This window comes from Rhododendron vialii, chromosome 3a (assembly GCF_030253575.1).
Source record: "Rhododendron vialii isolate Sample 1 chromosome 3a, ASM3025357v1".
Lineage (NCBI taxonomy): Eukaryota > Viridiplantae > Streptophyta > Magnoliopsida > Ericales > Ericaceae > Rhododendron > Rhododendron vialii.
The window spans coordinates 15,936,427-15,997,374 of record NC_080559.1 but is presented as its reverse complement, the minus strand read 5'-3'; the positions used below and the strand labels follow the sequence as shown (position 1 = coordinate 15,997,374).

The 60,948-nt window shown below is 37.9% G+C and overlaps 3 protein-coding genes and 1 pseudogene across 5 annotated transcripts; 1 reads left to right on the top strand and 3 right to left on the bottom strand.

Annotated features, from left to right (window-relative positions):
- Positions 1 to 226: 226 nt before the first annotated feature.
- LOC131318708 (protein ENHANCED DISEASE RESISTANCE 2-like) lies at positions 227 to 14,457 on the bottom strand. Of its 2 annotated transcripts, none has more exons than XM_058348646.1 (20): positions 13,958 to 14,457; positions 11,826 to 11,897; positions 11,638 to 11,691; positions 11,440 to 11,555; positions 10,759 to 10,889; positions 10,638 to 10,684; positions 10,455 to 10,555; positions 7,054 to 7,149; positions 6,919 to 6,983; positions 6,767 to 6,838; positions 5,049 to 5,195; positions 4,621 to 4,937; positions 3,747 to 3,810; positions 3,479 to 3,654; positions 2,207 to 2,308; positions 2,049 to 2,099; positions 1,812 to 1,955; positions 1,526 to 1,621; positions 1,255 to 1,356; positions 227 to 636 (listed from the first exon to the last, which is right to left on the bottom strand). In XM_058348646.1, the coding sequence occupies exons 1-20, from the start codon at positions 14,108 to 14,110 to the stop codon at positions 544 to 546; spliced, it is 2,199 nt and encodes a 732-aa protein (XP_058204629.1). In that variant the 5' UTR covers positions 14,111 to 14,457; the 3' UTR covers positions 227 to 543. The 2 variants fall into 2 exon arrangements, with proteins under 2 accessions (XP_058204629.1, XP_058204628.1); XM_058348645.1 differs by having other exon boundaries at positions 11,826 to 11,900; positions 13,958 to 14,456.
- A 15,094-nt stretch (positions 14,458 to 29,551) lies between these two features.
- LOC131318709 (dolichyl-diphosphooligosaccharide--protein glycosyltransferase subunit 1B) lies at positions 29,552 to 40,548 on the bottom strand. 2 transcript variants are annotated; one of them, XM_058348648.1, is made up of 9 exons: positions 40,307 to 40,548; positions 39,432 to 39,476; positions 38,352 to 38,986; positions 37,969 to 38,116; positions 37,066 to 37,245; positions 36,886 to 36,954; positions 35,833 to 35,922; positions 30,044 to 30,187; positions 29,552 to 29,971 (listed from the first exon to the last, which is right to left on the bottom strand). In XM_058348648.1, exons 1-8 carry the CDS (start codon positions 40,427 to 40,429, stop codon positions 30,065 to 30,067), a joined length of 1,413 nt encoding a protein of 470 aa, XP_058204631.1. In that variant the 5' UTR covers positions 40,430 to 40,548; the 3' UTR covers positions 29,552 to 29,971; positions 30,044 to 30,064. The 2 variants fall into 2 exon arrangements, with proteins under 2 accessions (XP_058204631.1, XP_058204632.1); XM_058348649.1 differs by having other exon boundaries at positions 30,060 to 30,187; positions 40,307 to 40,532.
- Positions 40,549 to 49,240: 8,692 nt separating this feature from the next.
- LOC131318711 (uncharacterized) lies at positions 49,241 to 50,725 on the top strand. Its single transcript, XM_058348650.1, has 3 exons — positions 49,241 to 49,419; positions 49,553 to 50,144; positions 50,231 to 50,725. The coding sequence occupies exons 2-3, from the start codon at positions 49,697 to 49,699 to the stop codon at positions 50,722 to 50,724; spliced, it is 942 nt and encodes a 313-aa protein (XP_058204633.1). The 5' UTR covers positions 49,241 to 49,419; positions 49,553 to 49,696; the 3' UTR covers position 50,725.
- A 4,381-nt stretch (positions 50,726 to 55,106) lies between these two features.
- The window catches only part of LOC131321148 (uncharacterized), an 11,709-nt pseudogene continuing 5,867 nt past the window's right edge, over positions 55,107 to 60,948 (bottom strand).

The window sequence follows — 60,948 nt, the reverse complement described above, 5'->3', positions numbered from 1 at the left end:
GGAATAAGGGAAAAAGGGTAGTTGGGGGATTATTTTAATTTTAGGATGGAAACATAACCCCCAAAAGTGGACAGAACAAAAACATAACCTACACTAGGGTGGAGGACCAGTATTTAAGTGCCCCGTAAAAAGTTCTTGTCGCCCAAACCGAGTCTTAGGGTAGTACCGTAATTGGTCTACAAAGTCAATCTGAGGTTGAAACTTCTAATCTGCGACCACATCGAAATTTCACCAATTTAGCAATGTTATTTTATTAAATAATTTCAATTCATTATGATAATTGTACCATACATTACAAAAATTGTACCAATCTCAAATAATAAAAATTGAAGATAAAAGCCACAGCAAGGAAAAAGAGAACTTTACAATTTGAATTCCCCCCACCCAAATCAAAGAATCATCTGACACTGTACATATCTGTCATCTTCACTTTGACCAAAACCTGTACATGAATAGCCTTCACGAGCATCACTTCATCGCTCTTGCCAATCTTATCTGTTTAACAGGAAACTAATAATCCGTCATCTGGTGTAACCAACATGATCATGGTGTTACGACAACCGTTTTCGATATGTCCAGATGATTAAGACGACACATTCCAAGGAGATGTTCTGGGAGCTCTTCTTGTGTGTCGGCCTGGAAAATATATTTTCAGGTTAATACAATAGATATATGTGAAAGGATCCACTTCAAAATGTTGTTTCCCCAACGTATACTAAGACTAACATTCTCTATACAACTCACTTTTTGTAGATAAAAAGTTCACATTTGCCAGATTTCTTAGTATTGGATTCTCCCTTTGTGAAGCATATTTCATTCAAACGTCTCAAAAATTTAAGCAGTTTGGCAATAGACTCAACTTTGTATATTAAACTAACACTTCCCCTCACGTTTGACTATGTCTCGAACGTGGAGAGACAATTAGACTGATCTGCATGAAGTGCACAGACACGAGTATTAGGGGTGATTGTGACCTAGGGGCAAAAGTATGTTGATACCATGGCTCACCTAAGCCCCTCATATTGAAATGTTGTAGGACTATTATGCATTTTCAAACTTGCTTTACTATTTTGAGGCCATCACTATAAATTGTAATTGCCCTTTACCCATTCTAGTTTTTTATCCCACTACCAAAAAATTTGGCATCGCCGCTGAGGCATGACATGAACCCACAATCTCATGAAAACAAGATTCTGAACCCTATGTTGAATGGATCAAGAGTGTATCAAGCCAACAAGGTTATAGTTCGTTTACCTGTATCAAAAATGCCATCTCTATAACAAGATTGTTGAGGTATCCGAGAACAAGACTGACTACGCCCCTTGCCACAGTTGATGACCCCACATCGACCCCAAGCTGAAAATCCCAGGTAGGTTTCCAAGTTTAGCATATCCGACTAGAGTAAGCTAACCATATGATGAATTACCACAAACACATACGAGAGAGAGAGAGAGAGAGAGAGAGAGAGAGAGAGAGAGAGAGAGAGAGAGAGTAATTCACTTCATTTTTTTCAGTTGTACTTTACCTCCAAGTAGTTCTTTCCCCGATGATAATTTATTTCTAGTGCCTGTCCCACCAAGCAAGCTTTCTTCCCCACACTTTGCTTTACTATCCATGATCCCTGCGAGGAAAAAATCACCACCAATGCACAAGACTCGTTGATTCCAAAAATTTAGAAATAATAAAAGCAACAAACTGACAAGTAAAAGAAAAAGGTGAAAAAATTGGTCTCATATTGGACGAACAAAATGAGACTCATAGAGTGACTAGGGCAATTGTTTTATCTCAAACAATAATGATACTACACTGACCTTAGAAATGTACGGTATGAGCTTAAACCTTGAATTTCTATAGGCATCATCTCCATTTACAAAGCGCTCTAGTGTAGGAGTTTCTTCCAAAGGAGTTTTCGTCATGAAATATAGTGCCAGCCCATATGTAGTTGATCCCGGAACCTGATTCGCGAAACATTCTACGCTATAAGTATACTGGTTCCGAATGATCTAATCAAAATCACATGAAAAAGATGGCAACAACAACAATTTCACCTGTATATTAACAATGAGGAAGAACTGAGGTCCACCTTGTGCTGCATATTTCTGCATATATCCAATAGAGGCTTTTTGAGAAGAAATTTTGTTCAGTAATATAAGAATGATTTCTATGAATTCATAATGACAAGAGAGCCACAAGTTTTAGATCAAACCTGAACAATGCCACCAGGACGGCTGCCAAGATCGTCTTCACGTTTGTCAGATCTTATCCAATCTGCGGCAACCATTTGCATCAAGGAGCCTTTTGCCTTAACCTAGACAAAGAAAAAGATTATCTCAGAATCAGAATAGAAAAGCATCAAAGGCATATTTATGAGTATATCATTCGTGAGTATCTTAACCCAGAAGGAGCCGTTTCAATAAATCAATCATACGAGTCAACTTTGAAGATGATAAATGCTGAAACCAGTATCACCTATGAGACTTCGGAAACCACGTGAAACACTCAGAAAAACATAAAATTATCAATTCCATTGCCATTAACCCCTTTGCCTAATGTAGAGGTCAGGGGGGTCAACTTCTTTCGAGAAATTGAAGAAGCTTCAAAAGAAACCTCATGAAAAGGTATTTTTCCTTCTTTGGATTGATTGCAATAAGTATCAAGTTGTTCATTCCCACAGGCAACACCACATGAAGCTTGATCAGTTGAATACCCTGAACTTAGAACTCTAGTACTGCAAGTTTCATACTCTTAACAGATGGCATGACTTTTGAACACTCTCTAGCTTCCATGTTGAACACCCTCCACTTGTATTCCCCACGTTTCCTCGTTTTTGTTGGTACTCTCCACTTCATTCTTGTCATTGCTAGATTGGTAATCAACTTGGCTATTGATCTATTATATTTTTTTATCCATGTGTTGGTTAAAGAGACTGTTAAGTACTACTGGATTTTGTACATATTTGGGTTGTGTAAATGATCAAGAGGCCACGTATTCAAAATAAGAGCATGACCTCTTTTGTCTATAATTTTTTTTTTTTTTTGCATCTTCAAATAATGAAAAAAATGAATTTTGAGTTCAAATTAGAGTTAAAATGATTAATCAGTTTGAGGTGAGTTATGGGAGTTGTTGACAGGTTTTCTTAATGACTGCCCTGACAAGAAATTCTGGAGCCGCCACTGTTCATTCCCATTTCCTCCCAACAGAGTTCTGCCAAACTTCTTTGACAGGGAAATACAAATGATAAATCGAATCAAAATGCAGTACAAATAAGCTCAGGTACATATAAATATGCCCATATGAAGTAGTAGCACTTTCAAAATGCGTTGTAAGTCATGAAATTTAGCACAAGACATAAGCCAAAAATTAGAATTACCATGTATGCCACATGGTATCAACCTTCCATGTTTCACTTTGTAGTGTTTAATTATAGATTTATAAATTTCAATTCTTTCCAACTACACAGATGGAACTCGAGAAGTACCTTCTGATGGTCTTGTAAATAAGTTTCTCCTCGAATTAGAAATGTTGAAGGATCGGCAGTTGTCCAACTGCAGGGCAAATTACAACCTGGGTCTTTTGCAAGAGTGGCCCCATAGCTACAAGAAACATTTTCTTCCCAAGCCACTTCATGTAAGTCCATATAACCCTTCTTCTGAGCTGCATCAATGACAAAACAACAACAAAAATAATTCCATATTGACATTGAGGCATCAACTTAAGATAGCTTTAGTTGCGTTAGCAGCACCCACCAGTAAGACCATGCAACTTTTTCACAAAACCAGCTGCAGATGATAGTCGAGGTTGGTATGCATCCTAAAAGCATAGGAGATAAAAAGTGTCAGCATAGACAATTCTCAAAGACAATAGCAAGCAGTAATTCAAAAGTTATGTGGTCAAGGGTTCAATTACTTCAGTTCACTTTGGAAGTTGAATAAATTAGTAGGTCACATTAAGCAGAAACACCACCAAAAAACCATCAAATGATTACAGAAAGTCAGCAGTATAATCTGAAGTTGACAACTATTTTAAGCAAGTATTGAAGAAAAAATATAAAAGAACCAAAGACAGATTTTCGAAAGACAAAAAGGGTTCTTTCAAATTCCTGTGAAAACATAATGAACCACATCAATTTTCAATGTCACATCAAAACCCCTAACAAGGTGTTCATATGGAGTCAGGAAGGTACTGCGTTACATATATTTGCAGCTATAGTCAACAAAACTATAAATAATTAAAGGGACAGCACATGAACCCAAAAAGTGAACCCTTTCCAAAGAGAGGAAAGAAAATATAGATTCAAAATGTAACACACTATGGGCTGACGGGTTCCCCTTAAAATATATGTGAAACACGATAGATTCTTTACATCTCATTGAGGTCCTTTTGGCTCCAAATCAAATGAAGAGAACGATGAGACCTGAGAGAGCTATAGTGAAAAGAAATTAATAGATGCTTGATTCTTGTTTATATCTACATGTGGGCTCCATTGACTCTGCAGCAAGATTCGACTCATAAATTAGGGAACAATTGGAATCAAGAACTGATAAAAGCCAATCCCAAGTTTGTAAAGTTAGGTTATGCTACATGCACATGTATGAGACAAGTTTGGTGAGTAGTAAGTACTGGATAGTGCAATTTCGGACTCAAATCGGGCAGCCATTCATGCTCGTGGTCATCATCCGATGGCTCAGGAACATCAAAGAACTCATCAGCCGCGTCATTCAGTCCCCGCAGACTTGAAGTCCCAGAAAGGACATTATTCTCTAGCTCAACTTCCATTTTACCCTCTTCTGTATCTATTATCTCTTCAGGCCTTTTAACTTCTGGTTTGACACTCTCATTTTCACTCTGAGTCAATCCACTATCTTTAGTCATTTCCCCATATGAGAATTCATAAGAGTAGTAATTTCCTGCTTTTGCTGTAAACAGCTCCCTTAATGCTGCAAAATATAGAAACACAAAGGTGGCCTCCTTACACAACATATCCCAATCGCAAAAAGTGTTAAATTGAGATTTTTTCTGCCAATCATATTTTCAATTGGGTACAATACCGGAAACTCTCTCTAGCATACGGATAGTTACGGATCTCGCAGAAGCTTTTCTTATATAGGATCTCCAGAACTTCCAATCGATAGAAAGCATGTGTTTGACCACTGACTCTTTCCCTTGGTTTACAGGACGTATGACAAATCCTCCACCTGCATTATATAAAAAAGAATAAACAATGATAAAATTAAAATAAGCAACGGTCTATCAAACAAAAAAATATGTAACATGTCAAAGATTTGTTTAGGAAAGTATAAGAGCATTAGTGTTCTAGGTACAGATAGGACAGTCAAGTTTTTAGAGATGATAACTAATCTAACTCTTGAGACCGAATCATCAACTGGTAGAAAGCAGTCAATCAGCCATTTGAACTTTTGTAAATCATGCTTATCGCCGAGGATTCAACACCTTTTCAAAACAACAAAGCATCTAAATACTATTTTGGCCTTTGATCGCAATCTATCTCACCTAACATATGCTCTACACTAATGTTTTGTATGTTCAGTGTGTTTTTTGTGCAGCACTGGGGTGGTTAATCTTATCCCTACACTGATGTTTTGTATGCTAAGTGAGTTTTTTGTGCAGCACTTGTTCTTTCAATGTCCTTATTCTTCTCAACTTTGGCAGTCTATCCAAAGTAAGGGTAGATTTCTTTGCTCTTTCAATGACTTGGTCACATCATGGAATTTTGATGGTGCAGCAAGGTTCTGGTTCTCAATTCCCATGCTTGGTGGCTAAGCTTTCTTTGGCTGCTTTGATATACCATGTGTGTGCGTGTGGGTTGGTGGGGGACAGAATAGGAGGATCTTTCAGCATTATGGCATAAGTGTGCAGCTATTGGAAGCAACAATGTTGACTGATATAAAGTTCCGTGCTAGTTCTTGGAGAAGAATCAAGAGGACTGATATGAAGTTGACTCTTTGCTCCGCTTAGCTTATCCCAGTTAGTCTAAAGGATGTGAATGTTGTGTGTTAGTTGTTTGTTTTCTGCATTATGATTGGTTGATTGTCTGGATTTCTAGGTAGCAGTGTGCTTGGGAGTGTAGTGATCTGTTTTTAGATGTTGCTCTTTGAGCTGGTTGTGCTGTTTCTGGGGTATGCCCCTGTGCTGCTGTTTGGATTTTGGTTAATAAAATTTATTTTACCAAATAAACAAACGTTTATAGAGCTTCCAAAGAGCAACAATGTGTTGTATGTTGATGCAAAAAGCAAAGTTTATGCTGCAAGTTTGAAGTGTTAACCATTAGGAAAACTCCCACTTGACCTGTGAAATCTTAATAACTCCGTGTACCATTCGTTTTTATGAGATATATGCTAGATCAAGGATTTTCCTCTGAGTCTTTGATGCAATGCATTTACCTCCAACTATCCAATGGATATTGTCCATACCTCACTGTATTTCTGCCACATTTTTTGTTTTTAGTTTCTTTTGCCGTTATTAAGATGATTCTTTGCATACTCCTTAGTGAGGTTTAACGTGTATCTTGTAGTCCAAACACACCTTGTATTCAATTCCTTCAATTTGCAACATTCTATAATGACGAAGAAAATGAGAACTTAAAACCTACATTGTGATATGTAGAAAAGGAACATCAAAATAGAAGATTTGTTCTCAAGCAAGTCAATCTTCTCAAATTTAAGCAACAGTATCAAATGCAAGCAATTGGCATCATAAATAGGTGCAGAGAGGCATTTCAAATTCTCAAACTTAAAGCATACGTTACTTTTAAGGTTGGCTCGGACATAGCCATTTTGTGGCGGGCACTTTCTATGAAACACGGAATGGTAAAGAATTACTGCAACAGAATCAGTAGAACAAAGTTAGCCCCTCCTTATAATGGTTGCCAATTTGTGAATAAGCTTGAAACATTAATACCATATGTGCCGTCATCTTCCCTTCTCCAATAACGTCGCAAGAGTAAATCTCTTCTTTTCATCAACCTGCAAAACATACTCCATAAAATAATGGGACATAACTTAAGTGGCGCAAATAAAGAGCTTAAAATCTGACCATGGCAGCCATTCATTGTTTAACTGCATGTGAATAATCTCTGTGTGGCCATCAAGGTGCTCGACCACGCTAGCTCTGTGGAAACAGAAGTCCCATCTGCAAAAAAAACCATAGTAGTTCAACCTTTGGAATAATAATAGTCCATTATCATGCAAGAAGCCTATCTTGATGGGTTTATGCTTTGAAGAAATCAAATTTGGGGGCGGGCAGCTAAATGAAGGTCCCCAAAACGCTCCAAATCAAGAAAGGGTGTTCCAAAGTTGGGAATTCTCCATAGACGAAACAAACAACTACGGTGGAATGTTTGGTTCCCCAGTGTGAGAAGAGTATGAAGTGCTTTAAACAAAGTACTTATTTTCGACGGACTTTTTCATGTATATCAGTTGGGGGTTGGAAATGCCACCTAGTGTAAAAAATCCAACCTCTTGTTTAGTGAACAGAACTGCTAATTCTTTTCTCTAACATTGGGTGTTGCTCTCCATTCAGAAAGGATATGAATACAAGTTGAAAACTCTCCAAAGACGAAACAAGCAAGTAGGTTGAAATATTTGCTTCTAGATTGTGAGAGGGGCATGAAATGCTTTAAACAAAATAGTTCTTCCTCATACACCATCGTGTAACACCCGTTCCGAGCATGCACGTGCATCGCATATGACATTTAATTTTATGTTGCATAGGTCATGCTAATTGTTACACGTGTTGGGTTATCGTTCACATATCATTCATAAATTGTTTAGCGATACATGATTAAGTTTGAGGGTTTAATTAAGTTAATTAAAAGGGTTTGGTCTTGGTAGGGAGAATGAAGGGTGGAGATGAGTTATGACACATTTAAACCTATACACCCAACCTCATGGGATAATTCTTCCCTAATAAATCTAGCTTCTACCGTATTCTACACCATTCCACACCCCTCCACCGTTTCTTTTGTATCACTTAGGGAGAGAGAGAGAGAGAGAGAGAGAGAGAGAGAGAGAGAGAGAGAGAGAGAGAGAAGAAGAAGAAGAAGAAGAAGAAGAAGAAGAAGAAGAAGAAGATGAAGAGGAGGAAGAGGAATTGGGGAAAATCTAATTGAAGGAAAACCCTATTTTATACCTAATCTATGTTTTGGGTTTTGATCAAACATGTTTATACCTGGATATTCTTGTAGTTTAAATCCTAATTGGTTCATGAGAGAATGGATTTTAACCTAGCAAATTCGTCCATCTTTGGGACATGTCTCAATTCTGTCAATTAAAGCTTGAACTTGACTGAATCTGTCCTGTTCTTAGCGAATTTTTCTTACTGACTTGCCGACCTTGTAATTTTCTGAAATATTTACTGGAGATGGATATGCATGTCTAGTTTATTGGGTAAAATTTTCAGAATTTATTTCAAAGAGGGGAAAAATTTAAAAATCGCGCACCGAACTGCTGCTGTGAAACTCGTATTGCTGACTGCACTGACACAAGTTGGGAAAACAGTCATATCTCCTAGCTCGAGACTCGAAATCACATTTCGCTTGTTTTGCTGAAAACTAGACTCGTAGAGCTTTCCAACGATGCAACCCATGTGCTTTGGTTATGCCTGAGCAATAACAGATTTGCTGTTAAAGTTGACCCAAAATCTGTCTCTGCACCAGTTTTGGTATTTTGTTAAGTTATAGTCGGCCGTAGTAAGGTTACCCGAACTCCGTTTTTTATGAATGGCCTGTCGATTCGAAGAGGAAGAAGTTTACTTTTCAACGGTGTAAGTGAAATTCTTAGAATTCACGATTATGTACTGGATATGGTCAGAACAGTACATGTTGGTCGTGGTCTAAGCCTTATTCTTGAGAATTCTTGTATCAAATTTTATTGAATCATCTTTGGGCATTAAACACATCACCCATCATTTTTATTGCATTGGTCTCATGCAGTATCATACTAGGGATGGAGATTAAAAAGAAGATCATATGCTAGACTTATTGATGCATTTTACTTGCATTTTAACATGAGTTGGAGTATGAAATATACTAAGTGTAGTGTCATTCATATTTTAGGATCGGGGGACGAGTCTCCACCTCAAGGTTGAGAAGGAGGCGTTTCGCTTTTGTTTATTGAATCTCTAAGGTGAGTGTGCTATTTCATTAAAGTGGCTAGCTAAAAATAAACTTATCATTTTTCTGCAAATGTTGGAAATTTTGACGGTAGTGATATGGATCAAGTTGCTTGAAACATGATTTATTTCAAGAGCATGCCATAGTTGTATTGTTGGTTGGAAATGTTTTCTTCTTGATGTACACAAGAAGGGTATAAATTGTCTGTTTGCTGTACACAAACAGAGTATAAATTGTTGGAAGTACCTTGTTCACAGGGTCACGGTACCGTCATAACTCCTGGTTGCGAGGGAAGCAACCCTATGGTTTTTTGAAATATTGTTGCTTATTTAATGGTTTGTGAAAAATAGTATGTTTCTTGCTAAATATGATTAGAAGCATTACTCGATCCATATTTGCTCGTGTAAATTGTTTTATGCTTTTCGCTTGAATGAAATAGTAACACTCACAATCCTTTCAGGTAACTGAAGTAGAGTTTTGGTCCACTACTGGTCTGACAGGCTGTAGGAGAGAGGATGAGGGTCGACTTGGTGTCCTTTTGGCATAGTTCATTTTGTGATATCAATTTTTGGAGAGTTGTCGTACCTTATGTGGAAGCAACTCATCTTGTAAAGTTCTCTTGTAAATTTTATTTTGGAAGACGGTTGTAATATACTTAGTTGATATTGTCTCGCGTTTATGGAATGAATTTCATTAAGGTTGATATTAAGCTTTCATTAAGACTGATTATGTTAATCCTTCTAGAGCGGGTCGTTACAGTCTGTGGTTCTCTTTTTGGAAACAAAAAACCATATGTATGAACAACCTCGCATGTCTTAACTATTGGCTAGATTGGGATCTACGTAGGTTTTTTTTCCTTGGGGGGGGGGGGGGGGGGGGTGGAAGGGATCTATAGAGGTGATAGGCTTATGGAAGTATATATGCGTACTGGACGGCATCATTGCAGCCACATTCAAAGCCTGCAAATCAAATTCAAACCCCAATTCTGGTTACTTCTGCGGTTGCACACCATCAAGATTAACATGTCCAAGCAACTCCTTGAAATGAGTCATATTAACTTGGGATCTAAATTCGACTTGTTCTTTATCCAAGCCCAGCACTTCCAAGTTCCAACAGTAACTTCATGCTTTCCCTCATTGAGAAGCTTCTGCTCCAAAGGGATGAGTACTCTACTCTTATACGAGGGAGCTAAAACGGCAATCTTAGAACCCACCACTAAAATTACCATCACTGTAAGAGTGACCCAGCAACTGTTGGATTACATTCTGGAGTATTAGAATCTAAAAAAGATGAATATATTAGGGGAAGGCTCCAGAAATCTTACTCTGATCTTGATGGACCAAGAGACATAAGAGTGCGGAAAACAGACTCTGACGTTCCATCAACCACGCCAACTGCCATTATTGCTGGATGATCTTCCCAATTCTAGGCATCACATTTGTTTCAGCAACAAAAATAGGCCAAATCGATAATCACTGTCTCCCAAAAAAAGAAAACAGAAACCTACCCTTCCACCAGAATCTCTATTGTTTGCTTCTTTGAATAGCCGTAATCCTGCAGAGCAGAAAAATATATGAATACCTGTGTAATTAGTTACTAGAAAAGCAAATAGGGAACCTAACACTCACCATTTTGACAGCCAAAAATTTTCCACGGAGAAGGTGCAATTACATCAGATGTCATTGCATACATATGCTTGCACGAGGCAGAAGTCCATTCTATCGATTTCTTATGGGCTGCCCTTTTTGACATACTCATTCTGTAGAAACAAAAAAATACAGCTTAGTAGAATGGTTATTCTAGTGGTATTCTGATCTGTTCCTTCAACCATATTAGATATGATAATGGATCAGACTCTGTTGGGTATAAAACTATAACCAGAAGCTGCAGATGTTAAATAAGGATTGAGCTTCTGGAAAAAATATCAGGAACACTTGAAATTGTAGGTTTACATGTGGAAATTGAAACATTGTACAGTTGATTAGCACGATGCTTCAAATTCCAAGATTTTCACTACTGAACTATGGTACCTACTGTTTCCACAGTTCCACTGAACTGAATCAATAGCACCTCCAAAAACTACAAAAAAAAAATCTTCGATGCATGCAGAGGTCAATCTCTAAGCAGTCATGTTGTGTTTATTTCGGTAAGAGGATATCATATCTACGCCATAAGGGCAAGTTGGCATTTTATTTCAAATTACTTCTAAGTTACTTTTACAAGATTAAGAACTGCACAAAGAAGAAAACTCAGAAAGAGAACAGATCAGAACACTTATTTAGACACTATGGTTGCTCAAGTCTACATACCTAAAAGGTTGCCATTTTCTCTTAGAGCAAGCCGCCAAATTCTTTGCTGGGTTTATTGCAGCATCCTGTAACGAACGAATCCATCTAGCTGCTTCTTCCGGACTACTTGCTCCAAACTATACAAAGTTTGAAACTTCAGGGGTTACTACGAAATGATTATGACGTTAAAAGGAAGGCTTGACAAGAGAATTCCCACACCTTGAGCTGATCATTATGATTAGAAGTGTTATAGAGGCTGAAGATGAAGAACACCTGCAATTGCAAACACTGTCATTATTATAAACTAATATAGGAAGCAGTATCACTCTCGGAACCTCCAAAGAGTGTATTTTCATTTCCCAATATATGTCTGGATAACAATAGATACGTGTACTTAAGCTGCTTACTTTTCTGTGAAAGCTCTCTCTCCCATTGTCTGTAACCCGAATGCAGGAGTCAATGATTGCACTTCTTACCGGCTCCTTATATTTAAGAAGAAGAAGAAAGTCCACTTAGCCGATCACTGAACTATGGTAATGATCAATGGAGTTATCGAGTTAATCAAATTACAGAAGTCTTATAAATCATATGATGCAAGTAAATTGACATTTATGATGCAACACCATTCCGGGACATGATTTCCATTTTCAAATGCACGGAAGTCCTTATTGAGCTTCATTCAAGATATCAGGCTATTTCAGTGTCCTTAAGGCTAAGCAAATATATTGTCATATATTATATCCCAAACCATGGATTGAATGCATAGGTTGGTGTATTTTTCCTGCGAATAGTTTTATGAAAAGGAACCAGTATAATCCATAAAGCAACCTGGATTGGCACGAAGGCCAGCTTCAGACTTGGTGAATTCACGTAAATAGCTATTCTTAGACTGTTAAGCGAGTTTCCACTAACAGAGAACCATATTCACAGAATTGAATGCTCAAGCACAACTTAAAGAGGGAGATTGCAATTCAAGTTTCAATCAGTTTAATTTGGTTATTCTAAACATGATGCCTTTTTGGCCTCCCAAGGACCTTTGTAGTATATGTTGATATTTGTGACATGGTGCTCTAAATCTGTTGGATGTGAATAGTTAACTTAACAGCAACATAAACTTCCCAGTTTCTACTCTTTCCATCCCAACGCACATTTTTGGAAACCCTACTGGTCTGTTAGAGAAGCAATGGTTCAACAAGCTCACGATGAGATAATAAAGAATTGATTTCCAAAAGTGTCTCCTCAAAGTACAGTATTGGGCAGATCCATTTGCTTTGATCCAAAAATGTATCCTAGTGCAAAAATACAAATCATAAGATTTGACACCTTGATTGTCCTGAACATAGTACAGACAGCCTTGGGTCACCTGGAAATATAGAGCACCAAAACTTACACAAAATAGCTCATTGTTGTATTTCTGAAATACACGATTAGAAGAAAGAAACAATCCATTTTGTGATTCCTCGTTTTGAGACGTACACGGTCTTACTCTTATAAGCCTAATTACAAAAACCACCGACTACATAACTTTTTCTCCCTTTGCTTTCCTCACATCTTCCACACCATTTTGTCAATTCCCAAAACTCTCCACTCACTTACATAGTCAACGTAATAAGAGACCAAATCACTAAATCACGAAATATGTGTTGCTTTCAAGTGAAAAGAATAGAGAGCTCCAAGTTGCACAATCAGTTGTTCTTTCTCATTTTATAGAAACCACCGAACCTATGAGATTTAGTAAGTCCAAGAGTTTAAACCCCAACCTTAAATACCAGAGATTCGTTCTTTCATTATTGCATGCAGGGGATACCCTAGCACTGTTTACACTCAAAATGTGTTCGGACAATTAAATTAGTGGACTTTCAATATAGTAAGTTGGTCAAGAACTAAACAAAAGTGTGCCGCAGATAACAATCAACGATTTGCAACATGTTTAAAATGAGCGAGTGAAACTTGACCAAAATACCTCAAACCATAGCTCCAGAAAGGGAAAAGCATTTATCTAACAATCAAATTGAGGAAAAAAAAGAAAAGAAGAAGAAATTATTTCCGGCGAGGTGTATTGGCTGTATTGATTGTTCGGTCTCTGTAGGTATTGTCGACTTTTGCCCTTGATGCCTTTTCAATAAATTTATATCTCTTATAAAATAAATTGAAAAGCGATCAAGAACTCCGTCAACAATAAATTAGCCCACAATGTCAGCACACAGAACCAATTAAGCCATAAAATTTCAAACCAAAAACAAATAAAGAGGGTAAAAAGAAGGAAGAGCTAATCATAAATAAACCAATTGCAACCCAATGATTGTTATCACAAAAATCTTAAACAAGCAATCCAACAACAACAACAACATAAAACTCAATCATACGAAAACAATTAGGAATAAATAGAACAATGAGAGACAGACGCACATGCATAATACTTATATGTGTGTGTGTGTGTGTGTGTGTGTGTATATATATATATATGCATATATACACATGTATAATTGGAAAGAAACTCCAAAGAAGAAAGAGAAACAAATGAGAAAATTTTATTTACCTCCATATCCGAATTGGGTTTGGATTTGAAGCTTTTGAGGCAGTTATCCTCGAGAATGAAATACCTTTTACGTGAATATTGCAACCCAAATCGGTTGAACCGAATGAGGTAAAGCCACCCCTCCATTTTCCCATCAACTTGTGGCATACCCATTTCAAGAAATCAATCAGACCCACCTTTTTTATTCCCCAAATGTGCTTATATATATATATATATATATCAAAATAACATATTCCAATCCATTGAATAAGTTTTTCAATTTGCACAAGGCTTCAAGGGCCCAGAGGTTACCATTCCAAATATGATTGTATATAATATATATTCGTATATAGTGATATATATATATATCTCTGTGTACAAGGAAACTTTATTGGGGAGGGAAGAAGAAGATGATCCTCTGATCCCACCTAAGGGAGTCAGAGAATCAATCAATATTTTCTTGCAATGTTCTTGTTTTGTTTTTTTACTACCCTTTTTCAGGTTCCCCACCTCTGACAAATCACCACTTTTGTATATGTATGAGACAGAGGGAGGTTGAAAAGGCAGCTCCCTAGTGTAAAACTACTAAATTGCCCTTTTCTGTTTTATTAACCTAAAAATAGAAGACAAAATTCCGGAATAGGAGAAGCTGCCAAGCATGCTTGCCAGCGGTGCTAAGCAGCCCATCTAGTCACTCATCTTGACATCATCAACAACTTGAATTTAATTCAAATGCGTTAAAATCTGGATTGTCCGTTGTTTAAATTAAGATCCAAGCCGTCGATTGCTGAGATAAGCGACCTCTCTAATTTTTTAGGTCTCCAAGTCCCAAAATTCTTACTTTTTAAGGTCTCTTATTTTCAACACATGGGACATTTTGACAATCATTGGTTCCTCTTGAACCCTTCATCCTATGCCTATTTCTTCGTTGGTCCATATTATTTAAAGGTTGAGTTTAAATTCTAGTTCTATAACTTCAAAAAAATAACATTCATTAACCCTCTCTTATACGTTTAGATAAGTCTTGTTGCGTGACAAACTATGGATGTATCAAATCAACTCTATCTAGCGAGCACAAAATGTTCTTAACCCAATACATCATAGCTTCCTTTACAATTAAATGCAACCATCATTAATATGATTCAAATATTGATATTTTTGTGTAGGGGTCATGTTAAAAAAAAAAACCCTTTTCTATTTTTATTTCTTTGATTAATATACAACTTGCTTCTTGAATGCATTGGTTTAATAAGCTTTAACTTTGCTTTCTGGATATTTTCATATTAATTCGTAGTCGGTTTGATAGGCAAGTAATCAAAAACAATATATAATTTTTAAATGGTTAATATTCAAACTAATGCAATTATACGTCATGTGAAAGGGCAATACGGTAATATTTGGTGCGATTTTTTTCTGTTCATTTGTCCATGCCAATTTATTTGTCTCTCTCCTTACATCATCATAGATTCATCCATTGACCGCAACCTTAGTTGCATATATGGTTGCAAGCTGCACCATAAATTCGAATGCTCTTCCAAAGTTATTTTGCATAAGTTTTCACTTGTGAGAAGGATGGCTCAAAATTTTTTGCTCTTACCAGAACTCTGAGAGTCAAGTTAGATCGATATTTGTGGTTGTTAGATGTTAAATTATCGGCCCTCCTTGCAACTTGATCGAGTTAATCTTTTGGGTTTTTTTTTTTTTTTTTTGGGTGTGTTTCTTAATTGTTTTAGTTGTTTTTACCGTTTTAGACATACGAACCTTATAGTTTGTATTAAGTTGTAATCAAGATAAATTACGTTACTTTGTTTCCAAGAAAAAAGAGTTGTTGAATAAATAATAGAACCAACTGAGGCTAGTTTAGTTGGCTAGGACTCTTGTATCTCACTAAGCTGTCAGGATTTCGAGTCTCCTCACCTGCATGTGGATGTTCTTCCCTTAGATGGTTTTTCCTTTCTTTTTTTGGTTTTTACCATATAATGGGTTTATTTCTCGTATTGATTGAGTTGTTGGGCTTGGTTGTCTTGTGGAGACGTGGACTCTTACAATTCATGTAGTGTTCCGGGTTTGTATTACATATTTCATATTTGATGTAAAAAAATCTCTCCTATCGATTGAAAAAAAGAAGAAATGAATTAAGAATAGAAAAAGATTACGTACACTGGTATCATTGTCTATTGTCGATCATGATTGATTAATTGTTAGTAAATCAGATTCTGGTTTACACACATGCAATTATATATCTAGTACTAGTAATTTAGGATTAGGAAGGAACTTCAGTTTATTGGTCGGTTAGGAGAGAAACTTAACTGCCTTCGGTCGAGGGATTATATTACTGTATGTTTTTTTGCTTAAAAATAACGTTTCTGGGATGTGGGGCCATCCAAGTGGATGGTTTCCACTGTATTTGATTCCTTATTCCTTTCAAAGTTTGCCGATTGAAAATCTTGCCGTTGTACTTTCTCTTTCAAAAGTCAGGGATGATTATACCATTAAGTTATCACAAAAATCAAATAGGGTTAACTCAATTAGCCAAGACTTCGGCATCTCACACGGAGGTCAAGAGTTTAAATTTCTTCACCTATATATGGGTGTTATTCTCCTTGTATTTGCTGACATTATTTCTCCCCTTAATAAGATTTTGGTTTGAGCTTGTAGTAATTGTAAACCTATTTCTAGTTGATGATACTTTTTTATTTTTTCTCGGCAAAAGCTAGAATTATAGTAGAATACTAAAATTATCATCTCAGAGGAATTGAACTCCTGAACTTAGTTCAAGCTCATACGAGAAGTTGAGAGTTCGACTCTTATTTGCGTGCTATATGGACTTGGTTCATACGGGAATTTGTTTCAATTTAAATTGAGACCCACCTAGTGGACGTTTGGATTAATTTAAAATTAGTTGGTCCCTTAAACCACATACGGAGTTTTAGAAAAAGACACACAAAAGAAAAAGGGTTAGGAAAAATGAGGGAAAGATGCATAAGGGGGTGCTCTGATTCTAACCACTATAAAATCGTGTTAATGGATAATGCTTCAAAAGTTAATCATTAAACAAACTTTAGTAAATTTTAATGTGGCCATTTCTCTCTAATGATTTTTGCACTTTACTTTTTTATAAATGCATTCTAAAGTTTGTCCTTGAGTACTTAAAATTACACACCATACAAGTACTAAAAACTAAATTTTGAAGTGAATTTACAAAAAATTGGAGTGCAAAAAATCATTTTCATTCTCTCTAATAATTAATGAGGTAATTTGAAGCCAAAACATCTATACTTATGTACTATATACTATAAGAATGTAGTTACCTAAAATATAACGAAACTCTCTCCTTAACTCTCTCTCCTACATGAATTTTTCTCATTTTTCATCTTTTTATTCATTATTATTCTATACTTTTTACAAAAGTTCATAGCAAATACTCTTTGAAACCTATCTTTTTTATTCATTTCTTTGAATTTTCTTAGTTTTTTTTCGAGAAAAGTGAGTAAATTCTAAGAGTCATACAAGCCGATCCACTGATGTACAAGGACAGCAAGAAAAAAGTTCTCACAGATATTATTTTCCCGTCCTTGTGCATCAAACGGATAGGATGCTAGTACTAGATAGATGAATGTTACCCCGCATCTCAACAAAACTAGAGTTCTCAGATAGACGCTTTGTATACTTCTTGTTCTTGTCCGCCGCAGGCACGGAGTCAAGAATTTAACTACACGTGAACGACCATGTATGCGAGACCAAAAATAATGTACTTTTTCTGTTAAATTGTTTTCTTGTCAAAGTGTCCAACCTAATGATCCAAAAAGCAAAAATTGTCTAACCTACGCTAACATTACTTCCAACTCTCTCTCTTTCTCTCTCTCTCTCTCTCTCTCTCTCTCTCAATCAATAGTCAGATTGGCATATTAGCACAAAGTGAAGAGAGAGATTTTTCCGGTCAAAAAAAGAGAGAGATTCTAAGATATCCTGTTTGCAGTTAAATGTTAGCGTTGTCGGCATAGCCCTGAGCCAGTCGCGGCTCCAAAAATTTAGAGAAAGGTGTTCAGAAATTTCAATTGTCTCTAAAAATCACAACTATATATACATAAAAGTTTATCTATTACTTGGGTTATACATTGGATAGAATTTGCGAGTGATTTTTGGATTGCGTGTTCAAATATTTTTGGATAAGGTGTTCAAGAGAAGAGCTAAATTAAAATAAAACTAAAATATTACAAGTATTCTAGGATTAAAAAAAAAAAAAAATGGGTGCGCAAGTGACCACCCTTGGCAAAGGGTGGAGCCCCCAATGGGCGGAGCCAAGATTTGGCTAGGGGATGACACTTTTCGATGAAAGTCCACTAATAATTGTTGCATGTTATTCGTAAAAATACGAAGGAAAAGTGTACTGTAAAATCAGGTTTGTCTTGAATTGAATTTTTTTGTTGGAAAAAAAAAAAGGGTTTTTGATTCAACTATCTCGTGGTCTTTAAATGAACATTATAGATAGGTTATTGATATGATCCACACCGTTTATTACTTTATTTCAATTGCTATTTTTTCATTAGTTGTGTACAAAATAAGTTGTTTAAGTATCGATAAGTACCAAATTGACTTCTGTTGGTATAAAGAAAAATTGTTTTGCGGAATCGAGGGTGGACCCCCCACTTACCTCCGCATCAAATTTTTGTGAATTATTGGTTTGTCTCGACGAAAGAATTCGAAAAAGTAAAAACTTATGACTTTTACCTTCTTGTTTTTGAAAATATCTAAAATTTAGCACTTTTAGCCCATAAAAAAATTTGAAGCAAAACTAAAAAATGTGAAAATTTTGAATAGGGACAAAACAAAAAAAAGCCTCAAGCTGTTTTTAAGAAACTTTTGAAAATAAATACCCATTTGGCGAACGAAGTCCAATGACACTATTAGCTTTTTAAGTGTCTGGGTCAATTTACGTGCACCTCAAGTGATCCCAACTTTGTTTGCATTCTTGTAAATTTATAAGTCTGGAACTTATTTCAGTATTTTTTATTTTTCGTAACTTTTTGTTTAGTTTTGTCATAATTTTTTTGTTAATCGTTATCTCAAAGCGACGAATCGGAAAAGTATAAAAATATGGATTGATGTTAACAAAATTTAAATAAGACGGCATTTTAAACAAATAAAACAGTTATTTCATACTTGTTTGCATCTCTAGTGAACTTTTTTTGCTTTGGTCATAATTTTATATTTTTCAGACTCCTTTTTCCGATATGGATGATTAATCCAAAAAATATCAATCGAATCTAACAAATTTAAAAAAAAAAAACCGAACAATATACACAAAACGAAAAAGAAAAAGAAATTTACAGAAATGGAGCGTAAAGACTCGAACAATGCCCGGGCACAAAGTTCACGAAACGTCTACACTCAACATACTACTGGCAGTCGGGTCAGTTGGTCATCAATTGATTCCGGGATGTAGTAATCCGTTTTGGGGAAGGGGGCACTTGGGTCTTATTAATAATTTTAAAGTCAAAGAGCTAGCTAGCAAGCTCCGTTCCAGAAATTTTTTTAAAAAATAAGTAGTTTATTTCACATTTTCAAACTCAAAAATAATGTAAATAAAAAATAAATTTTATTTTTTTGAACTGTATTAAAGATCTTGATGAGATCTATTAAACAAGATCCATAATGGTAGGAAAATTATTTGCGTAAACACATTATTTTTAAGCTTGAAATTGCCTTCTTAAAAAATAAGTACTTATTTTACGTTTCGGAACGGGGGATTGTTTTGAGTGGAGGAAGCCCCTAATTGAGGTGTTACTGTATTTCCTAAGGAGATCATTCCGAAAATTTTATCCTTACATGTGCCTAGAGTACTTAAGGAGAGGGATGAGTTCTATTACTATAGGTCGGGTTCTACGGATGATAAGTTATAGTGTTAAGTTTAATCTTAAATGGGGCAACCTTAGGAGAGAAGGGGATTGCATGTGATATATGGAGGAAGAATTGGGGCCTCAATTTACCTCCGAAATTTGCTTTGTTTATTTGGAATTAAGGTGATTCATAGGATTTTGCCGGTGAAGCAAGTGCTGGCTCGGCGGGGTATGGCGGGGAGTGATTTGTATGGAATTTAGTGGAAAGAATAAAACTGAATCAAGAACACATCAAGGAGAGAGAGAGAGAGAGAGAGAGAGAGAGAGAGAGAGAGAGAGAGAGAGAGAATTCCCCAATTTCATTTCTGTTTTCTTGATCGATACAAACAAGGGCAAAGCCCTCTTTATACATCGTTCCACATCAACTGACTACAAATTCTGTTTACAACAAACTAACCACTCTACTAACTAACAGATTAATCCCTTAATACAGCTAATGTGGATACTGAAGTGGAGCTTGGATCAGCTGTGATCAAATCCCTTGAACTAGACTCCTTTACACCCCCCTTCAAACTTATGGGAGGATTTCCAACCATAAGTTTGGACTTCAACAGTTGAAACCTGGAAATAGACAGAGGCTTAGTGAAAATATCAGCAATCTGAGCCTCGGAACTGATATGATACAAGATAATGTGATGATTCAAAACTTGTTCTCTGATAAAATGATAGTCAATTTCAATGTGCTTAGTCCTCGAATGAAACACAAGGTTGCAAGCAAGAGTGATAGCAGATTTATTGTCACACCACAAGACATGAGGTGTAGAAGACGGAATGAGAAGTTCAGAAAACAATTGCTGCAACCAAACCAAGTCACTTGCTGTTTGTGCCATGGCCCTATACTCTGCCTCAATAGAAGAACGAGCCACGGTATGCTGTTTCTTAGCACACCATGAGACCAAGTTGTGTCCCATGAAGACACCAAAACCTGTGGTGGATCTTCTGTCCATAGGGTCCCCTACCCAATCTGCATCAGCAAAAGCTGTGAGAGAGAATGGCCCTGGAACAAAAGTCAACCCTTGATGAAAAATCCCTTAAAACCTTAGAATACGTTTTACTGCCATAAAATGACTCAGCTTGGGAGCATGCATATGCTGACATGCGACATTAACAGAAAAAGAAAGCTTAGGTCTGGTTAGAGTCAAGTATTGCAAAGAACCAACCAAAGTTCTGTATAATTGAACATCCGAAAAAGGAAAATCATTATCTGGAATCCCAGGTTTGACAGAGGCAGGAGACTCAGAACTCTTACAATCTGTCATTCCAGCTTTTGCAAGCAAATCTGTGGCATATTTGGACTGAGATAGAAATAAACCAGCAATAGTTCTGAGCACCTCAATACCCAGAAAATAATGCAGAGAACCCAAATCCTTCATAACGAACTTTTGACTAAGTTGAAGAATAAGAGATTGAATGAAAGAGGAATCACTTCCAGTGATGACTATCATCCACATAGATCAAAACCAAAGTAATATCAGACTTTTGTGTAAAAATAAACAAGGAAGTATCTGCCTTGCTAGGATGAAAACCAAGTTTCACAAGATAACTGGAGAATATAGCATACCATGCCCTTGGAGCCTGTCTCAAGCCATATAATGCTTTGGAAAGTTTACACACATACTCAGGATGTGTTGAGTCCTTATACCCCAGAGGTTGCCTCATATACACATCCTCAGAAATCAGACCATGAAGGAAAGCATTTGAAACATCTAATTGCCGTAAAGACCAACCGTTATGAACTGCCAAACTTAGAATAACCCTGAGAGTAGGTTGTTTAATAACAGGACTAAAGGTTTCAGAAAAGTCCATCCCTTCAGCTTGTTGATTACCATTAGCCACCAACCTAGCTTTGTATCTGGCCACTGTCCCATCAGAATGTTTCTTGATTTTATAAATCCATTGGCATCCAATAACATTGCCATGAGAAGGAGGTGGAACAAGGACCTTAGTACCTTGTTTCACTAAGGCCTCATACTCCTCAGCCATTGCTTTTTGCCACACATAATGAGAAACAGCCTCAGAAAAATGTTTGGGTTCTGTGGTAGGTAAAGAAGGAGAGGTAGAAGTAGAAGTAAACAAAGTAAATGGTTGTTTAGGCTTAAAAATGCCACTCTGAGACCTAGTGGCGGAGATGAAACAGAAGAAATAGGAACACATGAAGAAGCACCAGAAATATGAGTAGAAGCAGAAGGAGAGGGAGAAGAAGAAAGAGAAGAAGAATAAGAAAAGTCAGAAATAGAAGAAACAGGTAAGGGAACAGAAATAGGGACAATGATGGGAGCTGACTCAGAGATAGGAACAGGTGTAGGTATAGAGGGAACTGAATCAAGATGAGACAAAGAAGGTGGATTTACAGGAATGATTATATCTGAAAAAGAGGTAAGTGGGATAGAGAAGTGACTTAATGGTTGCTCAGTATCTTGTGTAGAAGGAAAAGAAGTAAGAAAAGAACAATAAGGAAATTGATCTTCAAAGAATCTCACGTGTCTAGACACATATACTCTGTTAGTATGAGGATCAAAACAACGATAGCCTTTGGAAGTTGTACAATACCCCAGAAAAACACAAGTAGAAGATTTATGAATGAATTTATGTGAATGAAAAGGTTTAAGCCAAGGAAAGCAAGCACAACCAAAAGGTTTTAGAGAAAGATAATCAGGTTTAGTGTGAAATAAAAGAGCATGAGGGACTTGAAACTGTAAAGAAGAATGAGGAAGCCTATTAGCTAAAAATACAGTAGTGTTCAAAGCTTCAAACCAAAATTTAGCAGGCATTCCAGCTTGATCAAGAAGAGTTAAGGTTGTGTCCATTAAATGCCTATGTTTTCTCTCCACAACACCATTTTGTTCAAGTGTGTGAGGGCAAGATGTTTAATGAATGATACCACTGTTAAGAAACAGATCAATCAAATAGTGGTTGACAAATTCTCCTCCATTATCTGATCTAACAGTCTTAATATGTGTATTAAACTGGGTGTGAACATAAGCTTTGAACTGTGCAAGAGTAGTTTTGACATCAGACTTATAGAATAAGGGAAACAATCAGGAATATCTTGTGCAATCATCAATGATTAGCAGATAATATCTATACCCTTTAACAGAAGAAATGGGTGCAGGACCCCACACATCTGTGTGAACAAGATCAAAAGGCAAAGTAGACTTAGTTGTAGAAATAGGAAAAGCCAACTTGTGACTCTTGACTTTATTACAACTATAACACTGAACATCAAGAGATCCAGTTACAGGTATGTCAAACTGCTTAACTAAAGACTGAAAAAGAGGAATACTAGGATGACCAAGCTTCCTATGCCACAATGTAGCAGAAGAAGTGGACACAGTTTTATTAAGATGAAACACAGAAGGAACCTGAGATGACTCAGATTCAAAGCAACTTTGGATAGGATAGAGGCCCTTGTGGCATGGCCCTTTGAACAGAATTTGATGAGTAAGATTGTCCTGAATGACATAGCCAGAAGAGTTGAAAGTTAGAGAACAATTATTGTCTTTTGCAAACTGAAAAACAGAAAGGAGATTATGTGTGATGGCAGGAGTATGTAGTATATTAGTGAGCTGAAAATGAGTCTTTGGTGTGGATAAGATACCAGTACCAGAACAAGAAACAGAGAGTGTATTACCATTGCCAACTAGCACTCCCGCTCCTGCTGTGTAATTCTGAGGTTGCTGTATGTTGTGAAGATCAGAAGTAACATGATTAGTAGCCCCACTATCCAGGAACCAATTCTGTGCAGGAGCTGTGTTTGGCATGTCATTCATACTGGGTGAACCAGGAATATAACAGGCTGCCAAAGCTGAAGGTGGTGCTGAGCCAGTAGAAGAGAACTGACTGATACCCTTCACCATATCCAGAAACAGCACCAGGTCCAGGTGAGATTAAGGGAGATTGCAATGAACTTGGTGAAGCAAAAGGCATTGAGACTTGTGGAGGCACTGGAAAAGAAGATGAAACCACAGGTCGCCACATGGAAACATTTTGATAACCAGAAGAAATTTGATAACCAGGAGATGGAGGCATCTGAAATCCATTAAAACCAGATGGCATACTAGCCCCTGCAAAACCAGATGGCATACCAGCACCAGTAAAACCAGGAGGTGGAAATCCAGAAATTTGAGTGTTTCTGTAGTAGCATGTACGAGCTGAGTGATTGTCTTTGCCACATATCTGGCATGCTGGCCTAGGAAAAGAAACAAAACCTTGTCCTCTTGGCCTGTTTCTATTGTTATGATTAAACCTAGGAGTTGACTGTGGAAAGTATGTGGGAGATTGACCAAAAGCAGGTTGAAACATAGGTACTGAAGAAGCTTGAGGTTGAAAGGACTGTAAAGCATGTGGTGGTGTAGGCAGGATACGTGAAGTTTGGACAGAGTTTGAACCAATGTTGCCAACAGTTGGTGACACAGAGCCCTGAGTAGAACTACTCACACCAGAAATATTCAGATCTTGTAATTTCTCAGTAGTCAGAAACACACTACTAACCCCATTTTCCACCTTATTCTTGCCTTTTCGTGTCTGATGTTCTTCTGCTTTCAAGATAGACACGAGTTCATGAAATTTGAGATCTCGATGAGTTCTCAGAGTTTGTTTTAATAAACTAAACTCTTCTTCTGGTAAACCATTGATAGCATGAAACACCATGCCATCATCATCTACCTCATATCCTACAGCACTCAACTTTTGTGCACAAACTTTTATATCATCAATGTTTACCCATTGATTCAGTCTTTGTGAAATTAAAAAGCGTGCGTTTGAGCTCATGTAGATTTGACCTAGAAAGAGAATTGAAACGATTCTCCAAACTGTTCCACACATCTGACGCATGTTCTAACCCTAGAATTAGAGGCAATGTTGAAGACGACAGCGTAGCAGTCAGGCAAGATAGTAACTGATTATCAATAAGTGTCCAAGTAAGAAACGCAGGATTTGTTACCAAATTGTTGCTTGAATCTCTGATCTGTGTAGGCGGTGGACCCACGATGCCGCGAACATACTCAATGAAACCATTTGCCCTCAAAGCATTCAACACCTGAGTTTTCCAGAGAAGAAAGTTCTCAGCATTCAACTTGATTGTGACGAGAGAGTGAAAATTTGACACCAGAAATGCTAGGCTGCTGGCATGGTTACATCATTCTCGCTTGTGTTCGAAGTTGATGAAGTCGTCATTCTGATTGGACCAACTGAATACACAATTTCAAGGATCGAAGATCAGACTTTCGTCGTAAAGCTCTGATACCATATGGAATTTAGTGGAAAGAATAAAACTGAATCAAGAACACATCAAGAAGAGGAGAGAGAGAGAGAGAGAGAGAGAGAGAGAGAGAGAGAGAGAGATGGAATTCCCCAATTTCATTTCTGTTTTCTTGATCGATACAAACAAGGGCAAAGCCCTCTTCATACATCGTTCCACATCAACTGACTACAAATTCTGTTTACAACAAACTAACCACTCCACTAACTAGCAGATTAATCCCTTAATACAGCTGACGTGGATACTGAAGTGGAGCTTGGATCAGCTGTGATCAAATCCCTTGAACTAGACTCCTTTACAATTTGTGCCCAGTTTGTGGGATGGGGGAGGAGTCAATTGAACATTTATTTTTTGTATGTGAGCAGGCTTGGAGGTTTTGGAGAGCGTCGAATCTGGGACTTGATTTTACAGTTGGGTGTTCGATGCCTTTTAATGTGTGGTTCGATCAATGGTGAAAGGGTGTTCCACATAAGTCTATTCTAATTGAATCAATTCTTATTATGTGGGCTATTTGGTGTAATTGTAATAACATTGTTTTTGGCCGTACTCAGGATCTGTTGCAGCAAAGCATGGGGGAGGTTTATCGTACTTTGGTGTTACTTGGAAAGATCATGGGTGGGTTTGGGTTGGGGAAGGGAGAGCGGTAGGAGTGGTTGGGAAGGGTCAAAGAGCAGTTTCGCGAGGTGGTTTGGTGGGGATTATGGCGGATCGGAAGCTGGTTGTGGATGGTGCATGGCATAGGGAGACCTGGGAGGGTGCTGTTGCATGGTGCTCTGTAGATGATAAGGGTGTTGTTCGTAATGAAGGAAGAAGGGAAGTCTTTGCAAGTTCGGCGTTGATAGTAGAGGCGTTGGCTGTTTGGCATGCGCTATGCTGGGCTCGTGATTGTGGTTGGCTATCGGTTGAAATATGTTCGGATAGTTTAGTTGTAGTTCAAGGTTTTTTGCAAACCAGTGGGGTTCATGCGCTTGTGAGAGTTATTTTGGGTTGATATTGTCAATCTGGCTTATAATTTTGATTATGTTGTAGTTTCTAAAATTTCGAGAACTGAGGTTAGGCAGCAGCTAAACTTTCAAGTTTAGTAATATTATGTTATGTTTGTGGTTTGATAATAATAAATAAATAAACATTCTACTGGCAGTCGGATGTGATGAATGGTGTGTAGCATCCAACCCAATGTCATACTATGTTTATTGAACAAATAAAATATTCAACTAAAACCTTTAAATTATATCCATGTATGTGACCCACTCCGAATTTCACCAAAACAATCCAAGTCATTTATTCAATTTAAAACATCTTTCCGAGCAGCTTTGTAAAGAATTAGCTCAATCGAATAACTGTAAGTGTTTGATTTAATCTTCTAACTTTGCATCTAATCCTAAATTTGAATGAAAAGTTAGAAGATTGGATCAAACACATAAAGTAATTCGATGAGCTGATTTTTTTAAGAAACCACTCAAAAAGATATTTTAAATGTAATAAATGGCTCGAATCGTTTTTTGAGATCTGGAGTGGGCTCCACATAGGGACTTGTGCACATATTTAGGCCCATAGTCGAACTGAATGGGAACTGAGTGCAATCGAAACTATCTAAAAGTTTGTCGACATAAATCGTGCACAGATTGTGATATGAAATCCACTATAGGTCTCATACAAACAACTCGAGCCATTCCTTAAATTTAAAATATTTTTTCAAAGAATCTCACAAAAAAATCAGCCCAATTCAATACGTTTTTGTACTCGATCTAATCATCTAGGTTTTTGAATCTAAGCCCTTGCAAAAATATTTTAAATTTAATAAATCGTTTTTATGGAACCATAGTGTTTTGAATTTCAAAAACCGTGATAATTTTTTTTTGGGTTTAAAATGCATCCCGACGGAGGTAGCTTGGAAATGTTGATGTTCTATATCCTCCATCCCTTTGTCTATTCTACATATATACTCCACCCAGTCGATAGCTTGAACAGAAACAAGCAAATTTGATTGGTTGCCCCAAAACCGGGTGGTGCTCGAGATGAGGTTAAATTCTACACGGCCCCTCCGTGTAGAATGGGATGAGCGGCAAACGAATTTATAACTGACACGTCACCCTAATGCCCATTTAAAACGCGAAATTATTCGTTGCCGGTGCCTCCCACCTTCCACTTACACGCGTTTTCTTTTCTCCGCCTATCCCACTAGACACACAGTTTTTTCTCTAAAATTAAGTATTTCAAATTTCAATCCGTTTGAATGGGTGAGAAAATTTTGTTTTTTTTATCATTTAATTCTAAAGGGTCATAATTAAATTTTGATTATAGGGCTCTCGTTGATTAGCCCTAAGAAAGTCGTAGAATAAAATATCTCTTAGGATTAACCAACGAGAGTCCTAGAGTCAAAATTTAATTATGACCATTTAGGATAAAATGATCAAAAAACTAAAATCTTTCTATCGGTTCAAACGGATTGAAATTTGGAGCACTTAATTTTTTAACCATATTTTTTAATATATAAACTGAAGGTTGAAAAATTAAGTGTTCCAAATTTTAATCCGTTTGAATGGGTGAGAAGATTTTATTTATCTGATCATTTAATTCTAAAGGATCATAATTAAATTTTGACTCTAGAGCTCTCGTTGGTTAGTCCTAAGAGATATTTGATTCTACGACTTTCTTAGGGCTAATCAACGAGAGCCCTATAGTCAAAATTTAATTATGACCCTTTAGAATTAAATGATCAGATAAATAAAATCTTCTCACCCATTCAAACGGATTGAAATTTGGAACACTTAATTTTTCAACCTTCAGTTTATATATTACTCCTAAAAAATATGGTTAAAAAATTAAGTGCTCCAAATTTCAATCCGTTTGAACCGATAGAAAGATTTTAGTTTTCTAATCATTTTATCCTAAATGGTCATAATTAAATTTTGACTCTAGGACTCTCGTTGGTTAGTCCTAAGAGATATTTTATTCTACGACTTTCTTAGGGCTAATCAACGAGAGCCCTATAGTCAAAATTTAATTATGACCCTTTAGAATTAAATGATAAAAAAAATAAAATCTTCTCACCCATTCAAACGGATTGAAATTTGAAACACTTAATTTTAGAGAAAAGGCTGTGTGTCTAATGGGATAGGCGGAGAAAAGAAAACGAGAAAACGCGTGTCAGTGGCAGGTGGGAGGCACCACCTGGCTGTTGCCCTTGGGGCAACGAATAATTTCTCGTTTTAAATGGGCATTAGGGTGACATGTCAGTTATAAATTCGTTTGCCGCTCATCCCATTCTACACGGAGGGGCCGTGTAGAATTTAACCTCGTTGGGGATATGCATTAGTTTTCTAAACCAATCAACGTCTGCTCCAGTAATATGCTGTACAAAACACGATTAATGAATTTTGCACCCCGCTTTCTTATATATGCGCTCTAAAATTTGTGGCTTAGTGCCAAAATTACACATAATACAAACACTAAAAGACATTTAACAGTGCTCTTCGAAAATCAAATTTCTGTTTATGATCCTGACTTGGAAGCGAGTACTGCTATGGGTACCGACGGTACCCATAGGGAAAATGCACCGACGGCCACCGGACGGCCGTCTCCGGTCACCGGACGGCCGATCCGAGCCGTCCAAAAATTTTAAAAAATAAAATCGAGTGGGCCTACGTGAGAATCAATGGCATCCGAGGTGTGTAGAGTACTTGATCCGAGTACCCCTTTTTCGTGTATATACACGTATATACAAATATACACGAAAAATGGGTGCTCGGATCAAGTACCCTACACACCTCGGATGCCATTGATTCTCGCGTAAGGCCACTCGGTTTTATTTTTTAAAATTTTTGGACGGCTCGGATCGGCCGTCCGGTGACCGGAGACGGCCGTCCGGTGGCCGTCGGTACATTTTCCCTATGGGTACCGTCGGTACCAATAGGATTTCTGCCTCTATATATATATAATATAATAGAATACTGCGATCACAACTAAATAACTAACATCAAGGTTGAGGGACTAACAAACTATTAGGAGTAGATTTTAAGTCAAGGCCAACGCATATGATGTGGTGCATTTTCTCCTAATTCTGAAGGAGGAACCTTAGTTTGATCCTACCCATTTTCTGATGTCATTCTGGAAACACCAAGTGAGATACAAGCAACTTCAAAACTGATACTAGCAATTGGTGTGGTGTGAGTATTGCCCCCAATAGACCACATGAAAAGTACTAATTAATTGTCAAACTAGATTACCTAACCTGTTTATGCGGAATCTGCTCGATTCGGATGGAGGATGCCCAAAAAATGTTCAAGATTACTGTATAATACTAGCATTTAAAATATGTGCAAAAGAAATATGAGTTCGGTCTGTTGTAAACCTTTTCCTACCTTGATTCTCCCATGCAGCAACAAGAGAGACGTAGCAGAACAAGAGAAGTCGGAGAATCGCCCAACAATTAGTCTTAAGCACATTGCTTCCTTAGCGAAACAAACTATACGATAATTACCACAATAGTATATATAACATTACATAAATCCATCATATTTTCTACCCTAAAACAAGCATACATATATACTGCGTAAAGCAGAGAAACAGCATTATAGATTTGGATGGAATGGTAAAAAAAGAGCAATAAAACAACATCTCCAAAATATCTGAGTCCTCTATACTTGTCTAAATAAGGCAACAATCTAATGCTTCCCTTGATTGCGGGGGCCTACTTTAATCTCAATAAAAGAGCAAAATGTACAACCATCATTTTGCCAGCTCAAACCGATATATGATTGGAAAATTTTCATAACTTCTAAATGTACCACAAAATTTGTTATCATGTTTGACTTTTGAAGTACTCCAGCCGCCAGCCAGTCATAATCCAAGTGGAAGGACTCAACAATAAAGCTACACAAGAAAGAAGCAAGTTTCAATAGATAGCAACATCAAGTCTAGATAAATATACCATTTTCTCAGTACCTTTGAGAATCCCTACTTTTTTCACTTCCGAATGGAAAGATCGATGTGCAGGTAAGCTACACAAGCCACAAAAAGGAAGAAAAAAACAGAAGCCAACATCAACGGCTCCACGAGCATGAATATTGGGTTGAAGTTGTAGTAGACCTGCAAAAGAACATGCCAAAAAGCATAAATCTCATACCCATAACGAAACAAACAGCAGTCAGAGAGTAGAGAACTGCTCCACAGAAACACACACACATCAAGCCCACCAAGACCCACCCTTATTCTTTTTAGCAAAGTTGGGATGTGAAGAAAACTCAATTGTCATGATCATACTGCTGGGACTCTTAATGACCACCAAAAGTATTCTCGAGGCATGCCAATTCCGGTTTCTTGCTGTGGGAGTCCTCAACCCCCGACGAAAAGGGGCGTCAGCTCATGCCAGTACCAGGTTGGCATGACTCTTCTTTTCCAGCAATTCAGAATTGTTCGTTGCCCATACATTTCGCTTTCTTGGGTCATAAAAAGATATTTCAGGCTTGGGAACTAAGTTACGGGGTAGGAAGGTCAGGTGTTAAGACACCCACCATCACTCGTTGGATATCAATCCTATTATCATATTAACTAAGTACCTGGGAGGCGGAACATGCCAAGGGGATCAAAAGCAATAAACACGTAGCATGCATCATAATCAAACAGTGGATAGATACTGTACAGGAAACAAAACTGTTGCAGAGCCTTCTGTCGTGCGTAGCACAACTTGCTGCACCTACAGACTGTAGTACGCAAAGAATTTTGTTGCGTACGGCAGCTTGTCTGACATGCTAAAATGAACAGAATGTTAAGAAGACAGCATCATGCATATTATGGAAAGGAAGCATAAATAAACGTAAAAATCTGCATCTTCAGCAAAACATGGCACATTCCGAAAAATACATGCCGTGCGCCATATTTATTCTTGCGTCCGCAAGGTTCACTGTTGCGTATGCAAGGAGTCTGCTTTGCAGCTTCAACTTTTGTCGGTTCTGTTTTCAAGGCTGTTTGGGCTCAGGACACAGTATTGACCCCATCCCTAGTCCAGATGTTCCCCTCAAAGGTTACATAGGAGATATAGAGGCTTTCTCACCTTTGGATCAAGCAATCTCCCTTCAAACACTCAAGACAACTTGAAACTGAAGTATCTATGTGCATTTACTACTAGACACTAGCCAAGAAACTCACAAGAATCCTTGACTATGCTTCTCAAAAACCAAGAGGCAACAGTAAATGCCCTAGGTTTCTTTGTATGTGCATCAATGTTCTAAATGGCGCTTGGCGCTAGTAGGGCGGAGACCCACCTCCAAGCGCCAAGCCGCCTAGGCGGCCGCCTAGGCGCCGCCAAGCAATTCGGCGTTTTTTTTTTTTTTTAACAAACCATTATCCAATCAAACTATATTCTATGTATCCATAATACAAGATCAAAGTTCTACATAACCATAATGCAAAGTTTAATGTACAAACCCAAATGAAATTAAGTAGTAGCAACTAGCAAATAAGTTGAATAAGACAATAAGTAGAAATAAACGAGATCGGAGATCCCTAATACCAAGTTAAAAGTTCATCTCCTTTCTTTAACTCTTCTCCTCCATACCCTTCCAAAACTTGATCTACATTAGTTTAATACTATACATTTTAGGCCGCCAAAGGCCTCCAAAGACGTTGATGATGCCGCCAAGCCCTGCCAAGGCCCGCCAAGACCGCCTAGGCGGCCGCCAAACCTCCTTGGGCGCCAAATCGCCGAGACCGCCATGGCCGCCTAGGCGGCCGCCAAGACCGCCAAGGCCGCCTAGGCGGCCGCCAAACACCGCCAAACCTCCCTGGGCTCCAAATCAAACGCCAAGGGGTATTGGCGTGGCGGCAGGGTACCTCCAAGCGCCTAGGCGGCCTCGGCGGCCGCCATTTAGAACAGAGATGTGCATGCATCATGTTAAATAAGCTCAGCTCACATAGTCTCCTTAAAACCCAGGTATGAAGGAGAGGGAAGCTAGGGCCTTATAACCAGCATAGAGGGGGCTTGTCCAGACAATGTGGGACACAATCCAACACACCCCCTGGCCCACAAAGCGTGGCAACCGGACAAGGGTTCACCAACGAAAGGCCCAACCAAAGCTCTGATACCATGTTAAATAAGCTCAGCCCACAGTCTCCTTAAAACCCAGGTATTAAGGAGAGGGAAGCTAGGGCCTTATAACCAGCATAGAGGGGGCTTGTCCAGGCGATGTGGGACACAATCCAACACATCACTTCACTAACACTAGTTGGAGGAGTTCCTCTAACAAGAACACCCTAACCACCACAATATCTCAACTATAATGACTCTCCCTCCTAATTTTTGCTGAAGTGCTACTGGTACATACAATCTGTGCACAGATTTTGAGGTGGGGCCCACCATGGGTCCCACATAAATGATCCGAGCCGTTCATTAAATGTAAAACATTTTTTCAAGTGTCTTTTGTAAAAAATTAGCTCAATCCAATACCTATAGGTGCTTGATCTAATCATCTAACTTTTCATTATCCGGAAATCTGAATGAAAATTTAGATGATTGGATCGAGCACTTATAGATATTACATTGAGCTGATTTTTTACGGGGACTCTTGAAAAAATATTTTACATTTAATGAACGGCTCGGCTCATTTGTGTGGAACCCGTGGTGGGCCCCACTACAAAATCTGTGCACAATCTGCGCACAGATTGTATGTACCAGTAGCATGGTTCTAATTTTTGGTCTAGAGGCTCTAGCCTTCTTTACCCAAGGGTCAACGGTCCTATTTATAAGCAAATGGGATGTTTTTCCATTGGTCCGAAGACTCTCAAACCAGCTGGTGGGAGATTCCCGTGGTCTATGACCTGCACCTATGCACATAGATTGTGCTGTCAGCGACACTAGCAAGACATTTCCGATGAAAGGTCGCATACGCAAGCTCCAACCTTGTGCGCACTCCTTTGATCCTTGCATGCACCAACTGGCTTGGTGTGACAGATTCTCTGTTGTGTAAAGTGTGCGGGTGCAAAAGGTCAAACATCGCGTATGGCAGGTTTGACCAAGTAAACATATGGGTTGACTTTGTGTCCTAAGACCTAATGTGCACAAGTCTTTATGTGTTTTAAAGGGCTCATAATCAATCCAATTGCACATCAAAGGCATTTTTCATCATTGGGGAAACGCTTGGAACACCTGCTTCGGGATCATCTGGTGGTCCCAAAATGGGGTGTCTACATTCACCTATAATACTAAATCCCCTATGTGGACTTGCAAATAAAACTTGAATTAAGGCCAAGAACTTTGGGGTGGTAGAGGCTACATAGGCCAGTTGAGGAGCCTTTTGAAAAGCATGGTGGGTGTTGAAATGACACTAGGGTGAGAGCTGACATCTTAGGAAGAGAAAGAGAGAGTGATAAGGACAATTGCAAGGGATGAATCAGAGTTATGTCGTATAAGCAAAAGTAGGGTCAGGTGTACCGGTGTGGACAACAAACAGTTGGTGCTCTCTACTTGGCCCCATAACGAGCCTGTAAACCAACCATAACAACTCAAGTGGTAAAATGTTTGAGCTCGACTCATTTTCAGACTTATCAACTAATTGAGAATCCAAGTCATTTGTTTGGTCTATCAAATGATGCAAAACCAACTACTACAATGTCAAGCTTGAGTCATGCCTCTGAGGTTCTTGGCTTGTTTTAAACCCAACTGTCCCAAGCTGGAGACTTGCAAATTATTGTTGTCATTTGAGAGGAAGCTTAGTACTTTCATGCATATTTGAGTCCACTTTTTTATATGTAAGTTCTTATGAAGTGTCTTGGGAACTTTACTATACATGTAAGAGGTGGAATGAGCCGAACAAAGCAAGTCAGGAGGATCAGACTTATCAACTAATTGAGAATCCAAGTCATTTGTTTGGTCTATCAAATGATGCAAAACCAACTACTACAATGTCAAGCTTGAGTCATGCCTCTGAGGTTCTTGGCTTGTTTTAAACCCAACTGTCCCAAGCTGGAGACTTGCAAATTATTGTTGTCATTTGAGAGGAAGCTTAGTACTTTCATGCATATTTGAGTCCACTTTTTTATATGTAAGTTCTTATGAAGTGTCTTGGGAACTTTACTATACATGTAAGAGGTGGAATGAGCCGAACAAAGCAAGTCAGGAGGATTTTGAGGCAATGCATGCTCTGACACTTGTTGAAGTATAACGTCGCTCTGACTAGCTATAGCAGTAGAGACCATTTAGGCATATGTCAACTTAGACCTTAAGCTGGCTAACCAGACAACTTGCAAAATGCAAGCTGGTGCTGGCTAAAGCAGGGGAGAAAAGGTAGTGGCCCGAGGTTGAGGCATATGAGCTTGGGGAAATGACTCGAGGTGAATTAGATTAGCGGTAGTATCCTAACAGGTTTATTTTGCGTTGGCAAAGAAAATCTTTTGAATTACTGGTTTCGTGAGACTATTACTTCCTGAGATTAAATCCTCTGGCTTCATGAATTCCTCCTGGCTTGGACATGTTCAGGTTCTATAAGTATCATAGTGCGACTATTTATAGTTGTATGCTTCATTTGATTTACAACTTGAAAAGATGTGCGGAAATAAAGATATTTGCATTATCAATCTACGACTATATTATAACCTGGGAGAACACAAAGGAGGTATCGTTTAGGCTGAACTCAACCCAAAAGCTAGCTACTGAAGTGATGGTACCTCAACCTTATACAATGCACTTTACTATTGTACCTAGATGACATGGAACTTCTATTTACAGACTCCCTCATGGATAATGTGCTCACTAGGCATTTCCTGCCATGTGCAAGCCATCCCTGCTACTCGGATTCTGATAGCATGTTACAATTACTGCTGTAAACGAGCCAAGCTTCGGCGAGCTCGAGCTCGGCTCGAGCCTTAATGAGCCAAGCTTAGTCATTTACTAAACGGACTCTTTAATCAAGCCGAGCCTCCCTTAACGAGCAGAGCTTTTGTCGAACGAGCCGAGCAGAAGCCAAGCTCCACTCGGCTAGTTTAGTAAACAAGCCAAAAACTCGAGCTCGAGCTTGGCTCATTTACTGAATGAGCTGAGCCGAGACTTAACGAGCCAAACCGAGCCAAGCTCGCGGGCTGCTTGGTTCGTTTATAGCCCTAGTTACGATCTAAAGAAATGCAAAATACAAATGTATCGCAAAAGTAATTGAAAAGTTACTTTTAAAAGAGTAATGGTTGGTTATGGAGGTAAATCTTGACTATCCAAGGCAAACCCCGAAAAGACGGAGACTATACTACCCTTAACGACGGTAAGATAAAAAATTATTACCTTTCACAGTTATGCCATCTATAGAGTATAGAGATAGAAACAACACCAAACAATGCTATCATCGATGTAAGTTCTAAATATAACATGGTTAATTGGTTATACATCTTTAGGTGTCTTTTGTGTTCATCAAAATCCTGTAACATTTCTTAAAATATTCAAGTAGCAAACTGTTCTGCAAATTTAACCCCTTACACTGTTATCGTTGGCATACCACTGCATAAATTTGTGCATCTCAAATCAAAACATATTTCCATCAACTAATTGAGATACAGAATGACTACGAAACAAAATTTGCTTGCCCCTAGAATTGGGCTCATGAGTTAAATGTGCCCACGGGAAAATTTACTGAGCCCATCGTGAGTTCCTGGCTCCCCAAAATCATGTAAAATGGCCCTCAAGAGGCTTGAAAGAACAAACATATCACAATCGGTAGTTGAAACCTAATCAGTACAACAGGTTGTCAAATCACCTGGAAAGGAGAGTTGTGCTCAGGAACTACATTCTTCTTCTCCAAAACTACAACAGTCCTTCCAACGACATCAAGGTATGAGTAGCTAGTCTGCAGAGTCAAGAAGAGAGATTGTTGTTAAATTGGTCTTATTCAAATGAATTGGGCATACGCCAATAATAGGAATATGAGACGACATTGCAGTTAGATTGGTTGTATCCAAATCACTTGGGTACACATGTCTATCAAGGAACTAGCTTTGTGCCAGTTCAGGACAACAGGGAAAAAGTATACATTGAAGTTTTTTTCAATTCCCGTGTATTGAATGGGCACAACGCTAGTAGCGGAAAGGCAGAGACACAGAAGGCGTGAGAGAGAGACTGAGACTGGTGAACTCATGAAGGATATACGATGAAAGAAAAACAAACGGGGAAAATTATCAAGCCATGGGGAGTTCTCTAATCATGGGGAAAATTATCAAGCCATCGGGAGTTGTCTAATCATGGGGAGTTATCTGACAGGTGGTAGTTTTTTTGTTTTGAAATTGAAACCTACCAAATAAAAGGATAATTCTTGGATCTATGTACAAACAATTAAAAGGCTTCCCCATAAATCAGGAGAAGGGAAAAAAGGAGAAAAAGAGAGAAAAAAGTGAGTTGAGAGGGGCAGGATTGCCACATACGGTAGAGAAACCCAACTTTTAAGGAGATTAAAGGATTGAGAAATTGGAGGCTTCGTAAAGCTCTTACATTTGCTTATAGAATAAATAGATAAGGCTCGGTTTGGTTTGGTTTGGTTTTATAAATAGATTTGCTTGATAAAGAACTGTTGCAACTTCATGTTCACGAAAGTTGGGTACTTAGAATATCTTATCCAGACCAGAATACTATTTACTACTAATTTTTTGGATATATAATAAAGAATCAGTTGAAAAAGAACTGGTGCTTCAGGACAAATCAAAACAAGAGCATTAACAGAGACAAAGTACACAACAATGGCTTCGACTCATATGCACAAATATTTTGTTACCAATGTCTCTGCAGATGACAACAATGGTATGCCATAATAACTTACCTCCAAGCTTTGTTCCACTGGAAAAGGAACTATGGCAAAAGGGTTTTTTGATCCCTCCGGCAACACCACCTAAAAACAGCAGCCCCTGGATTAGCATATATGCTCCAATTCTGACATGACACAGAGAACGCAAGGGGAATCATTTCATCAACCAATCTACATTCAAAGAAGTGTACCCACTTTGATGGTCAATTTGTTCACAACTGTCTCTGCAAGAGGACATCCAAAGGTGAAGTTTAGGTAACGCCTGCCATCAGATGACTCAAAAAGGAAGTCTTGCAATGGCAGCTCGTAGCCAATGACAAAAGTGGCCTTCCAGCCCCCAAATAAAGGATATCTCGGCTCTATTTCCAATTCTGACTGCAATGAAAAGAAAGAGAGAGTACCTCCCCCCCCCCCCCCCAAAAAAAAAAAAAAAAAAAAAACAGAGAGAGAGAGAGAGAGAGAGAGAGAGAGAGAGAGAGAGAACAAAGAGAAAGTTGTCAGTACATAGATATCAGCTGACAATAACATATGAGATTTGCCTGTTCTTTCTAACTGAAAACCATGTGAACTGAGATCTTTGTCCAAATGAAAAGACATAAGTCCATCAAGCGGAAAGTCGAAAACTAAAAAAACAACTACTGCAGACCAGTAGGAAACCTTTTCATGCAAAAGTTGAAGTTTTTGAAAAGAAAACACGATAGGGCCCCAGAAGTGTAGCCAGATCACAAAAAATAGCAAAGTGGTCAATCAGGTAATTTTTCATCCAGAATGCATACCACTCCCACATAAAATCAAAGTAGCATTTTCATCCAGATAGCTGATCCATATTGGACAATGGGGATAAATAGAAATAAAATGTCCTCTTAATATGGGTAGCCAACAACATAAAATCATGGGAATAAAGACTCCTTCCAATTATTCCTTAATAAAAAAAACCTTAAAAGTTGAGTAATGACTACGTTGAAGCTAATTTCAGAATAAAACAAGAAAGCTTCAAAAGCATATATATTCAAGACAATTGTGGCAACCAAAGTTTTAGAGTTGCATTGGCTCTTGTTTTTCTACAGTTGAAAACAAAATATAGCAAACAATACTTACCTTCCTAGAATCTTTACGCAAATGTGATGATGAGATATTCCCTATTTCATCTCGGTAGTATACAGAGTGAACTCTAGGGGGTAATCTTGCAATCAGATGCTTGAAAGAAGACACCCCACTCAAAGACGGCCTAGATTGATAATCAACCCTACAAGAAGGAAGGTTCAGCCGAAACAGGTTCAAATAGGCACTCAGATTCAGATACTATACACACAATATCCGCATCTACTAGGACATTTTACTACATGATAGAAAATAGTAAGATTAGCAATAGGGGAAAAACAACCAAAAAATCCAGAGCAGCAAAATATTGCAATATTCAAATGTATGAGATATTAGAAGGCTGAGAAAGAAAATACCACGTAAACAAGCATTAAACTGACCTTGAAAAGACACCTTTGTGTTGAGCCCCAGCATGGACCAGTTTGTAATGCTCTGTGATCTGAAGGCTTCCCCAATGAGATATTTCCACCTCACGCACAAGCTCCTCAACAACAGCGAATGGGTTGTTATTCTCAAAATGAATGATTATGGGAGAAAAGGAATATGGAGAGCGGTCTTCATAGGGACCATATTTTAGTTCTGTACCAGCATGGTCAGTGGGTTCCACTCTCGAGAATGATTCCACCTTGGTACTTGGTGTCTTTATAACAGTTATTTGTTGTTTAATATGGTATGGTGACAATAGTATCGCACTATCATGGTAATAGACAAGTTGAGGCTCTGACTGGCTAATCTCCAATGGGAAAGGTTCAAGAGAGTGTGTCAATACATAAAGCACTTCAAGTGTTAAAGACTCTCCCACACTTAACGGATTTAGCAACAAAACAGTGAAGAATTTAGTTTCATTTGGCGCCTTGGGCCCTTCAGATGGCTTCACATCAAGAGGCAAATAAGATTTCTTCTTCTTCTTTCCAACTGTAACAGCTGCTTTGAGCAGTGCAATGTGATCAACTTCGGTAGGTGGGAAAGCAAGAAGGATTTCTGAAGCCGGCGGAGAGGTCCCAGTATTTTCAACCTGAAATATCCACATATGAAAGTGCATGCTATGTTACTTGCAATATACAGGGAAAAAAACACGAGAAAACTAGAACCATTTAACCATAGCTGATTGGGACAATTTAACCATTTAAAACTAGAACCTACTGAGTGAAAGTTCAACAATTAGCTCCAAACAATGAGCTGGATTAGCACCCTGAATTACGTTCGTTTTGAACGCAAAGACTCAACCATAATGCAAAATAAACCTTCACAAAACACATAGAGTAATAGATACTACTTGTCATTATGGGTACAAGTATTACAATATGAATAAAAGCAAAACCCATACATTTCACGCAAGGCACATGGTCTCATCAACTATTCCCTTTTCTAAGCAACGAAACAACTTTCTTATATTTACCATAAATGCACAAATAAAGTACAACTATTGGTCAAGATCAATCAGAATAATGTAAGAGTACCTTCAAAGTCAAATAAACCCTCGTGATATGCGATGTCAAGTCAATCTGCAACAATGATCAACCATATCAGTGTGACTGACATTCAGAAACACCAAACAAGTTTTATAATTATATACTGCTAGCCAATTAACAAAAGCACTGATTGCAATTTGCAAACACTAATCAGTTAGATACCTGCATTTAATCAAATACGTTCCTTTTGATAAATTGATCATGTTTCACCATTGTAAAAGCAAAGAAAATACTAACAAGTATAGCTATGTTACATACAAAATCGTTAGAACAGCACACGGTGATAAGACTGCTTGGTTGCGATGTGCCAAACCAACAACAACAACAATAACAGGACCCATGTAGTCCCCAATCATTGGGGGTATGGGCGGAGAGGATCAGAGACAGTACTAACCTTCGGCAATATGCGCAAAGTGGCTGCTCTCAGAAAAATGTACCAAAAAATAAGCATACAGACTTCGTATAGATACACAAGTAAGGAGAGTATAGGTAAACAACAGTAAGAGCCTGCTTGGTTGTGCAAGTCAAATCCAGATAACTTGACTATTTGCGTAAACATAGAAACATCTCTAAAACAAATTTATCAAATACATTTTAATCTGAAAAGAAAAAGAAAAATCAGATTTGTAATTCCAGACAGAATTGAAGCTCATCAAATAAAAGATCTCGAGATTCAACCGTAAAATACGCTACACAAATTGTGTGTGAAATGTTAACCAACTTCATAAATTGGTACTAACAAAATGCCAATGAAATACACAAAAGATCAAGGTCGATAAACAAATTCTAAAACGAATTGTTGACAGGATATACAAACAGATGATGAGATGAGATGAGAGACGATTGATGATCAGAGAGCTTACTCTGCGTTCGGCGCTGACGATCTGGAGGTCCTGTGAGGAGAGAGAGTACGATGTGGGGAGGAGAGAGAAGTGGACCAAAACTGCGAAAACTAGGGCTAGTCGAAGTCCTGCCGGGGCTTCCATGGTTCTCTGCTCCTCTCACCAGTATGTTGACCAACTGGACAAGTCTAATATAAGCGTCGATGGTATTTTCGGTCAATATTTACCTCTCTGCTGAGATTTGCATTCGTTAGAGTATTTCACCAACACCTGCTCAAATTTTAACTCAAACTTAAATTTGAGTAAAAGTCACTCAAAATACCATTTCACTCTTTACTCAAATTTCTCTTCAAATTTAGTTTAAATGAAACTTTTACTCAAATTTTGAAAGCTATTTTCTCCCCTCAAATTTATAATTATGTTATTAATGAAATCTTTACTCAAATTTATACCTAGATTTGCATTTGCCCATTAGATTGCTTCATATCAAATCAAGTTTTTTCCCAAATTTGAGTAAAAATTTGGATAAAAACCTGATTTGGTATGAAGTCTTTCACTCCTGAACTCATATTTTACTCAAATCTCATCTATTCACGATTATCACCACCCATCACCGCTGTCACTCCACCAAAATCCAGTTGCCTCTGAGGTCTCTCTCTTCCTTTCTCTCTCTTCACGGCTTCAAACACCCAGAACCCTAGGTTGGACAAAACCCTACATCGACACCTCCCAGAACTCTAGATTGACACCTCCCTAGCATCACGACCACCACTAGCAACTACCACCACCAGCGCTCACCACCATCACAACCACCACCTACCACTAGCAACCACCACCGGAAAATTTGGTGAAGGATTTGGTTCAATACCAAATTTGGGGAAGAATGTGAGTAAAAACCAAATTTGGTATAGGTTTGGGTAAGGAATGAAGGTGAATTTTGGAGGTTTTTAACTCAAAATTGAGTTTAAGTAAGGAGTAGAGATGCTCTTGCAGTATTACCCAATATTAATGTTTGTGAATTTCGTTTCGTTCCGGTCCGTGACGGACATAAATTGGTACACAAAAGTAGGTGTTCCATACTGCTCTAAATATTGGCCTATACCAGGTGTACCGAACGACACCGGGCTTGTACCGGACTTACCGGCCTGGACAAAAAAATTGCTTATTTTGTTCTTTTGCTTAAAAAATTCTTAAATTTTAAGATAATTCAACAAAATTTGGAGTCTATAATATATTAATTATCTTAATTTGTCATTAGAACTAATTTTAAGGTATAACAAAGTGTCAAAATTTATTTTACACCTCTACTTTGAGTTATTTGGTTTTTTGTATATATATTAAAATATATAAAATATATATTATCATTAATCCGAAACTATACCGAGATATACACCAGTACCGCTACAAACCATTCCAGTAGAGAAAACGGTATGCTTATTGGTACAGAATTGATAACTTTTGTATTACCCCATAAAATTGGGAAATTGCACTCCCTATAGTGTTTACTCAAAATTTTTGGCCACTTGCTTATGATAAGTCTTAATTTATTTGCATATCCTAATCCTAAAGTACCTAAAAGTATGCAAATGACACTTTCGCGCACTTGTTTTCGCGCCCACTCTCGCATCTATTTTATGTGAAGGGTGATAACGATTTTTATGTATAACTCCCACAATTCCTCCAAAGAATGTAGATAATTTTGAGTAGTTTTTCGAATTACTATTCTTTAGCTTTGTTTTTAAAATTTTATTTGGTAAATTATATTAAGCCCCTCTCAACTATGTCTCATTTTCGAGTTACCCTCCTCAAGTTTGAACTCAATCACTTAACCCCCTAAGTATGTGTGACTTTTTCCATTTAACACCTTCCATTACCAATTTACTAGGAAATAGGATAGAAAACAGCATGTGACCTGCACATGGCTTACCAAATAAAATGTTTAGACGAAAATACCCTAGATTTTATGGTGGTTTAGCCAAATATCAGCCCTAAATTGCCCCTACCAAACTCAAACCCTATCAATCTACAACAAATCTCCCCAAATGGCAATGGCGTTAGTGACACTATACAGAAGAATGACAACTCAATAGCAGCGATGATTAGAGGTGTCAAATGAGCCGGGTCGGCACGGGCACGACACGTTTGAAGGTGACACGACACGACACGGGCACGGTTTAATCCTGGCACGGCACGGTCTTTGTGGGCACGCGGCACGACAGAGGCACGGAAGTGAGCGGGAACGACACATGCACGATACGGAAGTTGGCATGGCACGGCATGGCATGACACGGTCTTAGACGGGCACGGCACGGGCGTGGGATGGGGCACGAGTCACGACATGGCACGACACGATTCTAGCCAGGCACGGGCACGAAAGTAGGATGGGTATGGCACGACACAACACGGTTCTAGTCGGGCACGGCACGACACAACACGATTCTCGTCAAGCACGTCAAGGCACAACATGGCACGTCATGAGACATGGAAAAACCAAAAAAAATGTTATTAAATAAACAAGGGATTTTCAGATTATACTTTATTTCTATGTATTTTTTGATAATTCAATAATTTATTAATCTTTTCCTTTTATTTAACTAAAAATCTAAAATAAGATTTTAAAATATTTTACTCCATCCGTCCCTTTTTAAGTGTCCTGCTTCGTAACTCCAACTTATTAAAAAGACATCATCATTATACCTTTCACATCAACTTTTTTCTCCACTTTCCTTACTTACCCATCATCATCACACTTTTACTCACTTACTTTTCAAAATGGAATATACTTTTAGGGACAAAATAGACAATGCACAAACTTTTATCCACTAACTTTACAAAATGGACACTTATTAAGGGACAGCCCAAAATGGAATACTGGACACAAAATAAGGGACGGAGGGAGTATATGATTAAGAAAATTTGAATCAAAATTCAAACATGATAATATACCAATTACCACACATATACTAATATACATTGTGTTTTATCTAATAAAGATTTTTTTAAAAAAATACATAGAAAATAAATAAGAAAAAAATTAATTTTTAAAAAAAAACCTCCATGTGATTCGAATTTGAATCCAAGTCCTAATGTCCTATGGAACTTGTCACACATCACAAACCACCAAGGCCATTAATTATGTTATGTTTTTACTTGGTACAACTAATAATAAATAAGAAAAAAAATTGGTTTAAAAAAAATAATCCTTATGGCCGATAGGGATCGAACCCAAGTCCTTCAGGACTTGACACACTCACACACATCTCAAACCACCAAGGCCAACAATTTTTTTGTACTTATAATTGGAACAAGTAATATATATATTATATAATTCTATTGTATAAAAACGGGCCTCTTATACGCTGTATGATAGCCACACAATTGCGACACAACTATGACGATTTATACTGTCCATTTTGTTGTTCTTGGTGTTTTAATCACTCTCGCCAATTTTTCGGGCCTATTGGATTTTGGAAGCCCCTTCATCGGGATGTAGATTCATTAATATGAAATTTTTTGTTATGTGCGATCAAGTATATAACAATAACCAATTTACTTCATTTTTTGCACGAATGATATAATCACTCCCACGTGAAAGGTAGATGGTTCCGATTTTCAAAAAACAGCTCGGACGGCCCTCGAGTGATGCATTATAGGACTTTAACACTTTTGGAAGCACCGAATGTGTTCTGATCATGTGGTTTCCGACATCCGATTATTACCTATTTAGGGGAGAATGATAAATTTGATAAGATCGTAAATTATAACGGTTTAGATCGGACATTCGAAAAAATGAGTCTGCAGCTACCTTTCAAATCTATGCATCAAACTTCTCTAGTTCTATACCAATGTATTCTGCTATAGTCCAATATACGTTAGCCACACGATTGCGACACAACTATGACGATCCATACCGTTAATTTTGTTGTTCTTGGTGCTTTAATCACTCTCGCAAATTTTGCGTCTATCGGATTTTGGAAGCCCTTTCATCGGGACGTAAATTTATTAATATGAAATTTTTTGTTATGTGCGATCAAGTATATATCGATAACCAATTTACTTCATTTTTTGCAAGAATAATATAATCACTCCCACATAAAAGATAGACGGTTCCGATTTTCAAAAAATAACTTGGGCGGCCCTCGATTGATGCATTATAGAACTTTACGAGAATTTTTCTTTATTGAGTGCATATGGATTATGGTGCGACTGTTGCACATAATTAAGCACGACACTGGTATAAATAGAAAGAGATGAGGAGAGCCAGAGCCCTAGCAGCCCTTTCATCTCATCTGACTCGGTCTCTCTCACTTTCATCTCTCAACGTCTCTCTCTGACTCTCAACGTCTCTTTCTCTCTCAACGTCTTTCACTCTCCCTCTTAACTCTGAAACAGTGAAGCCCAAGCGGCCAAGCCCTAGTCGGTGACCGTGGTGACTGCCTTTGCAGTTTCCATTTCCGTTTCCAGCGGTGAGTCAGTGACCGTTCAGCGACTGCCATTTCTGTTTCCGTTGCTGTTGCCGTTCAGCGACTCAAATGACTAAAACCCTAAATCTACAACTAGATCTGAGTTTTCCTGACTCACCTCTGTCTCTCTTCGTTTCCAGTGACTCACAACTCTCAAACGGTGAGTATTTACAACCTTGGCCCGCCTTCGTTCACGGTCGTCGTCTTTGGCCTATTTTACTGCAAGTACTTGGGGTTTTGATGTGAAAACATGTTAATTAAATTAATGATATGTTTTTCACTCGATGCTGTTGCTTTTTTTAAGTTTTATTCTAAATACGGTGAAAAGCATTAGCTTGATGTTAACAAAAACCATAGCAGCGGATTTCCTTCTCGTCTCTCCATTTGTATTGCTTTTGAAAAACAAGTTTCCCTTACTTTTTATGTCTTTCAGTTTTCCTTGTTATTCTAAAACTTTAGTTTGGAAAAATATATGTGGGCCTTTAGAGTTTCGAAGTTGGAGATTGATATGATATGCCCAAGAGTCATGCATCGCAAACCATTGTATCCCATTTCGTCAAAAACAAAATAGTACTAAAATTATGAGATCACTGTTTTAGTAGCTGAAATTTTGGTTTCTCGCACGCTGAAATTTGTTCTTGAAAGTTGAAATTTAGGTGCTCAAAATATGCTTGATGTGCTTAATTTTTGTCCAAATTTTGAATATGCTACTAAGGCTATTGCTGTTTGTATTGGAGGTTGCTAGCTGAGCTGCTATTGGACACTGGATAATCATTTGGTTGCTATAGTCGGTGTGTTTCTTCTTTCTTCCCCCTATCCATGGGGGATGTCCATGGTTTTGTTTTGATGTTTTCTGAATTAATGTTGTGGTTTGATTAATTATCTTATCATTACAATCTGCCAGGCTACCATGGATTATTTTGGAGCTCTTTTCCTTTTGACTGCCCCTTTGTTGTAGTTTACAAACTTTGCTCCAGCAACATTGTACATATTAGAAGTAATTGACTGGTTACATTCCTTCATTTTCAATGGAAAATGCGCCATTGTTTCTGAATTTTGTTGGAGGTATTTTGGAACTTTTCTCTGACAGTAGTATTGACAAATATATACATTTAGCTAGCAGTAAAGTTTTAAGTGAAAAAGATAGTTCCTTTTGCTAGTACGCCTCAAATTAGGATTGAAATATTGAATACTATGGTCTACAAACTTAAGAACATTAGAGGTCCACACCAGACACCGGAATGTGTGTTTTTTGAGAAGATTTTTTTTAGACGATGGCACAACGCGGCACGACACGACCCAACAAAAGGCATGGCACGACACGACACGACCCGACAAAAAAAGGCGCGGCACGACCCGACAAAAAGGCACGGCACGACCCGACTCGACAAAAAAAGACACGGCCCGACGCGGCATGATTAACTAATAGGGCACGGCATGACACGACACGATTTAAAATGGGCACGGCCCGACAAAGCAAAATGGCCACCACGGCACGGCACGTCATGGCATGATGAAGTAAACGGGCACAGCACGACACGACACAACACGAAGCACGGCTGGCACAGAAGTAGAATGGCACAACATGGCACGACAGGCACGTTTGACACCCCTAGCGATGATTGTAATTCTTAACAACAGTGGCGACGATAACTCAACAACAACGGAGATGGTGATTCTCGACAACAGTGGTGATGACAACTCTCAACAGCAATGACGACTACAACTCTCAACAGCAACGACTACAATCACTCTTAGATTCAGACCCATTCCAACCTCAATGGAAACCCAACCCCTTTAGCCCAATGACGTTGATGTTATTCATGCAACTAGATGATCGTTGATTCGCCGGCATTGAGAAGCCGAACGACCCTCTCGCTCTCTCTCTCTCTCAATCGATATATATATATATATATATATATATATATATATATATATATATATATATATATATATATGTTGGTATGGCTTGTAGTGGAGGATGGGTAATGGTTGTTGCCTTGCTGGGTTGAGATTTTGGGGTGGGGTAGTATATATATCATACATGTATACGAATCAAAGCTATTAGGTGGGATTCTCGAGTATATATGGTGGAGTATCAGTAATTCTTTTTAGGTGAAGGCTGTGATGGAGGGGAGGCTGTTGCGGAAGGGTATGATGTAACTAAGTTGATTTGTGTGAGAACCCACCCTATGCAAGATAAGTCCCACATCGAGAATTCTAGGAAAGTTGAAATGGAATATAAGGAATGGTCTTGCTATTGTCAGCCCACTAGGCTAACGATAAACACACTAGAAAGTAAGGAAAAGGGTGAAATATCTACTACCCGCTTAAACTATTCCAATTTTAGTTACTTGCCCCTCCAACTACCAATTGAAGTTACTTCCCCATCCAACTTTCAAAACGTTAGTCACTTCGGCCAATTCCCCATTCCCATCCAAGAATTGGACGGAAAACTCACCACTGTGGTTTTCCCGCCAAAAAAAGGGGCAATCTAGACATTCCAGGTCCTAACCCTAAAATGTTTAAAAAACCCACTGAAAACCCTTATTATCTCAAAACCTATAACTGGATCATCAAATACACACATATAGAGAGAGAGAGAGAGACAGAGAGAAAGAGAAAGAGGGAGGGATCTACAATGGCATGGATCGTGAGAAATCCAAATGGAAGAACACCGAAATGTAAGGCTTTTTTTAACAAGCTAATGAGTCTTGCATGTTTTTATATTGCAAAGTATACTTTTTTATGTTATAATCCTGCCCCTTTATAACTTTTTGAATTATTATATGGGTATAAAACTGATAATGGTTGTTTTTTTATATGTTTGTTGTGGAATTTGTGCATCTGTGGTCCCAATGTGACCCAGGAATTGAGGAATTTTGGATTTTTTAGTGCAAAATCGACTAAAAGTGCTCTATGCTTGTATGTTTGTGTGTACTTGCCCCTTTAACTGTCCTAATTTTTCTTTTTCTTATTACTCACAAATCTTGCATGTTTGTATGTTTTATATAGATTTTTAGATTCCAGTCCTGAGTATTTTAGTATTAAGTTGAATCATGGTGGAAATATAGTTAGGGATATCATAGAGTATTACGTTGGTGGTAGTGTGAGCTACATTGATTACTGTGATAATGATAGAATATCTGCAATTGAGTTGCAATCAATGTCTAAGGAAGTTGGATATGTGGAAGAAGTAGCTCTTTTCTACAAGGTTCAGATTGATGGAAAATGGATTTTTAAGAAGATCCAAATTGATGGGGATGTCACAACCATGGTTGAAAGCCTTAGAAATGATTTGGTGGAAGTTTATATGACTAATAGTAATTTGGAAGGTCTTACTAGTGTTGAATATAATGCCAATGTGGATGTGGAAGATGGCATACTAGATATTGATATCAGTAATTGGGAATGGGATTGTGGATCATTTTCATAGGATAACTATAATTTTTTGGATTTCACAACTCACATACCTTCTAGTAGAGCAAACCCACCATCCACCATTGAACCACTTTCCACCAATGAACCACCACCCACCACTAGAAGAAGAAATGCTAAAAGAAGACCTGTTCGTCATGATTCTGATTCAGAATCTGATCCTGATGTTTTCATAGACAGTGATTATGAATTCAGTGAAGATGATGATGCTTTGTTTGATGCCAATATGGATAAAGACATAGAGTGGTGTGGTGTGAGGTAGAAAAAGGTAATTAGAAGTGATATTCCCCATAATTGTTTATCTGAAACAGAGTCTGAGGAGGGGGATTCCTCTGAAGGTTTTATGAGTTTTGACTCTTCTTCTGATGAAGACAGGAAGGTCAAGCCAAAGTATAGGAAATATAGGCCTGTACTAGGGAAAGTGCAACCTATAATAGAGGAAAAGATGATTTTCAAGAATAGGGCTCAATGTGTAGAAGCTATAAGGCAACATGCAATTGTCAATAGAAAAGCAATCACATTTGAAAAGAATGACACAGATAGAGTTAGAGCTCATTGTGTTGCTCCTTGCCCATGGAATATTCTAGCCTCAAGCATCACAGGTGATAGGAAAACCTTGCAAGTTAAGACATTAAATCTGAATCATAAACAATGTGGCTGGAATTGGACTAACAAGCTAATGAACTCAAGCTGGTTGGCAAGAACTTATTTCAAAGAGTTCAAGATCAAACCCTCATCCCCTGTTAATGAAATTGTGGAACAAGTAATGGGAGATTATATTGTCAAAATATCACCACAAATGGCATATAATGCTAGGAAGAAGGCAGTTAAAAAAATAGAGGGTTCTTATGCTGAGCAATATGAGAAGTTATGGGATTATTGTGGAGAGATGAGTAGAACCAATCCAGGAACCTCAGTATACATGCATTTTAACAAAGATATTGATGGATTTACCACTAATAAACTTCAAAGAATTTATATTTGTTGGGCTGCATTAAAGAAGGGGTTCATTGAGGGTTGTAGGCCTATAATTGAAGTAGATGGTTGTCATTTAAAAGGCTCCCATGGTGGGTAACAGTAGGGATAGATGGGAATAACCAAATTTATCCAGTGGCTTATGCAATGGTTGAGGTTGAAGAGGAGGCAAGTTGGAGTTGGTTCTTGCAGCATTTGAAGAATGATCTTCAGATACCAAATCAACCCACATTCACAATCATTTCAGATAAGCAAAAGGTGATCACCAATGCATTTTCAGTTTAGTTATGTGATTACTTATGTAATTGACCATTCATTTTCAGTTTTACTTACTTGATTGACTAATCATTTTTAGTTTCTGTTTTTACTGTATTGTTTTACTCTCATGCAGGGGCTTATGAATGCAATCAGGGACTTGTTGCCTTGTGTGGAACATAGACATTGTGTTAGGCATCTGCACAGCAACATGAAGAGAGCTGGGTATACAGGGTAAGCTATTAAAGATAGGCTGTGGAATCTTGCTAGAGCTACCTACATGAGGAGGTTTAGCAAACTTATGGAAGAGTTCAAGAAAGAGGATGGGGTAGCGTTTAAGTGGCTTGCTAAGCATGAACCCCACCACTGGTCTAGATCACATTTTAATGTTGCTACCAAAGGTGACATGCTCTTAAATAACCTTTGTGAGTCATTCAATGCTGCAATACTCGATGCCAGGGACAAGCCAATCCTAACCATGCCAGAGAGGATTAGAATTTACATGATAAGGCATTTAGTGAAAATGAGGGCTTCTGTTGAGAAATGGCATGGTCAGATTGGTCCAAAGATTGTCAAGTTATTGGACAAGAACATTGCACTTTGCAACGAATACATTGTTGTCTTAACTGGGGACAACCAGTTTGAACTTAGAGGTTTTCATCATGGAAACCTATTTTGTGTTGACATGAATGCAAAAACATGCACTTGTAGAAGGTGGGACTTGTCAGGTACGATTGCATCTTACTTATGTTTAAGTTAGTTTGCGTTATTTTACTTATGTAACTAATGATGTGCTATACTTATGTGTTGACAGGTATCCCCTGTGCACATGCACTTGTTGTCTTAAGAGATTCAAAAAAGAAGACTGAGGGCCTTGTGCATGACTACTACCAGAAGCAGGCATACATCAACACCTACAAACATGTCATATACCCCATGAATGGGATGGACATGTGGGAGAATACAAACAAACCACCAATTGAGCCCCCACATTACACTAGGAAGTCTGGGAGGCCTAAGAAATGCAGAAGGAGGGAACCAGATGAGCCACCTGCTCAAAGTGATGAAACCAAGAAAATGAAGAGGTATCTTAACAAACTGAGCTGTAGAAAATATGGGGGAAAAGGGCATAATGTGAGGACTTGCCCATCTAGTTTCACAACACCAAGGTCCAAAGAACAGCAATGCAATCAGCCAATCTCACAACCAATGTTCACTCAGCCATCACAGCCCACACCCAAGGTCCCCTATAGAAGGGGAGGTATAGCTAAAAGGGGAGGTGCAGCTAGAAGGGGAGGTGCCCCTTAAATTTCAGTTTTATAGCTACTATTATGGTCTTTATCTAGCTAGACTTCTTTTGCTACTGTTATGGCTGAAAAAGCCTTCTTTTGCTAGCTTTTTTTTTGCTACTGTTATGGCTGAGAGAGCCTTCTTTTGCTAGCCTTTTGTTGCTACTGTTGTGGCTTAAAAAGCCTTCTGTTGCTAGCATTCTTTTGCTCCTATTATGGCTGAAAAAACCTTCTTTTGCTAGTATTATGGCTGTTTATCGTACCATTATGGCTGTCCCCAGTTGCTATTGATGCCTTAGTTTGCTACTATTTCTGGCTCTCATCTTTGGGTTGATTCTGTCATGGATTAGGCCTTCATCATGGCTTGAAACTTTTAATTGCTGAATCATATTATCCTTGCTTTCTGAAATTCTACCATTTTATGTTGGGCTTTCGTATTGGAAGTCAAGTGTGAAGTCCTATTTTTGGCTATTTCTTGGTAGTCCAACTGTTGCAGCCATTCAATTACAGTTGGTTTGCTGTTTGGGTGGACTGGAGTGTTTGCGGCTGTTTCAAGTTAGGTACGGGGTCGCTTCGGAGCTAATTTCTGGACTGAAAAGGGGCTGGTTTTGTGACTGGTTCGGAGCAAATTTTTAGCTGTTTTGGAATTGGAATGCAGCTGATTTTTGGGGCTGGTTTTATGACTGGTTCGGAGTAGATTTTTGGCTGTTTTGGAATCGGAATGCAGCTAATTTTTGGGGCTGTTTTGAGAGCTAAATTAGGCTGTTTTTTGGAGGTCAAACGAGATAAGTTGCTGTAGCTGCTGTAGCTTTGTTCATGCTTAGTTGTTGTTGTAGTTTAACCGTTTAGAAGCTGCTATAGTTCTGCTCAGCCCACAGTGGCTACCACTGACTTGCTATCATTTGGAAGGAAAATCACAGTCTCTGCACAAGCTGAAGCTTTATGAGTTCTCATTTCAATTAGAGGAGTTTATAGCTTTTTATAGATTCAAACTCTTATCTTGCTCCGTTGTTTCGGTGCCCAAACAAAGTACTTATCAAAAAAACATAATGCTAGGGATTTGAACTGCATTCATAATGCCAGGAAACATTTCATTCATTCATATATAACAACATTACAGATAGCTACTAGGCATTTGGACTGGATGTGCCATTTTCAATACATAGGTGCTTCTCATGGCAATGCTAGGAGTTGGCCATTTGGAACAACATTACAATACTTATAAAACATGGCTATACAAATGACAAGCAAAGACAATACAATCAGCTGCTTTTGTCATTCTTTCCGACGTGATAGTGTTGAGAGATTCACCAACTCCTCACTTCTCTTGATTGCTTATTGGTTCTGTGTAGACAATTGTTGCACCTCTCCACTTAGCTTTTGTACAAGGTTCATCAATGATTCAATTTCCTCATTTTCTACAATATACCTCTTCAATTTTGCATTTTCCTCTTCAAATTTCTGCAAATTTTCCTTCAATTCTGCATTTTCTCCCTCTGCCTTCCTCAGCAGCTTGATAATATGGTTACCAAATCCTTTCCTCTTGTGCACGTTGGAGGATCAACCCAGTCAAAAAATTTGCACTTGCGATTTGTCTATTGTTGATTAGACTCCTTTATGTGCAAGGGCTAGATGTTTTCATGCTTTCAAAACCTTTGTAAACAAAATTTAACTGAATTGTCAGTGCGTAAGAGCTTTGATCTTCTTCTTTGTATTGTTGTTATTTTCTATTATACCTTTTTGACTTGTTTCTTTCCTTCTATTATGCTATGCCATTTGCTTATATTCTTCAATTTCTAATCTCATGATATTTTAAATCTCCAAATGGTGATGAGAGATATAATAGAGAAATACGTGGATGACATCAGACAAGCAGGAGGCATTGGCTGCTTAGTGAAGGGTGCTGATGAGGCCGGAAAGTCCATAACTGAACCTCCTCTGTTGCATGACATCTCTACGGATGTGGATGGGTAAAGTAATAGTGTTTATAACTCGTTTGAAATAACCAGAGAAGGGCCTTATAGCTACAAAGAACAGTTACATTCTCCTAGTAATACTAGATCTTCAAGATTTGAAAATGAGTCTTTTGAAGATCATAAGCGACGTAGACGAGATTCTAGTTACCCTGAGCTTCTAAAAGCTCGGAGAAGTGTTGACAGGAACAGTCGTTATAGTAGAGAGTATATTTCTAAAACCCCAAATAGGCAAAGAAGTAATGACCGCTCGCATGACCACCATAGTAATCGTGGGTATGGAGATAGCTACAGTCGATCACGTGAGCAAACTGATCGTCGAAGGGAAGAAGGTGATAGGTATTCAGAAAAGAAAGAAAGACACCAAAGGCATGCATACAGGAATCGCAGATCAGACTCTGTTGCATCTAATGAGTTTGAGGACAGATATGATCCCTCTGAATCTCGTAACACGTATGAGGATGATATCTCCTTTGGCAGCGGTACCAGTCAAAAGTGATGCTTGGAAGTCCAATAGGACATGGTTGCTTTTTCTCCACAGCGGTGTTATTTTGATTTCTAAATGAAACCCTGAGTGGTTCTCTCCATGCGTGGTAAGTCATCTCACTCATGCATGAGTAATAGTTTATCAGGGCCAATTAGGAAAAGATCAAGAGATACCCTAAATTACTAATATATGAAGCTTGTTTTTGGCTGTGTGTTTGCAAAACTTTGCAGGAGGAAATCATGCGGCTTCAGCAGTTTATCCACATGTGTATTCTCCTTTGTATCCTTAGTTGTCTATTTGCTTCTTTTCATTTGGTAGTTCTTGATTTCTTTATAAATCCCTTCTAATGGATCATAATTGACAAGTCTATTATTTCCTGATTTTCCCCCGTCTTTCTTACAGGACTATAAACTTGTCTCAAATATTAGCTGAAGAGTGTCCTCATGCTCCTAAGCCTAAACCAGATTGTTTACTTTAATTTTTAAATAGAATGCGATTTACTTTACCCGAATGCATATTTAATATCTTCGTCCCAAGTACGATATCATGGTCATGGACATGGTGGACACATTCAGCTCTAGCTGGCAAATCATAGAAGAGGAGTATTTTTAGCTGCTGAGGTATCCAACATGGGTATGGTGCAGTATATGTTTAGTATCCAGAGCCCTTGTCCCTTTTTTTATGGGCTAAGTGTGTGGCATGTACTTACAAAAGTGTCTTTGCTAAGTACTTATGGATGGGGAGTCTAACTGTTACACTGTCTTTTCGAAAGGAATTTAGTGCTCATGTTGAGCCCAACGTATCTGTGATATATTTTGTGTGCTCACTCGAAACAGGGAACCCCAAGTTTATTCTTTTTAAAAGGATTTTTGTATAGATTAAACAAGTTGCTCTAAATTGCAAGTACATTGTGTTAGTGGCCTCTATTATTCCAGAGCTTTGAAAATGTCAGGTTGGAGTCGAGCTTAACTCTTGGCAGTATTCACCTAATGTGTAGTTGAGTTTTGTTCACCCTCCACTTAAGAAAGTGAATGTTACTCTCCTACCCTCCTTCCTATTGAAAGGGTGTGGATCCTACCACAAAGTAATATCATGCTTACCAAAAAGTGTATTGCAAGGATGGGACCTATACTATTTCAAACAATGTTCACCCTCCTTAAAAGAGGGTGAACAAAATTGTACTCCCTAATGTGATGTTCCATTAGTAAGATTGTTTATGACCTATATTAGTTTCCGCTTTCCAGTGAGCATATGCCATCAGCACACGTACACATACACACACACACACACACACACACACACACACACACTCTCTCTCTCTCTCTCTCTCTCTCTCTCTCTCTCTCTCTCTCTCTCTTTCTCTCTCTCTCTCTCAATTATGTTGTATATGCACATGTTGCTTGTTTTCCCTTTTACCCAATATTTCATACAAACTATGGTAATAGGTAGGTTGGTAAAAGTTAATCAGGGCCTTATTGATGCCGATTCTTAGTTGTTGTTGTAGTTGCCGACGTTAAAACAGGTTATAGGAAAGCCAGATTGGTTGATAGGCCTGAGTTCTTGAGGTGCTGTTATTGTCAATTGGGGTTTTCAGTGTTTAAGTTTGGCACTCTCCGCATGTTATTGATGACTTTTGCTGTGTTCTCTTTTTGCCTGCTGCTTTGGATTTTTGAAGAAACTAGAAAGTAGAAGAAGGTATCAAGATTTTTATTTCCGTAGAAAGTAGCTTTTTTGTTATTGAAGAAGCTGAGTTGAACTTGAACGCTTGTAAAAATGTTGCATAGAATCTAAATTTGAGTTTGGTGTTGGTTGATGCTCATTTTCTTCTATGCTTTCTTTCTATATGCATTACATTTGAACGAATAAGTAGAATTATCTTTCCCAAAAGCTTGTTACTCTCAACAAATCCAAATGCAACCTTCTAAGTTTTTTCTTCCACAGGGGGATCGTCAGAAGCACCTCCTCCCTTCCCGACCCGAACAATTACTAACTAGCAGAAAGTAAATATAATTTCCAATTCGTGGAATGTAGACGCGGAGAGCAATTGAATTAAAAATTAGTATAAGTCATGTCAAACCAGTAAAACCAAATGCATCCTTTTAAGTTTCATTCTTTTAGTGTGACTCATTGCCTTCAGTACGTTTCACCTCTCAGCAGATACACCTCTTTAAAGTTGAAATTTTATGAATACAAATTTGCTGTGAATGCAACTCTCGTACAGAAGATAAACTCGGTCACACAGCGGCATGTAGATAGACCCCAGAGGACTTCTCAGCTTCACGTTTCTTCAACCTGAAGAAAAAGGCATTGAAACGCGGTCACAATTAAGAAAAAAGAAGGTATAAATGACACATAATATATGGTGGATGGGTGAAGGTGCACAAAGTATTCCTCAAAAAAAGTATAAATGACACCTAATATATGGTGATAAAGGATGGGTGAAGGTGCACAAAGTGTTCCTCAAAAAAAGTCGCGGAAAAGTAGTTTAGCATGGTAGTTACACAAATTATTCCTCAACAAAAGTCGTGGAAAAGTGGCTTAGTGTGGTAGTTATTTCCGAAAAGACAAGTACATAGAAGTAATACTATATTGTTGTAACTTAAGAACAGGATGCCTTTAGCTATTACCGAAACCAAAGTGTGCATGCAGTACAGCAAAGAGAGAGACATCACATAACTGAGCTAAGAATGATGGATATCATGTTTCCCCCCAATGTTTTCATTGACAATAAGGGGGAAATACAACAAACTTTAAAATAAAATTTACACGTACTGCATTAAGATCTCTTTAGTCTACAAGCAAATAGGAAACAATATGGCTATGCAAGGGCTTGGAGTGTGGTGTCAATTGACCCCACAAAGTTGGAAAAATAACTTCTACTAGCATAGTTTTTAAGGGAAATTTTACTCATTAGACCCACAAATATCAGAAAATTGTCCCAAAGACCCCACTAAAATGACAAACTTTACTCTTTTATCATTGTCAATCGCAACTCCAGGTATTTGACCTCACTGTCTAGGAATCCTGGCTCTGGGTCCAGGACTGGTGTGTTCAGTTGCAGGTTTCAGCTGCAATAAATTGCAAAGGTACTAGTTTCAACCAATTTGCTCATTGCATTTTCTGAAAGGCATTTCATTTAGAAGCCTAAAAACAGAAGAAAATCTGAAGAGAAATCCTCATTCCCCCAAAGCATCCAGAATGGCTGCTTTGAAGTTTCTCTCATGCATGCCCAAACAAATAAAGGTAGCTTCTTTCCCCTCTTGTTTAATTTGACTACAATGAGACATTAGTTCTCGGTTGGAGTTCTCAAAACCCTTGAGGTACAAACATGTCTATTATTAGAAATTCTATTAGTGAAGGTCAGACCAATGTTGGGGCCCTCTTTGGGTCAGAATAAGCATATAGATGTACTCCCGCCTGTTACATTAGAAGGAGGCCCAAGCAGTGACCTGAGTAGCATCTATGACTCTCGAGCACAATGATTTCACCAAAATGCAAATAGTACAGCGGAAGGTAGATGACAAGTACCTAATTTTTTAATTTTCTCAACGGTTACTAACAATCCTTTACTAAAAGTTCCTACTCCACATATACATACTATCATCTCTTGTATTCTGCACACTTACTTCACCAATCGCTTACGAACAACACTATTCATTGGGAGAGTAGCTACTATCTAGGAGCAAGTTGTGCTGAAGAAACGTGAAAATTAGCCAATTAAAAAAGGCAAGAGCTATATTTCAAAAAAACACCATAGACTAAAAAGGAATATGTACACTCGTTCTCATAATTAGGTTGCATCATGCTTGCTTTAAACCTGGCTCATTACCTCAAAGAAGAAAAAAACAAATTTGGCGAAGCTTTTGAGGACTATCTATTTCCTTACCTCAGTTACCCCCAGTTAGATCTAAGGTTACTTGTGCAACACACTCTTCTTAGGAAGCTTTGGTTTCTTTTGAGAGTGGTTCTGCCAAGAAAAAACCAAAAGATGAGAACAGACAAGAATCACAATAAAAAGGGTACAACAAGTGAGCAAACACAAAGCCAAGGAATAAATTAGAAGGCCAGGCAATGGACAAGTGTAAATGCACCTTTTGTCTTTCCAAGGCGTCATTGTCAGTCCTTTTTCTCCAGTTGCTTTTGTGTAGTTTGATAGGCCTATTTCCAACATATTTACTTGCCACCAAGGTTACACGAATGATGTTTTCTGTATTCTTCCAGAATATAAGTCACCCCTCAAGATCCTTCGCCCTTTCCATCCCAATAAACAATACATCCATAGATAAATGACCATACAATCAAATTAAATGGACACCGTGATATAATTGATAGGCCTGGATATAATGAATAACTAGAGTAAGTTCCTTTTTTAAACAATTTTTGGGCTTCCTAAACTATACATTTGAAATATCAAACTTCAAGAACATCTAATTTCCATAACCACAACCAATCAACTCAACCCAGTTACATGTGTTTTAGTTCTATCTGCTACTGATACATTCTTTAATGTTGTCATATTGAAAAGTACAACAAAGTCTACTTGAAAGGGTTGATAACAAAATGGAAAGTATGGGCCAATAAAAAAAAAATGGAAAGAATGATTTGAAGACACCTAGGAATACATAACATTCATTTCTTTCAGCGCTGTTGCAAGATCTAAAGGGTTTGAAAAACTAACAAATCCATAGCCCTTGGTTTTTCCAGTACGCTTATCTCTGACAACCTGTGACCATACGCATAGTTCAAAGGGAGAAGAAAACCATATAAGATATTGCAGCAACTACAAGTACGCCACATACAAGGAAGTATATTAGCAACAAGGGAAAACAATGACGAGATAAATAGAAATGGAACAGGCAGAGCACTGTGCCCTGCTCTCAAGTACAAAACACCAAGCAAGAAAGAAAGGTAAATGGATACATTGAGATATTAAACACCATAGGAAATTGCAAGATGGGAACAATGACCATGATGTCAAAATGCACGTTCTTTCTTTCTTTATTAGGAGAAGGAAGCAGTATGGAACATAACATTGCCTACCAATATGCAATTCTCACAGAAATCACTTCCCAAAAAATTATCTGAGACAATGGTAAATGAAATCACTCAATGGCTGCTAGTTGTTCATACATGGCTTGGTATATGGTAGAAAGTATGACAACATGATCATTTAATGGTAAATGAAATCACCCAACGGTGCCACCACACACAGGGGAGCACCTTGAGCTGTTTCCAAACAATAACTATAGTAGGATACATCTGTATTTACCAGTAATCACCATTGAGTTTCTTTTTGAATGCAAATATCAACTTACCTCTTGGAATGCCACACAGTTATTGATCTCACATTATCTTGCTGAGATAATATCATAGTTATTCTTACACGATTCCAAGTTTAGTTGGAAAATTTGTGATGGAACACACTTAAGTTAGATAAGATTAAGCACCAAAATACTTTCACTTTGTGGCAACAACATACCCTACTTCCCCAACCTCCCATTAGTCAAATGCAAAAAGGGTTCACATAATGTAAATCCCAAAATAAGGTACAAGACTCTAGTGAAGTCCCAGATTGCAACTAGGGACCTTTCTTCCACCAACTTTTGTGCCTTACACATGGCAACCTATAAATCGTCAATTGTCTCTATGCATAGTCAAACAGCAGACCACATGTAGAGAATCCTACCTTAGAATATACGAGAATTTCATGAGCTGCATGCACTTCACATTAACAATTGAAGAGGGCCTACAAAAGGCTCAAATAAAAAAGTAAACAAACTATAACATTGCCACAATAGGAGAGCTGGAGCAATTCCAATTGGAACTTACCTTAGCCATGTTGAACGAAGGAAATCGAGTAAAAGCTTTAGAAAAAACATCATCATTCACCTCGTTTCCAAGATCACCACAAAATAGACGATAATCATCTGTGGAAAGGCCAACAAAATCAAAACAACAAGGGATGCATCAAACTAAATTTGCGGATAGAAAAGATTTCTACCAAAGCGCATATGCAAAAGTAAAGGAAAAGCGCGAACATTGTGATGGAACCAGGTACACGTACAAATGTACTCTAGACAAAATGCAAAAGCATCACAAAAACTATCAACCTTGACTAGTAAAAAAAGCCACAATTCATTTGCAAAAGTCTTGGGCAAGTAGTGCTCCATTAACATTAGTCACCACCACAACAAACAATAGGCAGCCCTAACGGAAGGAGGAGAGAACTTAACTGAGTTGCTCTCCTAGGGATATATTTTATGATGAACATGCTATTTCTGACCAAACAAATCCTGGGGTAGGGTTAGCTTCTGCCAAAGATATATTTTTTATTTCCTTTGAACCCAATATGATGGGAAAATAATAGCAAAACAGTATTGAGCTAGGATAAGATACAACTTTTCACGAGCTTGTCGTGCTCGCGGGTTGAAGACACATGTACTACAGATGAAGGCAAGAATCATACTTTCTAGCCATTCTGCGAGTGTAGGATCCTCCTAGTTTTGCCCAGCAGCTTTACGAGGTATAGCTTTCTTTTTTGTTTCTGCTTTGTGCTCGATTTCACTGTTTGCAAGAGCAGCTTTCACACTTTCGTGAGCTTTTGGCGTTATAGTTTGTGCATCCCTTTAGAATAACTGTTGGGCCTGCTTGTAGACACTACGAAGATTATACTCATGACGGACCAAAAACCGATTACTTACTGTTTACAACAACAACTAACTAAAGTAATAAACACGAATATTACTGGAAATACAATTTCCCTTCAATTAGTCATGGGTAGATTCAAATGACATCAAAGCCACTTTTAAGCGCACACACATATGCATGTACATGTGTTGGTCGATGAAAGATTCATTTGAAAGTTCGCGTCATACATGAGTAGAGGACAGCATAACTTCAACCTAAACTAACAGAAAAAAGGAAATAAACTAATGAGTAATGAGGATTCAAAAATCCTTAGTGAAATTGTGACACCCGTCCCGAACATGCATGTGCATCGCATACGACATCTAACTTTATATTTGTAACAACTCCGATTTTTAGTAAATAAAAATCTTGTTGTTTTAATTTGAAAATTCTTTAATGAATTTATAATTTCCTTTCAGTTCCTAATAATCCGTCATAATTAGATTCGAGACTTTTTAACTAAAGTTCTTCGCACCGATCAACGTAGTCATTTTCTAAAGACAAGTGAGCTTATGAAATCATTAGCATATTCTTGGCTAGAAACCCTACTTAGCAAAGTATAGTTAGCTTCTAACCAATTAGTTGGAGAAACCTATCTACCAATCCAGTTAGTTACCTTTTAACCATTACCCATTGGACGACAAATGTTAGGAAAATCTTTATCCATTGGACAATAGAAAACCTAGATTTTCTACCAAAAGTACTTACTAGATTTTGTTAAAGTACCCATATATAGTTATATATAGTTATATATACACATGCCTAAAGGACATATGGTATTATTTTAGTATATATAGTACCTCACCCTTTTATCCATTGGTCAATAACTACTAGGGAAATTATCACCCATTGGATAATAGAGTTAGTCTTACCAACAAGTACTAGGGTTTATTAAATAAATCATTTCCTAGATTTCCCATGTGATGATATACTTATATACTTATATATATGTATATGTATGTACCTTATAGATTTAATACCCTAGATTTCTTAGGTACACTAGTACAATATTATAATAAGAACATGTGCCAATTTGGACTATTTTAATAAGGAATTTTGATTTGGAAATCTACCTAGATTGCATGGTACACACTTA

Coding starts and splice junctions, on each gene's coding strand:
- LOC131318709 (XM_058348648.1), bottom strand. CDS start 40,429: ATGGAAGCCCCGGCAGGACTTCGACTAGCCCTAGTTTTCGCAGTTTTG. Junction 39,477..40,306: donor TCGTCAGCGCCGAACGCAGA/GTAAGCTCTCTG, acceptor TCATTGTTGCAG/ATTGACTTGACATCGCATAT. Junction 36,955..37,065: donor TGAACAAATTGACCATCAAA/GTGGGTACACTT, acceptor TGCTGTTTTTAG/GTGGTGTTGCCGGAGGGATC.
- LOC131318708 (XM_058348645.1), bottom strand. CDS start 14,110: ATGGGTATGCCACAAGTTGATGGGAAAATGGAGGGGTGGCTTTACCTC. Junction 10,556..10,637: donor ATAGAGATTCTGGTGGAAGG/GTAGGTTTCTGT, acceptor TGTGATGCCTAG/AATTGGGAAGATCATCCAGC. Junction 5,196..6,766: donor TGTCCGAGCCAACCTTAAAA/GTAACGTATGCT, acceptor TATATAATGCAG/GTGGAGGATTTGTCATACGT.
- LOC131318711 (XM_058348650.1), top strand. CDS start 49,697: ATGAGGAGGTTTAGCAAACTTATGGAAGAGTTCAAGAAAGAGGATGGG. Junction 50,145..50,230: donor TAGAAGGTGGGACTTGTCAG/GTACGATTGCAT, acceptor ATGTGTTGACAG/GTATCCCCTGTGCACATGCA.